Source organism: Garra rufa, chromosome 21 (genome assembly GCF_049309525.1).
Source record: "Garra rufa chromosome 21, GarRuf1.0, whole genome shotgun sequence".
Taxonomy (NCBI): Eukaryota; Metazoa; Chordata; class Actinopteri; order Cypriniformes; family Cyprinidae; genus Garra; species Garra rufa.
In genome coordinates, this window is record NC_133381.1 from 36,203,445 (window position 1) to 36,275,533 (window position 72,089).

Here is a 72,089-nt window from a genome sequence, read left to right on the forward strand (position 1 = left end):
TAGCAGAAATGCTGGGCGGCAGCGGATACAACACAGAGAGACTGGCCACTCCATACATCCCACAGATCACAGGTCTGACCCTTATAGCCTGAGCTTTAAATACACTGAAACAGGATGTCCTGTCCTGTCATATTTACACATACAGTGAGGGCATTTCACAGTTACATGTTATTGTACAGCTGTTTTTTAATGGAATTTCTTCATAATACAGTAGAATAAGATATTATATATAAAATGTTTTTTTTGTAACTAACACAGATGAAGACAGACTGTCCAAGAGGAAGAGTATTGGAGACACCTTCTCTCTGCAATTAGAGATGGAGTCCAGAAACAGTCCAGAGAAAGAACAGGTAATAAGGTGTATGCATGTGTGTGTGACCAATTCTTACAACTCTTTTACTATCAGCTGTATTTTTTAACCCATGTTCTGTGTCTTTACAGAGATCCACAGCAGAGCAAATAACATTTGAAACTCTTAAACAAGCTATGGGTAAGTCTTGCATGATTTGAGAGTTTACTTGCATTAACATTGAATATACACTACCGTTCAAAAGTTTGGGGTCAGTAAGTTTTTTTTAAGAAAAGAATACTTCATAGTCCAAAGAGCAAGGGAAATCAGCACTGAAATAGCCTAATGAGAATCATTCCTAAACCTGCTCCTGAGTCTTCTTGTGGCAAAATATGTCAAGTCAACATTCATAAATGTTAGTATTGCAATTTTACTGTTGTTCTGTAAAAGTAAGACACAAATAATGATAACAATAAATACAACAGCTCAATTAATACATTTATTATAACATTCACATATAGTGTTCAGATTGGAATCTGTAATATTTTCTAGTGTTTTAAAAGAAGTCTCATCTGCTTTATTTGTATATTTAAAAACACATGCCTGATTAAGAAGGGGGTCTAAAAATAGCCAAAGTATGTTATTTTACTAACTTATTAATTTTAAGTTAAATTGTGATTTGATGGTTGGCTATAATGTCTACTAGAATGTTAAAAAATATTCAGTGTTAAGTAAATATTTTTAAATTGTTGTTTTGTAATTTATTTATTTTTCTTTGAAAAGGAAGACAAAACTGTAAAAAGCGCATTTTGGCTATTAAATTTATGCAATGGTGAAAAAAAATGGCAAAATACATTGGGGGGAAAACTACTACTACAAAAAAAACGCCCTCTTTCCAGTGTTTAATTTTGTTCGGTTTCAGCTTCAGCCAAGAATTTTCATTTCGGTGCATCCCTAATTTTGATCAAATAAATGAATGACTCTGTAAGCATAATAGATTTTCAATGTTTAAAACATCAGTGTAAAACATTTTTAAAAATTATACTGACTCGAAACTTACATTAGTGTCATTATTTTATAACCACTTTTATTGTGCTTATAAAATATGATTTTAAATAGTCCTTATTCAGTAATCACAAATGACTGGTATAGCACAAATAAATACAAAAATATTATAGACACTTTCCACTCTTGTTTTTGTCACAGAATCACCAGTATTTATGTGTGTTTGTTTAGTAGACAGCGTGAATGTAGAGGAGCTGGAGAGAGAACACAGAAGGCAGGTGGTGGAAAGGTTTCAGACTGCACCTTTTGAGGAGATAGCAGCCCACTGTGGAGCCAGGGTGAGTCCAATGCCTAGCAAGCGTGTACACTCTAATTTTCTCATCAAAAAGCACGAACACAGCTCCTACATCTGTTTAACCCTCCGCTTATACTGTTCCTTTCCAGGCTTCCCTGTTGCAGAGTAAACTCAACCAAATCTTCGAAATCACAATCAGGTACATAATATAAAACTAGTGATAGGAAACCACATGAATGGAAAAAGGCTGCATTGTTTGTCTCATGTGATTGACACTCTGTCTGTTGGATAGGCCTCCACCGAGTCCATCTGGCTCTGTCGGGAACGGTCACGGCCGGACCCGCTCCATACCAGTCTATGAAATGAAGTTTCCAGACCTCTGTGTATACTGAGAGACCCAGGAGCCCTAGTCACCACATACAGCTGTTTTCATCCAACTATTATCACTCCTAAATGTCCAGGTGTAACTATGTTTCTTCTAAACTGTGTTCTCTAGTGTAATATCGAACTTTAGATAAGGATTATGGCTGTACTTTATCCTGAAGTCTATTTATGGCAACAAAGACAAACAAACCAAGAGAATATACCATATGTTGGTTAAATATGCACTTAAAAACTTAGTCTAGGTTAAAAAGGACAGAACTTATCGACAAATGATCGTATCTTGTCTGACAGCATAGAGGGCAGAATGAGGTTTCACGTTTAGGTTACTGTGTAAGTATGTGCAGTCTGTTGTTCAGAGCAAATGATTGGTTTTCTTGTACAACTAACGAGTAAAGCTGCCTTAAATTTTGTATCTTAAGTTAAGAACATTTGTCTAAGAATGTCCCAGATGTGTTTTTTCGATGTGTGGGTATGGACAGTTTCGCTAAATACAAGCTTTGTTTGCATGTTTAAACCGTCTCTACATGCTGCAATAACAGTTGTATTTAAAGCAATAATTGTTGAACTTAAAAATAAGAACTCATAAAGGATTAGTTCACTTTCATAACAACAATGCACAGATAATGTACTCACCCCCTTGTCATCCAAGATGTTCATGTCTTTCTTTCCACAGTCGTAAAGAAATTGTTTTTTTTTTTTTTTAGGAAAACATTTCAGGATTTCTCTCTTTATAATGGCTATGGATGGCGCCCTGAAGTTTGAACTTCCGAAATGCAGTTTAAATGCAGCTTCAATAGGCTCTAAACAATCCCAGTCGAGGAGGAAGGGTCTTATCTAGCAAAACAATCGGTTATTTTTTAAACAAATTGGCAATTTATATACTTTTTAACCCCAAATGCTCATCTTGTCCAAGCGGCAACCTCCCGCTCTCTCTACTGAAAACCAACACGGAAGTGACTTAAACTGCAATTCATCGACTGGCCGCTAGAGACTGGCTGCAAAAGGGAGTCAGTCCCATTGACTCCCCATGTTAAAATGCCCAACTTTACAGCAGAAAAAAGTATGTTTACAGCCTGGTTCAAAAAATGGTTTTGGTCTATATAGCTAGTTTTGCTCTTCATGTCAACTGTGAGGGGGGTGAATTTTTTTATAACTCATCCGTTTAAGTTATATTAAGCCTTAAAGTTCAGCATAATTAAGGGCGTAGCCACTTGAGTGACAGGGGGATTGCCACTGCTGTCACCACTGTCGCGCTAGGCGGGCGTGGTTTCAGCAACCAGCTCCACCCACGTCCCGCCTTTTTGCCCATTTTTGATTATCCGGGAGTGACGCGCAGTGACGCAATTCCAAGATGGCGACGGCCGACTCCCGCCCACTATGAGCTTCAAAACAGCGCTTTAGAATCCTACGGGTGACGTCACGGATCCTACGTCCATATTTTTTTTACAGTCTATGGTCTTGTCTCATCTCTGGTAAATACAGTTAGGGTACGTCTAAAAACTCCCATCTTGTTTTCTTCCCTATCTTCAAAATCACCTTAGATCTCTGCAAAAGTACCAACATAGTGTTTACAAAGTGAACATACAAAGAAACTCAAACTCCCTTTACAAAAAAGGGGTAAAAACAGCATTATAGGACGATTTTGACATTGAAGACATAAACAAGATGGGAGTTTTTAGACATACCCTAACAGCATAGACCCGGATTCAGCTGACTATACATTAACTGCGCAGAGACGAGACAAGACGAGCATTTGAGGTTAAAAAGTATATAAATTGTCAATTTGTTTAGAAAATAACCAATTGTTTCGCTACATAAGACCCTTCCTCCTCGACTGGGATCGTTTAGAGCATTTTGAAGCTGCATTTAAAGTGCATTTAAACTGCATTTCGGAATTTCAATCTTTGGGGCACCATCCATGTCCATTATAAAGAGAGAAATCTCTTGTTTTCCTCAAAAAAACACCATTTCTTTACGACTGAGGAAAGAAAGACATGGACATCTTGGATGACAAGGGGGTGAGTACATTATCTGTACATTGTTGTTATGAAAGTGAACTAATCCTTTAAGTAGAAGCTGAGGACAAAATACAGTAAATAATAAGTTTCTAGTTCAACTCAATGCAGAGTCAGAACTGATGGCTTAAAGGATTAGTTCACTTCCAGAATAAAAAAATCCTGATAATTTACTTAACCCCATGTCATCCAAGATGTCTTTCTTTCTTCAGTTGTAAAGAAATGAAGGTTTTTGAGGAAAACAATCCAGGATTTTTCTGCATATAGTGGACTTCAATGAGAGCCAACAGGTTGAAGTTCCAAACTGCAGTTTCAATGCAGCTTCAAAGGGCTCTACATGATCCCAGCCGAGGAATAAGGGTCTTATCTAGTGGGGAAAAAAAATTGATACACTCTTAACCACAAATGCTTGTCTTGCACTAGCTCTGCAATGTATGTCCAGGACTTGCGTTGGAAAGGTCATGTATGGTTCGTTCCCCTTTCAGTCGAATCACTTCGACGTTACATTGGGATCTCGCTTGAGAGACCGATCATCTCTGAGCCTTATATAAAAAGGCCAATTGAAAATTGGCGAGTGGACGTGCACCACTCAGTCAGACTTTTGCTTTCAGAGCCGATGTGTCGAGCCTCTACAAGTAAGAAACTTCAAAGAAAAAGAGTTCCAGAGTTCCTGCTCTCTCTCCCGCTGGTGTGCCGCCAAGAATCTAAAAGAACTTTTCTGGCGGCCACCGACGCGGTCCCTGCGGGCAGCCGTTTTCACGGCTTCAAAAAAGCCTGTTGCTTTCCAGCGAGCAGCCCCGAGTGCACACCGCCCCGCGGTTCCTCCCTGGGCAGTCCGGGGTCACAAAAGAGCAATTTCTCACGGCCGAATCAGACGTTCTTTTCAGAATGGCTCTTCGGCCGTGCGTTTCTGGGTGTGGTAGTTTCCTCACTCCTGCGGACGGACATGAACGCTGCCTCACGTGCCTGGGCTTTGAGCACGCTCAGGCAGCGTTCACGGATGGATCATGCCCGCATTGTGAGTGCATGTCCATGGCCACGCTGAAGTCCCGCCGCTCGTTCGCGAGCCGGCTCCCCCCGCCTTCCTCCCGCGGCCGGTCGTTAAGCCATCAATGCTTTTCGGCCACCGCAGGGAGGCCCAGGGGGGACATCCAGGTCACACTAGAGAACGTTCCGCCGGCCCGAAAAGCCCTGCGGTCTTCTCTATCCCAGCGTGGCCCCGTCGAGCTCCCGCAGCAGTATGCTTCCCCGCCCGCCGGGCTGAGCGTCTCCTTCGGGGCTCCTGCGGAGGACGAGATGTCTATCACTGCATCAGAGGGAGAGTCAGATGGTGAGGCCTCCGCCCCTTTGGTGCAGCGCCCCTCCGCGGTCACTGTCCCTTCGGAGGCGGACGCCGAACTGTCGGCTATGCTCCTCCGGGCGGCCAGGGGGATAGGCTTGGAGGTTCCTAGCGAGCCCCCGGCCGATCCCTCTAGGCTGGATGACTGGTTCCTGGGGAGGGCACCGGCGGCACCGCCGCGCTCTCCCCCAGTTCCTTTCTTTCCGGAGGTGCATGAGGAGCTGTCGAAATCGTGGCACGCTCCGTATTCGTTTAGAGCGCGCTCCAGCTCCTCTCCCCTCGCCACTCTCGATGGCGGGGCAGCCAGGGGGTACGTGGCAATCCCTCAGGTTGAGCGTGCCGTGGCAGTACATCTTTGCCCGCGCGGCGCTGCCACCTCGCGGTCGTCCACGTCTCCCTTCCCGAGCCTGTAGGGCCTCCTCCGGCCTTACGGAGCGGGCTTTCCACGCTGCCGGGCAGGCTGCCACCGCCCTGCATGCCATGGCAACACTCCAGGTGTACCAGGCGCAGGCTCTCAAACACCTGCACGAGAGTGGTCCCGACCAAGGGACATTCGAGGAACTCCGCGCCGCCACCGACTTCGCCCTCCGGGCCACGAAGGTCACGGCGCGTTCCCTTGGTCAGGTGATGTCCACCTGCGTGGTCCAGGAACGGCACCTACGGCTGACCCTGGCTCAGATGGCAGAGGCCGACAAAGCACGCTTTCTTGACTCTCCTGTCTCCCAGGGTGGCCTATTCGGCGACACCGTGGAGGACTTCGCCCAGCAGTTCTCCGCGGTCCAGAAGCAGACGGAGGCCATAAAACACATCTTGCCCCGCCGCGAAGCAAGGACTTCCTTTCCGCCGCCTGGGCCCCCGCCTCCGCCTGCCCGTCGCCGAGGGCGTCCCCCCGCGGCTCCTAAATCAGCACCAGCTCCGTCCTCCGCTGAAACCCATGAAGCGAGACTCGCGGCCCGACGTCGAGCTGGCCGTGGGAGAGGGACGCCGCCTGCTTCTCAGGGTCCTGCGAAGAACACCCGCAGGCGAGCTACAAAGCGTCCCTGAGACGGGCACCCCGGAGGTGAAGAAATCTGCTCTTCTGGGGACGAGGACATCTGCGTTCCCACCCCCGGTGGAGGGCCGGGGGTTGATGTGCACCCATATAACATCGCCCCACAAACCCACAAAGTCACAAAAAGAGCTGAATTTCTCACCTCCGGGGCTCCGGCCCCGGGTTTCCTTCCTGAGCAGTGTTTCCACTCCTCGGAACCGAACTCGGAGCTGGATGTCGCCAGCACGGGAACCAGGGAAGAAGGTAAGCGCTGCTCAATGCGGCCAGACTTTTCTCCAGGACGTTCATCCTTCTGGGATCAGTCCCCTTCCCCCCCCAGGCTGCCCCACCGTGGTCACGTCGGTCAACGTTCCCTTGATACCCCTGTCGACTCGGCTGGGGACCTGACTTCAGCTTCCCAGCCCCTCGCAGTGGTTGATTCGGACGGTACGTCTCGGCTATGCGATACAATTCGCCAGGCGTCCCCCCAGGTACAGAGGCGTGCTTCACACTATTGTCCAGTCAGACACACATGCCGCTGTCCTGCGTGCGGAGTTTGCAGTCCTACTGGCGAAGGATGCAATCGAGCCTATCCCTCCAGCCGAGATGAAGTCAGGGTTCTACAGTCCCTACTTCATCGTGCCCAAAAAGAGCGGTGGGTTAAGACCCATCCTGGATCTCAGAGCACTGAATCGGTCCCTTCTCAGGCTGCCGTTCAAGATGCTCACCACGAGGTGCATGCTCACATGCATCCGCCCCCAGGATTGGTTTGCAGCCATCGACCTGAAGGACGCGTACTTTCATGTCTCGATTCTTCCTCGACACAGGCCCTTTCTACGGTTTGCTTTCGAGGGTCGAGCATATCAGTACAAAGTTCTCCCGTTCGGCCTGTCCCTCTCTCCCCGCGTCTTCACGAAGGTCGCGGAGGCAGCCCTGGCCCCCCTTTTGCAGGCAGGCTTTCGCATCCTCAACTATCTCGACGACTGGCTCCTCATAGCTCACTCGCGAGATCTGTTGTGCGAACAGAGGGACCTGGTGCTCCAGCACCTCAGCCGTCTGGGCCTTCAGGTCAACCGGGAGAAGAGCAAACTCTCCCCAGTGCAGAGGATCTCTTTTCTCGGTGTAGAGCTGGACTCGGTCGAAACGACAGCCCGCCTCACCAACGAGCGTGCGTCATCAGTGCTGAAGTGTCTGGAAAGAATCAGGCACAAAACAGTGGTCCCTCTCAAAGCATTTCAGAGGCTCCTGGGGCATATGGCAGCTGCAGCCGCGGTCACGCCGCTGGGCTTGCTTCATATGAGACCGCTTCAGCGCTGGTTACATGATCGAGTCCCGAGATGGGCATGGCACCGTGGCACACTCCGGATTGGCGTTTCCCCGCAGTGTCGCCGCCTATTCAACCCGTGGTCCGACCTTGCTTTCCTACGGGCAGGGGTGCACCTGGGACAAGTGTCCAGGCATACTGTGGTTTACACGGATGCCTCCACCACGGGTTGGGGTGTTGTATGCAACGGGCAAGCAGCATCGGGCTCCTGGACAGGACCTCGTCTGCAGTGGCACATCAACTGCCTCGAGTTGTTGGCAGTGTTTCTGGCCCTTCGCCGCTTCCGACCGGTGTTGCGTCAGAAACACGTGCTTGTTCGTACTGACAGCACTGCGACCGTAGATTACATCAACTGCCAGGGTGGTCTTCGCTCCCGTCGCATGTCTCAACTCGCCCGCCATCTGCTCCTTTGGAGTCAAACGTGGCTGAAATCGCTACGTGCCATTCATATTCTGGGGGAACTCAACCGTGCAGCCGATCAGCTCTCACGGCAGTCCACCCACCCTGGAGAATGGAGACTCCACCCCGAGACAGTCCAGCTGATTTGGAGCCATTTCGGGGAGGCCCAGGTAGACCTGTTTGCCTCCCCCGAATCCTCCCACTGCCGGTTGTTCTACTCCCTCTCCGAGGCCCCCCTCGGCAGGGATGCACTGGCACACAGCTGGCCTGCGGGGCTCAAGTACGCCTTTCCCCCAGTGAGCCTCCTTGCACAGACCCTGTGCAAGATCAGGGAGGACGAGGAGCAGGTCCTGCTGGTTGCGCCACACTGGCCCAGCCGGACCTGGTTCCCAGAACTTATTTCCCTCGCGGCAGCCCCTCCCTGGAAAATCCCCTTGAGGAAAGACCTTCTGTCTCAGGGGATGGGCACAATTTGGCACCCGCGTCCCGATCTTTGGAACCTGCATGTCTGGCTCCTGGACGGGACGCCTCAGACCTCGCTGGTCTCCCACAGGCCGTGATCAACACGATCACTCAGTCCAGGGCCCCCTCTACAAGGCAGGCCTATGCGCTGAGGTGGGGTCTGTTCGTCGACTGGTGTTCCTCTCGAGCAGAGGACCCCCAGAGATGCACGATTGCAGTTGTGCTTTCCTTCCTGCAGGAGAAGTTGGAGCGCAGGCTGTCCCCTTTGACTCTCAAAGTGTACGTCGCAGCTATCGCGGCGCATCACGATGCAGTAGATGGAACATCCCTAGGTAAGCACCCACTGGTCATGAGGTTCCTCAGAGGTGCCAGGAGGCTCAACCCTCCCAGACCGCACCTCATACCCTCTTGGGACCTCTCTGTAGCCCTTCGTGGCCTGCGGGATGCCCCATTTGAGCCCCTCGCCTCAGTCGAGCTGAAATATCTGTCACTTAAGACAGCGCTCCTGACGGCATTGGCCTCCATCAAGAGGGTAGGGGACCTACAAGCCTTCTCTGTCGACGAAGTGTGCCTGGAGTTCGGGCCCGGCGATTCTCACGTTATCCTGAGACCCCGGCCCGGTTATGTGCCCAAGGTTCCCACCACGCCTTTCCGCGATCAGGTGGTGAACCTGCAAGCTCTGCCCCTGGAGGAGGCAGACCCAACCGCTGCGCTGCTGTGCCCAGTTCGTGCTCTACGTATATACGTGGACCGCACTCGGCCCTTTAGACGCAGCCAGCAGCTCTTTGTCTGTTTTGGAGGTCAGCAGAAAGGAAATGCTGTCTCTAAACAGAGGTTGGCCCATTGGGTGGTCGAGGCCATCTCCCTATCGTATTTGTATCAGGGAAAGCCATGCCCCTTAGGACTGCGAGCCCACTCCACAAGGAGTGTTGCCTCATCCTACGCGTTGGCTCATGGCGCCTCTCTAACTGACATCTGTAGAGCTGCGGGTTGGGCGAAACCTAATACCTTCGCCAGGTTCTATAACCTCCGCGTAGAGGCCGTGTCCTCCCGTGTCTTAACATAGACACCAGGCAAACGGGAGACCGGCTGGTGCCGGCTTGCTGCGCCACTCCTTCGGGATCCGTGCGCTATTTCCCAGTTGTTCCCTTAAAAGAAGCGAACCAGGGTCCTCCATGCCCCGCAGTCAGCCTAGTGCGGAGTAGATACTGACTGTGCTCCTGCCGGGTCTCCTTCGCCCCGCAGGTTGTGGCAAAATATCTCAGTATTTTTCCCCGGTCAGCCAGAAGGCCGTGGTTTTCCTCCTGTACCCCTAGTTCTTGGGTACTCCGATTATCTCATTCCTCATGTAAAATATCTCATGTGCTCCGCCCCCCAACCCTGCTTCAGTACATCTGGCATCCCTGTGGGGTCCCCTACTTCGGCCCCCAGGGCGTTGGGAAGGTTACGCTCGTACCCGCCTGCGGACACGTCCGAGAAACCTGTCTGCACGTGGCCTAGGGTGTAACGCGGCGCCAGGTTCGTGGCCTTTTCCATGGGTCCAAGTTCCCAATGTAACGTCGAAGTGATTCGACTGAAAGGGGAACGTCTAGGTTACGTAGGTAACCCTCGTTCCCTGAAGGAGGGAACGGAGACGTTACATTCCCCTGCCACGACCTGCCGTCGCGCTGACGCCGGGCTCTCCCGGCTCTTCAGCAAAAGCCTGACTGAGTGGTGCGCGCCACCATCTTATATACCCGTATGTAGGGGGGCGTGGCCGGCGCGCACGTCCACTCGCCAATTTTCAATTGGTCTTTTTATATAAGGCTCAGAGATGATCGGTCTCTCAAGCGAGATCCCAATGTAACGTCTCCGTTCCCTCCTTCAGGGAACGAGGGTTACCTACGTAACCTAGACGTTTCTTGTGTTCTTAACGAAGAGAGCACAGGACATGTGACGAAGTTAGGGCGAAAAACTCCACCTCATTTTCTCCTCCAACTTCACAATCGCCTGACATCGTTTTACCTTTTTTTGTACAGGGTGTTTGACGTTCTTTGACTTTGTAAACACTGGGTCGGTACTTTCACCTACGTCACTATACGTCTTTTTCAACATGACTTCGTAATGCGTGAAGTCAAGCTAGTGCAAGATGAGAATTTGTGGTTAAAAAGTATATACGTTTTTATTGTTTTTTTTAGAAAATGCACTGCAAAAAATGCTTTTCTTACTTAGATTTTTTTTTGTTTCCAGACAAAATATCTAAAAATTCTTAAATCAAGAAGGATTTTCTAGACGATAAAAATTCTTTTGTTTTCAGAAAAAACAAGTCAAAATTAAGTGCATTTTTGCTTGAAACAAGCATAATAATCTGCCAATGGGGTAAGAAAAATAATCTTGTTTTCTGTTTGAAATACGATTTTTTTGTTTATCCCATTGGCAAACTCACTCATTTTTATTTGTTTTTTCTGAAAACAAGAAAATCATTTTTAGTCGTCTAGAAAGTCCTTCTTGATTTAAGCATTTTTAGATATTTTGGCTGGAAACAAGACATGTAAGAAAAGCATTTTTTGCAGTGTGACCTTTCGTTTCTCTAGATAAGACCCTTATTCCTCGGCTGGGATCGTGTAGAGCCCTTTAAAGCTGCATTGAAACTGCAGTTCGCATCTTAAACCCACTGATGCCCATTGAAGTCCACTACATGGAGAAAAATCCTGGAATGTTTTCCTCAAAAACCTTGATTTCTTTTTAACTGAAGAAAGACATGAACATCTTGTAATGTGGGTGAGTAAATTATCTGAAAATTTTGTTCTGGAAGTGAACTAATCCTTTAATGACGCTGTGCGTAATAAAGTCAGTGTGTTACATTTACATAGTAGACCTGTATCATTATTAATCTTAATGCTCTTATTAATGCAGCTTGCGTAATTTTTGATTGCATAAATAGTTTTTTTCTATTTCAGAGTGAATTGGTATGTTCTCAGCGAATTGAGCCAAATTTCACGGGTAAAAGAAAGTCCATTGTCTATCAACGGTGTTGCGATATATAAAGCACAGTACACAGAAATCACTTTCAAACCAAGCAGCTTTCTGCAAATTTGCATAACCACTGTGAAATCTGCTTGGGGAAATTCCAGGTTGTCTGTATTCCTATTGAAATGACTGTATTTCGCTGTGTTCACTTTTAAACCAAGCAATGCATGCCACCTTACAGGAAATTCTCACTCACATGAATTCCTGTTGAGATAATGTAATTTTGCCCCAAAATGTGACCACACCTTTACAGGTCCATACTTTTAAAGGGATCTGTAAAGGGACCAATTATCTACCTTTTTTTTTTGCCATAATTAGTTTCATTTGTCACTTGTACAGTATAAACTTGTAAATAATTTCAGGTTTACATTATGATTTTGTTGTCCTGGATTTAAACGCAGCACTTTAAAGCTCACTGTGTAAATGTGGTGTATGCTGAAAAATGTGCTTCATTTCATCTTGATGTGTTCTTGTCTCAAATTTTATGGTGTGTTATGTGTCGTCATGTCATATTGCTCCGGTTCCACATAAAAACATGAACAATGTCTTTTTGTTTCTAGGTATTTTTTCATGTTGTTTATTTTATTTTATATTCATCTTTTGTGATATCTTGGATTTATTCGCAAGCATAAAATACAATATATCTATGATGTTCATCTGATGGAATATTGTAGACCGCTTACATGTGAGGTAATTTTGCATGTATGAAATATCAAAGTTTAGTCTTTCCTTGTCAGCTGCTGCATGCACTGGGTGTTTCGTCTGTGCTTTCGCCATTTTTCATTTAACTGAGATCATTACAACACTGTGGACCGTAATTAGTCAACTTAGTTCTTGTGTTTAGATACTCTCACAGCAAAAGGATGAGACTTCAGAACTGTGTTCTGTGAATGTTTGCCTACAAGTGATGTACATATGTGATGTGAATAATAAGAATATCAATTAAAGACTAATTTTATGAATTCAAAGTCTGACCTGTGTTTATAGCTTTATTGGCAACTGCACATACTGCTGAATGACTCTGACGTGTGCTTGTTTCCCAGAAATGAACCATTTTGTTCTTTCCTGCTTGAAACAATCATTTTATCTCACATTTTCAAAATATACAGTATAATACAGTTCAATAAATAATCTAAAAATGCTGTTTCTTTAGCTTCTAAACCAGTAATCACCACAGCATTTCTATGTACAGAATTCAGAATTTATTGTTGAATACAATGTGAATAAACTTCTAAGCGTCAAGAATTAAGTGCTACTGGTAACACCACCCACCCAATTTTTGTTGACTAGCACGATAAGTTTGCTGGGAAGAAATATATTAAAAACAACCCCATTAAAACCTCCTCACTGGTCCTTTTTCTGGTGCTCTTTGTTTATGACGTTTTTGAAGAGTGTGAGAAGGGGTTTCTGACTGCGTTCATCCCAGGACTTCATAAAGCCTCCGTAGCGCTTGCTAGCAGGTGGGCTGCTCCAGCGGAAATGGTTCATTTTGTAGGAGCCGTCCTTCTTCTCCTGCTGGTTTAAAGCGCTCTCCTCTTGAGGATAGTCGACCTCGTTGGTGGCCAGCTCGCGCCTCATCTCGGCTGGGAGAGTCTCGGCGGATTCCTCCTCCATGCCGTTTGTGTACACCTTGATAGGCCGGCGTTTGCGACCCACTGGCTTTCCCCAACGGAAATGCTCCATGGAGTAGGAGCGCTTGTGCTCGTGCCGAAGGCTGGACTCGGACTCCATTTGCTCAGCGGGAGCGAGGGCAGCTGGGGACAGGGGTGCGAGGACCTCGGTTTGCTCCGGCTCGGAGGGAGGCTGCAAATGATTTTCTCCAGGGTAGACGGGGGATTCGTCCGTCAGATCAGACCTACATAGTTGTATGCAGTCCTTGGGAAGACCAAAAAAAAAAAGAAGACATTTACATTTTCTAAAGAAAAGGAGGTGCACTACTTTTCGGTTAACTTATGCCTTCATTAGCAAGCGTAAAATACAAAAAGACCAATCAGAGAATATTTAAAGAGCACCTATTATACTTTTTTAAATTTTTAAATTTCAACCTTTTCTTTAGTGTGTTTTACAGCAGTTTGTTCTTGTTAATAATCTACAAAGTTAGACAGCACACTGCAAAAATACTTTTCTAGCTTAGATTTTTTGTCTTGTTTCCAGCCGAAATATCTAAAAGTTCTTAAATCAAGAAGGATTTTCTAGATTAGGAACAATTATTGTCTTGTTTTCAGAAAAAAAAGTCAAAATTAAGTGCATTTTGCTTGAAACAAACAAAATTATCTGCCAATGGGGTGAGCAAAATAATCTTGTTTTCTGTTTGAAATAAGAATTTTTTTTTTTGCTTACCCCATTAGCAGATTATTTAGCTTGTTCTAAGCAAAAACTCACTTAGTTTTGACTTGTTTTTTCTGAAAACAAGAAAATAATTTTTACTTGTCTAGAAAATCCTTCTTGATTTAAGAATTTGTAGATATTTTGGCTGGAAAAAAGACAAAAATTTAAGAAAAACATTTTTTTTTTTTTAAATCAAGAAGGATTTTCTAGACGAGTAAAAATTATTGTCTTGTTTTCAGAAAAAAAAAACAAGTCAAAATGAAATGTGTTTTTGCTTGAAAAAGCAACATAATCTTGTTTTCTGTTTGAAATACGATTTTTCTTGCTTACCCCATTGGCAGATTATTTGGTTCTAACTTACTTGTTCTAAGCAAAAACTCACTTAATTTTGACTTGTTATTTTTCTGAAAACAAGAAAATAATTTTTACTTGTCTAGAAAAATCCTTCTTGATTTAAGAATTTTTAGATATTTTGGCTGGAAACAAGACAAAAAATCTAAGCTAGAAAAGCATTTTTGCAGTGCACACAGTCCAAACCAAATGGAGTTCAACAGAAACCACTAAATGTTTGGTTTGTAGTCCTGCCATTATTTGTGACTGCCGCACCACCTTAAACATTTAAATAATGCACGCCCATTGGCTATTGTGTTTTTTTCTTTCAAGAGCAAAAAAAGTCCCATTTCAAGGAAAGTTTGAACTGCAAAAAATGCTTTTCTTAGATTTTTCATCTTGTTTTCAGCCAAAATATCTACAAATTCTTAAATCAAGATGGATATTCTAGACAAGTAAAATTTATGTTTTTAGAAAGAATAAGTTGAAATTAAGTGAGTTTTTGCTTAGAAAATGCAAAATCTTATTTTAAACAGAAAACAAGATTTATTTGCTTACCCCATTGGAAGACTATTTTGCTTGTTTTGAACAAAAACTTGCTTAATTTTGACTTGTTTTTTATTTAGAAAATCCTTCTTGATTTAAAGATTTTGACTGGAAACAAGGCAAAAATTCTAAGTAAGAAAAGCATTTATTGCAGCGTTCACTCGACTGCAAAATGCAAAAAAAAAAAAAAAAAATGTTTTTCTTATATTTTTTGTCTTGTGTCCAGCCAAAATATTTAACAATTCTTAAATCAAGAAGGATTTTCTAGACGAGTAAAAATTATTGTCTTGTTTTCAGAAAAAAACAAGTCAAAACTAAATGCGTTTTTGCTTGAAACAAGCAAAATAATCTGCCAATGGGGTAAGAAAAATAATCTTGTTTTCTGTTTGAAAAAAAAAATAAAAAATCTTACCCCACTGTCAGATTATTTTGCTTGTTCTAAGAAAAAACTCACTTAATTTTAATTTTTTTTTTTTTTTTGAAAACAAGAAAAAAAATTCTTTGTTTAGAAAAGTAAGTAAAATAATAATTTTTTTTTTTTGCAGTGCATATTTGCAAAGCCTCAGGCATCCAAGACTAAAGCCCCGTTTCCACCACAGGAACTTTACAAAGCCATTAAGGCAAGCCTGCAACCATTAGCTGAAAAAGCGTAACGGTTAAAGCCAATGCTTCTGGTCTGGAAGTTTGTGGGAAAGGAGACACTTTTAAGAGGAAACCTCTCATTTAATGAATTGACAATATCTGCTAATCTTTAATATTTTACACTAAACGATACTTTTGGAATAAAAATGTTATTTTAAACAAAAAATAAATGCTCTTTTATAAGAAAAGTCACATACTATTTGCAACAGTTTTCATCTTACGGCACTTCCCATTCACTCCTATGTTATCCGTAAATGGTTACTGAATGTCGCACAACTCTGACAGAAATTCAATGATGTCAAGGCTGTAATGTGATTGTGGTTATTAAGACACACGTGATCCAAGTTGACCGTTTTCCAACAGTAAGTAATACAGACCTTCTTATCTCCCTATAGTAAATCTCTGTCACTTTATCAGGTACTAAGGACTTTGGGGTGGTACTCTGTGTGTTTCTAATCACAGGAACCAGGATCTAAATAAAATTCTAGGTAGAAATTTGCCCCTCAGAAAGTCCCTGCTCGCGAGGTCCTACTTTTTCAAAGGTCCGGAACTTTCAGGGGTGGGACTTGGATGCTGAACATGTTGATTGGTTGGACTCATGCAGCAATGTTTTTCAACCACCATTTATTCACATAATTTTCAAAATATTACTGTTATTGTGTCATGTATTTCAGGTAAGAATGTAGCCCTATGAAGTTGTTCCATGCAGAAATGAATGACCTAAATGAGCTCAGATATGGTAAGGGGTGTAACATTTCTGGCACACAGTGCACTTTAAAGAGTTAAATTTTTGAAGCAGAGCGTGAAAAGAACTGCTGCAGAAATGTATAGTATCAGAGTTTTTTTTACTAGTCCCCAAGTAGCAAGCTTGATAATTAGCATAATATGGGCAAAAAAACTCAACTGAGAAAAATTAATTGGAAATTGGTGGAACTATTCATAAAATGGTCAGTATGAAAATAAGTGAAAAATTACCAAAACTATTACAAAATGATTATACATAGCCACAGTTACATGGGCTACATCACACTGCTTCTAATTTATAGACAAAAGTCACAACCAAAAAGTTAAATGATTTTTTTTTTTTACACTGCAAAAAATGCTTTTCTTACTTAGATTTTTTGTCCTGTTTCCTTCCAAAATATCTAAAAAATTCTCAATTCAAGAAGGGTTTCTAGATGTGTAAAAATGATAAGTCAAAATTAAGTGCAGTTTTGCTTGAAACAAGCAAAATAATTTTCCAGTGGGGTAAGAAAAATAATCTTGTTTTCTGTTCGAAATAAGTTTTTCAGATTATTTTGCTTGTTCTATGCAAAAACTCACTTAATTTTGACTTAAATTATTTTTACTTGTCTAGAAATTTTTTCTTAATTTAAGAATGTTTAGATGTTTTGGCTGGAAACAAGACAAAACATCAAAGTAGTGGCCTCTGGGGCATTTCTAGATGGTTGCTTGAGTGTTTTAAGTTATTACATACTGACCCAAGTCAAAAAAGTCCAACCAAAAGTTTTATTTTATTTTATGATGTCTCCCCTCTTAGGTGCAACTCTCTCGAATGTAAAGTCTTTTTTTCCCATCTTCTATTTTCTAATCACTAATGGCAAACGTCTTCTCATCAAGCCGCATGAATTGTTTGTTCAAATCCTTTATTCTAAATGATTAGCAGTGGTAATAGTGATGTTTGCCTCATTATTGTTCAATAAGAGATTTATTTTGATTTGAATTTGAGATTTGCAGATTGAGCTAAAAGAACTATCATTAGCAGCTAAAGAGTCATGTGTGCAAAGAATATTGTAACTCACCAAGATGTTGTCATCAGTGGTGAGATCTCTGCAGCGGGCGTTCTCCCAACACTGAGCTCTGACTTCAGACCCACCCGCACACAGAACAGCCAGAGCCAAGAGCCAAGCTGGACACAACATCCTCACTCCCCTCACCATATCTGACAGGACAGAATAATTCATGCTAAGATTAATAACATTGCAATTTTGACATTCATGCACACTCAATCATATTAAATGCATGCATTTCTGATGAATGAACCATCATGAATTATTAGATACTGACAAAAAAAAAAAAAAAAAAAAAATATAACAAAATATGTTAAGCTGATCCTGAATTTGATGATTGTTTTACCCACCTGCTGTGCAGAAAAATGTCAGCCGACCAAAGTTGTTCTCTCTGAGGATCTCTGATCTGCCTGGTTATGTGTGCGTTTGCTTGTCTCTGATGCCTGAGACCCCCATCTAGTCGTCTTTTATAAGCTACCTGTGCGTCAATACCTCAAGGCCACCAAACTCTGTCAATTTTAATGGGTGGTGCAGGTGGGAAACCCCGCTGCATCATCTATGGTATGTATGAGTAATCCATCAAAGATTGCCAGTCAACAGTGAAAAGTCGGTTGTGAATGAGTGCAGGATTACGATGAGAGCTTCATTCAGGTGTCTGGCTTATCAAATCATGATGGTTTTGCTCATGTTTAAGGGCATACGTGTCGGTTTACATGAGTTAGGGGATTAAAGGTTTAATTTCATGTCAAATCAATTATGTGCACGCTTTTATTTGTGTAAAAGCGCATAGGTGCTAATCTTGTGTTGAAATGAATTGGAAGGTGAGAGATTTGAACATCCAGGTGTATTTACTGTTTGCGTGAACAAAAGCTCATAATACAGAAATGACCATGTTTTGATAGGATTGAATTGCAAAACCTAAAATCATACTACTTGCTGTATATTTGCCAAAAAATTACAATAAATATGAGCTATATTCTCCATTGAGAAATAAAAAGTAGTAGAAAATATTAAATATAAAAATATAGCTGCAAGCAGCGATTACCAGGGTATTTAAGGCATTTAAGCACATTTGAAATAATTGTTATTTAGCAAGCTTGTAACCACCTACTGTAAATCAAAGATTCCAGGTAATTTACCATAGAAATGTTATGTTTTTTTTTATGTTTATGACTGTTATAGTGCCAGCTGTGGTCTGAACTCTTTAAAACTTTGCATTGATGTATAGAATCACCTGTTGCATGTGCTCACCAAGTTTTGTGAAGCTTTTAGATTTCTTTCGGTTTTATAGGATTTGCGGTAAATTTAATCAGACCCCTTTTCTAAACTACCCCATTAGGGCTTCCCAAAAGGTACATTTCAACATTTGTTTTGATAATTATTGACCTAGAGAGTCCAGAGTATTGTACTGCAGTGTTTTTTTCAGATTTAGCGAAAAACCTATAGGACTAGTTCACAAAAGTAGTTTTTTTTTACATCTTCTCAATCATTTAACAAATGATCTGACTAACAGCAGTGCTTCTAGAGGCAAACTTGTCTGGAATAAGGAGTCTATCGTATGATACGAATATCACATGTATGTGCGAAAAACCGTGCAATGCACAATCGTTTACACCCTTGAAAAATGTGATATCCAAATGGCCGATTTCTTTTCAATTTCTCACAGATATTGGGTGCCGTGAGTCAAACAGGCCTCCTGAGTTTCGTTCCGATCGCCCTCCGTTAACTTTGTCTAATAGGTACTCAGACTTCATCGCCAATGATGGCCATGCAAATGTCCTTATAGACACTTGTGGTACTTTGGACTAAGACCGTGCACAGCAATTTTCATGTTGATAGGACAAAATGTTGCATAGTTATAACCATTTTTATGTTATAAAAATAGCACCACCAAGTGGCCAAGCTCCTCGATTTTTTCCCCTGTGACCTCAATTTAAGCTCTTACACAAGTGCTCTGATTTTGGCGAGGATATCTCATTACGTTCAGGAGTTATAGGCATTTTATTAAAAGAGGCCCCGTCCCTTTCAAATATTTTGGCCTCCCTTTGCAACGGTGAGTCGAAAGTTCAACTTTTTTTTGATAATTATTGATGTTCGCTCTCCAGAGAATCTTCCTGCACTGGTTTGGTTCCAACCAGGTGAAAAACCTAGGATTAGTTCACAAAAGTAGTTTAAAAAAAAAAAAAATCTAAATGACATGAGACACTCCTAGGAGTTGAGGGATTTCATATACTTTTGACCACTGTAGGGCCCCCGTCAGGCCGATTGGGGTGAGATTTGGTGACTTTGTTGGCCTAGTGAGTACTACCATCCCTCCAAGTTTCAAGTCTCTATGACTTACGGTTTGTCTGCATGATCAGTTTTACATGGAGATTGCTGATCCTCGGCCATTCGAACAATTACAGTAGGGGTTTTAGTTCTTCATGTTTGTATCCCTAATTACAAACCAAATGATGAGTGCTGTAATGATGTATTCTAACTTCTGTTTGGGTGCTCTGGTGTTCTGGTCTCCATTGAAATCCATGCAAAAATGGGGCAAAAAGATCAACTGAACGAATTAAACTGAAACATTTTTAATATATAAAATGTGCGCAGGGTTAGGCTGTGCTGTTGTAGGCTGCCACAGTAAACGCAAACTTAAGGAATTCCTGTAAAGTACGAGTTCTGCATACCAGCAAATCTGTCCATGTCGGGTGCTATATGCCTTGCATAAACAATGACAAATGAAAACGAGCATCATTTCATCTTTACACTCATTAAACTTTGTGTAATATACTGTAAAAAGGTCATTGCAAAGTGAAAATGGTGGAACTATGGAGCCATGTGGGTTTAAAGTTATATTATCAGCTTGGAAAATACCTTAATTTGACCAGAAACATCAAAACTGGACATGCTTGCATCATTCCAATCAGGCCAGACTTCTACGTTCCGCATTTTATAAATTTTAATCTGATCTCACGTGCCTTAAACAGCAATGTGAATATATTTATTCCTGCTTTAAGGCATAAACCATTTGTCAAAATAAATTTTTAATTTGAGATCTTGAATGACGGTTGTCAAAGAACATGTCCTACATTTCAATTACACAGGCTTACTCTCTCAGCTGAGTGATTCTGATTATTTAGAATAGGGTTTCTACATTGTAACTACTTCCTGGAGCAAAATGCTTCTGAGGCACATTTTCCATTAAGGCCATATCATTGTATTGGAGTCGTGACCTTGCTGGCTTTTATGTTTATGTTATTGGTTGCTTTGGCACAAAGAGCTCTCAGACAAAGAAAGTCATAGATGAGTATACTGGGGTTAAATGTGAAAAAGAGGTTCTGGATTAAAATGTGTGTGACCAAGCTTTGCCCCAGTATTTATAAATAAAATAAAACAAGTGTTCAACGAAATGTTATTCATTTTCATATTTAAAAAAGATAAACATAAATTAAGTGGTCATGCCAATTATGAAATCACACATTTGTACAAAATATGATATTTAATTTAAGGAAAAATAGACATCCAATCAGTAAAAATGTCATCCATATAATTCGTGACCCAGGACCAGATACAACTATTTGAAAATCTGAAATATGAGGGTGCAAAGAAATCAAAATATTTAGAAAATCGCCTTTAAATTTGTCCAAATGAAGTTCTTAGCAATGCATATTACTAATCAACATTTATTTTTTATATTTATTATGATAGGAAATGCACAAAATATCTTCATGAAACATGATCTTTACTTAATATCCTAATGATTTTTGGCATACAAGAAAAAATTATAATTTTGACTCATACAATGTATTTTTTTCTATTACTACAAATATACTTGTGCTACTTAAAACTAATTTTGTGGTCGGAGGTCACATTTATTGTATATTTTCCTGTCTCTTTACAGGCTATTTATCCACAATGGACAGTGAATGTAATCCTATTAAGAAGATTTAGAGGATAAGATGTCTGTTAACCCATAGTAACACAGCATTTCCTACCAACAGTGAGTGAACGAAAGGAAGACTGCCCTTCTTGCCCTGCCTTGTAAAAGGTAACTTTCCTTGTCTCATTTGCCGTTTTATTCATTTAATCATTTTCAATGGCTGGCTTTGCAGAGGCTTTTATTTGAGCCTTTGGAATTTTAGGATGTATTCTGTTCATCTGTTTTTCTTGAATGTCCTCTAAACTTGTAAGGCAAAAATGATTGATGCATATGCTTGTTATCCTTAACCTTAACAAAGACAGTAACTTGACAAAATATGCCATTTTAGACTTTTCCAAGGTAGCTATATTAAACCTGTTTAAATGTGAATTCACGAACGCTATGATTCATTTAAATAAATATATGCGAAGCAGGTTTGATATATGCGCTTTATTTGCATGTGTGTAGGTTACATGAGCAACTCTGTTCACAGTAAATTCTGCTCCACACAAACTGTTATCATTTACTTGTGTGGAGCGTCTCAAACTCCATCTCTGCATATTGTTGTGAGTTTGGGTTTATTATTACTTTCACATAAGAATGAAACGTGAGCCATTTCATTAGATTTGTAAATAATATAATAATATATATTATAATTATCCCGATTACTTGATTAATCGTCAGAGTAATCGACTAATCATTAAAGGAGTAGTCCACTTTCAGAACAACAATTTACAGATAATTTACTCACCCCCCTGTCATCCAAGATATTTATGTCTTTTTTTCTTCAGTCGTCAAGAAATTATGTTTTTTGAGATAAACATTTCTGGAAATTTCTTCATATAATGGACTTAAATGGTGCCCCGATTTTTGAATCTTCAAAATGCCATTTAAATGCAGTTTAAGTGCAGCTTCAAATGGCTGTAAGCAATCCCAGCCGACGAAGAATGGTCTTGTCTACCAAAACGTTCGGTCATTTTCTTAGAAAAATATATTTTTACATACCTTTTAAGCACTGAAACTCGTCCAGCACTAGGGCTTGTAGTGCACGTTCCCGACTTTAGTACTCACGTCGAAAGGACACGCGTGACAGCCCTAATTCAAAGTCAATATAACCTCAGTGGGAAAGTTAATACATTTTGAGTGAGCCTTATCTTCTTACAAACCTGCATCCTACAAATCAAATAAAAACAGAAAGTTAATGTTAACCAGTTAAACCAGTTCTTAAAGGCTGCTGGGCTACACAACTGCATATGAAAATAGGCCATAACATACAGGCCCAGTACCATTATCAGAAGTGTTATGAATGCAGAATTACTGACCGTTCATTATTAAAAGCTCTTTTTACAATTGACTATATTATTAACTACTTCAAGTAAAGTCAGGTTATTACATCTGGCATTTTATTTGTACATCTACAATCTCACTTAATTTAAAAAATGTTTGTGAAGCATATTTTTAATTGACAAACACCACATGCCGTTTTACAATCTGAACTAACCTTGCCATAAAAAGGCTAAATTATTTGATATTTTAAGAGACACTGTATTTAATGACATTGTCTGCAGAGGTTCTCTCTTTCATTTCCTACTTTATTTTTTTCATTCTTCTGCATGTTGGATACACATGACAAAGATTAATATGCATATTAAAAAGTATGCCAAAACACAGTATGTGTTTCCAAATAAATTTTAATGTAGAAATGGTACTGTTTATTAAAGACTAATGTGTATGAGGCATGTGTGGTATGTACACTACCAGTCAAAAGATTTAAAGAAGTCATTTCTGCTTACCAAGTCTGCATTTATTTGATCTAAAGTACAACAAAAACTGTAGTAAAATTTTGAAATATTTTTTCTATTTAAAATATCTGTTTCCTATTTGAATTTATTTTAAAATGCAATTTATTCCTGTGATTTTAAAGCTGATTTTTTAGCATTATTACTCCAGTCACATGATCCTTCAGAAATCATACTAATATTCTTATTGCTGCTGAAAAACATTTATTGTTATTATTATTATTATGTTGAAAATGGCTGAGTAGATTTTTTTCAGGTTTCTTCGATGAATAGAAATTTCAGAAGAACAGCATTTATCTGAAACTAAATATTTTGTAACATTATATCTTAATCACATTTGATCAATTTAAAGCTATTTCCTTGCTAAATAAAAGTATTAATTTCTATAATTCCCCCATTTCAGAAAAATGCAGATCTTCAGATCTTTCTATTTATTCAACTGTTTTAAATATTGATAATAATAATAACTATAAATGTTTCTTGAACATCAAATCAGCATATTAGAATGATTTCTAAAGGATCATGCGAAACTAAAGACTGGAGTAATGATGCTGGAAATTAAGCTTTAAATTACATTTTTAAATATTTTCAAATAGAAAACAGTTATTTTAAATAGTAAAAATATTTCAAAATTGTACTGTTTTTGCTATACTTTGGATCAAGTTAATGCAGGCTTGGTGAGCAGAAAAGACCTCTAGCGTATGAACTACATTTTTAATGTATAGAATAAACTAATGAGCAATGTCATTGACCCGTCAATTCAATTATTTCTTTACGCAGAATGCTGGGTGGCAATTTGTTGAAGATTTCTGGCAAATGTCCAGCCAGTCAGCTTTCTCATTTACTTCACATCTGCCTTGGACAGATCTAGTGACAGCATTAAACCATGAGAAAATAAGCTTTACCAGTCAGAGGACCCAAACAGGTTTCAGGGCCTGATGAGGATTTCACACTTCTTCTGGAGAACTTCAGTCTATTGGAGAATGTTATTTCTGCTGTATGCTTTGTTACTCTGGGTATCATGGGCCCAGTTACCTGTTATCAACACCAAAGATGCTGTTGAAGAATCTAAAACCACAGACTCTTTTAAAACAGACGCTTCTCAGTCTAACACACATCGAGTTAGCAGCGGCTTAATGCAGTGTGGTGAATACAGCAATGAAGTGATGCCAAACGGACAGTGTCGTTTAATAGCCACATTACCTCAGCTGGAGGAGCAGAGGTGTCCAGACATGTTCCGCTGTACAGATGAGGTCTCCTACTGGCTGCGTGAGAACGAAGAGCGCAAGCTGCAAATGCAAGACCTGAAAGAGACCATCTCAGAGCTTCAAGAGGAGCTGAGGAATCACAGGCATCGCATCAAAGTTCTGGAGCTGCAGGTAAGAGGGCAAGGTCCATCATATATTTCTCATGACATCCTATTTTTTTAAAGGCAAATGAGTCATGAGACATTTAAACAGGTTTTTACAATTTATAAAAGATGAATCAGAGTCTGAACATCTGAGATCACAAGTATAGAGATAATGGTTAGAGTCAAGATTTTACTGTGATATTACAGCACACCATGATATTAAGACCATTTGTTGTTAGCATTTGGCATCTGTTTGGACCTGGAAACGGTGACACTTTTACATTGTTTTTCTATTAAAAATGCTAGACGGACATGTTTGACTGTTGCAATATCGTCTTTGCAGCATTCATGCATGACACGACATTATAAAAAGTTGCCGCTCAAGTTAAAGGGGTGGCACAACTAAGAAAATGACCCTATGATTTACTCACCTTTAAGGCATCCTAGGTGTATATAACTTTTTCTTTCAAACAAATACAATCATATGTTGAGTTATGTTAAAAAAATGTCCTGGCTCTTCCAAACTTTATAATGACAGTGAATTGTGGTCAAGATTGTGAAGCAAAATAAAGTGCATTCTTACATCATAAAAAGTACTTCACATGACTAAAAGGCCTTCTGAAGTGAAACAATGTGCTTGTAAAAGAACAATATCTACATTTTAAACTTTGTAAACCTTAACTGTTTTGCACGCTTTCATGAGAGAGAGGGAGTAAAGAAATATGTTCTTTACAAAGAGACTATAAAGGAGACTTATATCAAAAGGTCGTTCTTTGCTGTAAACAAAACTTGGTTCTAGTGAGACTAACATATTCTCACCAGAGTTTACGTTACGCATATGTCCTACATCATTCGCTGGAACACCACTCTAGCGGAAGCTAGAGATTACAGTTTAAAGTTTTAAATATTTTCTTATATAAACACATTGTTTTACTTCAGAAGGCCTTTAGAAAGGACTCTTTATGATGGATGGATGCACTTTATTTTTCTTCAAAATCTCAACAGCCATTCACTGCCATTATAAAAATTGGAAGAGCCAGGATATTTTTAAAGGGGTTGTATTATGCTCTTTTACAAAGTCTTTATTTTGCTTTAGGGGTGCACTAGAAAATGCTTGGTGGTTCGAAAAATGCATTATTTTTCACATCATTTATATTATTATAATAGCTTTATCCCCAGCCTGGCACAATTGGCTGGATTAACCAGCCAGTTTGATGAAGGCCCACCTTCCGAAAAACGAAACATGGTATGATTGGTTAGCAGTCCCACTGCGTTGCGATTGGCAAACAGCTTAGACTGTGATTCAGTCCTGCCACACCCCTTCCCAAAGCAGCAAGTTCCATGTACAACTTTTAGCGCAAGCTAGATTAAAGTGATTTTTACATTTTATATATGGATATTTTTCTTACAAAAACACATAACTTCACTATAGGAGGCTTTTATTGACCGGAGCCAAGCGAGGCACTTTTTATTATGGATTGAAGCACTTTAACTGACTTGATTTGAACTGATGGAGAGAAACACCAGTCTATGCCATTCTTAAGCTTGGGAGTGCCAGGATAATTTTTAATATAACATATAACGATTGCATTTAAAGTTATATACACCTAGGATGCATGGAGTAATGGCAGTCTTGGCCAGGGGCAGTCATGGCCTAATGGTTAGAGAGTCAGGCTTGTAACCCAAATGTTGCCAGTTCGATTCCCACACTGGCAGGAATTGAAGGCGGGGATTGTGAATGAACAGCGCTCTGTCCACCTTCAATAATATGACTGAGGTGTTCACTTCTTACTGCTGTGTGTGTGCACTTGGATGGGTTAAATGCAGAGCACCAATTTCAAGTATGGGTCACCATCACTCAATGGCACGATGATCAGAGCAGTATGCGGCCACTTCAATCAATGCTCGCGTTTACATCGTGAAACATCCCAGAAATGGCTGTCCATGCTACATCGCTAAAAGTTAGGCGAATCCCCCACCTTGTCCCTCCCCAAGCGTCAACGTTTCGAATTTCCATAGGTGGGATTTATTTGAATGATATTCTAATGGACGCGTTGGGGAGCAACTGGGGGTTCAGTGCCTTACTCAAGGGCACTTCAGTCATGGTATTGAAGGTGGAAAGAGCAATCGCCACCTTCAATTCCTGCCGTCGTGGGAATCGAACCAGCAACCTTTGGGTTACAAGCCAAACTCTCTCACCATTAGGCCATGGCTGTTTAAGTTCAATTCAAAACTCTCTAAAAATTCTCTAGGACATGTCTCATAGCATGTGAAAATATTTTTATTCAAACATTTTCACATGCTATGCTGATTTTTCATTGTTTTTCTATGTGGCTTTAGAACTATTCTAAAAATGCAACACACAAGATAAACGAAGTCCACTACATGCGTCTTACTTTTTTAAACTCCGAAATGTATTCTGCACTCCGCTGCTTTTTTTAAGCAATATAAATGTCAGTTCACCCCAAATGCTCAAACTACCAGTTCCAATTTTAGCCAATTTCTCAGTCATAAAACTACTTTTTGAGTCAGGCCAAATTTCAGCTTTGTTGTGCAGTGTGCAGTGGGTTACGAGAGCTGCTTAACCTCTCCTAACTTGCAGGTAAGTTAGATGATTGGACACATTTCTGACATGCTTTACAAATTGTTTCATTGCTTATTTAGTAGGCAAAGTCTCTATCTTTATAGCACACACATTACATATTAACAGGTGCGCTGCCACTTTGCCTTAGAGGAACCCGGAGACAAATGTTTCAGTAGTGCACTGTTTCTGTACTAATGCCTCCTTAACCCTGATCAATTACTGGATTAGAGCTGGAACCTTTCCCACAGACACATAGCAGCAAATCCATTGCCAACAGTGATTTACATCCATGTACAACAAAAAGACACATGAGCTATTATTTACTGTATGAATGAATATGTCTTATTTATTATTTTGAAGAAGAGGAAGAAGAAATTTATCCAAATCACATTAAGTCACAAGAAATGTGAAATTGGTCTTTCTTTTGCTTGGATGAGTTAATTAAGAGTAAAACCATTCAGTTTAAACAGAGCTTGAGTAAAGGACACAAATACACACACTTTTTTTTTTTTTTAAATAAAAAGACATGTTGACAAGAAATATGTGAGGTCTACATGTACTTTGAGAGTCTAAATTAATTTGTAAGGAGTAAAACGTATGCCTTGTGTTCGCATGAGTTATTAAGTAAGAGTACAAGCATTCAGTTTAAGCAGTTCTTGAGTTAAGGACCCAAGTTACCCAATAAAATAGTAGAATAGCTACTTCATAAATGTTATTTCTACACTGCTGACACAAGAATGATGGGGAAAAAAAACTTGGAAATGAACAACCCTCTGTTATTGAATCTTTTTTATATAGATAGGTTATAGATTAATGATATTGGAAATAAAACAAATACATTCCAAAAATCCAGACAACGGCTATTTTTGGCTGCACACCTTTTGATTTTGATGCCGTTTTTATTAACTTTTTACACCCCTGTGAATAATATTGTTTTGTTGGGTCACTTTCAAATCCCTAAACAAACTGTGTTACCAGATTAAGCTAATCTGTGTTAGTTTTCCATTTGTTTTCCTGTTTGCAAACACTAGATGAGCTGTGTCCTCTAAGTGCACTGAATGTTGTTTTCCTGTGCTGGCAGCGTGAGGAGAAGTATGGAATAAATTCATCTTTGGAGCATCGCTTCCTCATGCTGCAAGAGATCTACGAAGAGGCCAATGCACTGCTGCACATCCATGGATCACTCATCTACGACATGCAAACACAGATTCGCAACCTCACTATGATAGTAGAGCGTGTGAGGCGCAATCCGGGCTGTATGATCAACATCATCCGTACAAGTCCATTCCTTGGTGCTCAAGATATGCTTCATCCAGGTCAGCATGACTAGGTACTGAAGATTTTGAAAGTGGTTATTTGATCATTAAAAGGATAGTTCACCCCAAATTAAACATTTTGTCATCATTTACTCACCCTGATGTCATTCCAAACCCATATGACCTTCTGAACACGGAAAAAGATATTTTGAAATGTTTTTGTCAATCAAATCAAAGTCAGAACAACACATGACCCCACTGACTTTCATTAAGAGATTTCTATCATTACCAAGATTTTAGCATGGTAATGAATATGATAATATAAACAAAATTTGGTCTTGGCAAAATAGCTCTGCAAAGCTGCTGCTACTGCTGTTGGTTATTACTGTTGATGCTGCTGCAAAGTAAATACAGGAACTTGATACTGCCAGTTCATATGCGAGTGTGAGCATATATGTGAGTATTTAAGACATACTGCTACTGCATAAATAGCATATATAAATATATATGCAAGCAGCGATTACTGTGGTTCAAGCACTTTAAGGCATTTAGGCACATATGAAAAAAATAAACATTTAACAAGCCTGTAACCACCTAAATCAATGATAATTTTACCTTAGAATTTTTTTTTTTTTTTTAAACAGTTTTCTATCGCCAGCTGTGGTCTGATCTCCTTAAACCTTTGCATGCTTGTTTAGAATCATCTGTGGCATGTGCTCACCAGTTGATGCTCTGTGATGTTTTGAGTATTCCTTTAGGCTTTATAGGGTAAATTTGGACAGGTCCCTTTTCTAAACTATCCCGTTATAGCTTCCCGAAGGGTTAAATAACTTTTTTTTTTTTTTTGTAATAGTTATTGACCTAGAGAGTCAAGGAAATTGTACTTCAGTGTTTTTTTTTTCCAGAAAAACCTAGGACTAGTTTGCAAAATCTCAATCATTTTACAAACAATTTGATTGACAGCAGTGGTTCTAGAAGCAAATTATTCCAGAATGAAGAGTTCTATCATATGATATGAATATCACATGTACACTCTCAATGGCTTCACGATGCCATAGAAGAAACTTTTTGTCTAAATTGTTCCATAAAGAACCTTGAACATCTGAAGAACCTTTCTGTTTACCAAAAGGTTCTTTGTGGCAAATAAGGTTCTTTGGATTATAAAAAGGTAAGCAAGAAATGGTTCTGTAAAGAACCTTTGACTGAACGGTTCTTTGTGGAGCCTTTTGAAACACCTTTATTTTTAAGAGTGTATGTGCGGAAAAAGTACAATCGTTTATGCCTTTGAAAAATGCAATTGGAATCCGTGCAACAGACTTGGGCCGGTTTCGTTCCACACGACAGGCCAATACTGGCACAGATCCATTTTTCCTCATCTGAACCAGAACTGGGCCAGCTCCGGGCCAGATGCAGATTTCTTTTTTGATGATTTGGCCCAGATATGGGCAGGACCTGGCCAGTACCAAGCCAAAAAAAAAAAAAAAAAACACGGCACGCTCATTTTCACGGACTCAGCCCGGATCCGCTTTATGACAGTTGTTCCCGCCCACTGAAATCTAGCCGGGGGCTGAGTCTGTGTTTGAGGACTGAAACGAATGTGACTGTAATGCGGATTTGCTGGTTTGAAAACGGATCCAGCACAAAGTCAGCTGCTGTCTGGGTTGTCTAATAGGTCATCAAAATTCATTGGCCAATGGCAGCCTAGTTTTTTAGATACACAAACGTCCTTATAGACACTTGAGGCACTTTGGACTACAACCGTACACAGCGAATTTCATGTTGATTGGACAAACGGTTGCATAATTATAGCCATTTTTATGTTTTTTTTTTCCCTCTTATAGAACCAATTATTGATATTTGCTCTCCAGAGAATCTGCAATGGTTTGTTTCTGATTGGGCATAAAACCTAGGACTAGTTTGTAAAAGTAGGTTTTTCCAAAAAATCCAAAATGTTTGAAAATTTAGCCAGGCTCACGATTGAATCTGAGGCATGCATTTTGTCCATTGTGAGCCAAGGAGTCCAACGACATGCTATATCTTGACCCCCTAATAACTGGTAGTAAATCTATACAGGTGGAGCTGGGGATGTGGAGAGTTTTAGAGGAACTTTGAAAGCGCTAGTAAATGCTTACCAGTCATTAAAATTTAAAGCAGCAAGCTCATTGGCTGCATAGGCTACATGAACCAATCAGCTTGTGCCAAGTATTTTAACATTGTGAATATCATCAGCTTGCGCCATCTAGAGTTTCATAACAGAACTTGGTATTTTGTACAATCTTTACTGGGTGAGTGAATGATGAGAGATGTTGGGTAAACTATTGCTAATTGAAAAGTATAACTTAAATAAGGAAAAATAATAATATACAAGGTCATTTGCCTCTTAGAACGTACATATTTGTACTATTTTAAGAATAGCTTGATTTAAATATTTGTTTTCTCAGAGGTTCAGCATGTAAGAAACTGTCCAATTGACTGTGCATCTCTGTACTACAATGGAGTCCACCGATCTGGGATTTTTACTGTTGTCCCTTCAATGGGATCGACTCCTGTAGAAGTTTATTGTGATATGGAGACCCAAGGTTTGCATTTTTGTGTTTGTAGTCAGGAGGTTTTGCTTAAATTAGGAGCATTATTAGTGGATGTTACTTGGGATTAAAGAACCATTCTTTGGACCAGGAGGTGGATGGACCATGTTTCAGCGTCGGCAGGATGGAAAGGTCAATTTCAACCGCAAATGGACAGAATACAGAGATGGCTTCGGAGATCTGCATGCTGAATTCTGGCTGGGAAACGACCGTATTCATGATATCTCCAGCCAGGGAGAGTATTCGCTTCGCATTGACCTCGAGGACTGGAATGGCAAGCACAAACATGCACTGTACCAGAACTTCTGGTAAACATTTGGATAGATTAAGTTCTTAGAATATTCCTAACATTTAGGTATTCTTGGTTTTTAGTGTACTGTAATATAATAATTGAATAATAAAATGTTATTTTTCTATAATATTAAATATTATTTAGGGCTGTCACAATATCAGATTTTTCACAACATGATTATCATGTCCTCAAAAATTCACGATAATGATATATATTGTGATATCTAAAGAAATTATTTTTTTTCCTTTTTTGACCAATGAATCACGCATACAAAAAGAACAATTACACTAAACAGAGACAAAAATGCTTACCATTTTTAGTTTAGCTCAGTCAATAAGAGAATAAGTACATATTTTACTCCAAACTTGCGTTATAGTGTCAATCGAGTGTTTGAAATATCTTCCTTCTATGAACTGATTCTTTTATAGTACTATTTTATAGTATTCTGTACAGTGATAAATGCTATATCATTATTATTCAATTTAAATTCATAAATGTTTTAATAAATAAAATATTTAAATGTAATAAAATGTTTAAATAATTTTAAAATAATAATCTTAAAATCGAATATACTGTATTCATATTAAAACATGGCATTAATATAAAATATTACATATTTACTACAGTAGTATATAATTCTATTAAATATTATGTGTTATATGAAATACTAAATATACATAGAAATTAGTGCTGGGCAACAATTAATCATGATTATGTACATTTATATATTTGTATTCATATAATTTATATTATATATATATAAATATATTTCATATATAAACATAACATTTTTCTTAAATATATACATGCATGTGTGTGTATTTATATATACATATAATAAATATACAATACATACACACACACACACACACACACACACATACATTATGTACACAAAAACATTTATTTTGGATGCCATTAATGGTTGCCCAGCACTAATATAAATATGAATTATTTAAATATAAAATATTCATATTACATTTTTGCATTTTCTTTTTTTCTGAACCTGGTCTAAAACGTTGCATCATATTGTTTTTATCTCTTATATGGAATAGTTCACTCAAAAATGAAAATTTGCTGTACATTTACTCATCCCAATGTTTTTATTTTCTTCATCTAAACAGATTTGAAGAAATTTGGCATTAAATCAGTTGCTCACCTATGCATCCTCTGCAGTGAATGGGTGCCATCAAAATAAACAGTTTAAAGTTAAAACTTCTTGATGGATTTTTTTTTTTCTTATTACAAACACACAGCTTTTCACAAGATGTTAATTGATGGTCTGGAGTCGTGTGGATTACTTGTTATTTATTGTAATGTTTTTATCCGCTGTTTGGACTTTCATTCTGATGGCACCCATTCACTGCAGAAGATCCATTGATGTATTTTTTTAGTTTTCTAAACCACTCAAGCAAAAATTCTTGCTTTGGCAGGATTGAAAACGAGGACAACCTCTACCGTCTCCACGTATCAGGATTCAGTGGAACAGTTGAAGATTCGTTTGGCTGGTACCATGACAAGCAAAGCTTCAGCACTCCAGACACAGGTGACATCTGTGCTGAAATATCTCACGGAGGCTGGTGGTACCATCAGTGCTTCTTCGCCAACCTCAATGGAGTGTATTATAAGGTATTATACAGATGAAGCAAAAATGAAACCATTCCGAGATATAAAATTTGAGCCCAACCATCTTAACTGTGTCCTGTGTTTATCTTGACCACCAGGGGGGGCGTTACTCTGCCAAAGGGAAGAATCTTCTGGGGCCTGATGGGATTGTGTGGTACTCATGGAAGGACTCAGATTACTACTCCTTGAAGAAGGTGAGCATGATGATCCGCCCACGGACCTACAGACCCCGCCTCTCACCGTAACACCGCTTTAGGACCTGTGTAAAACTATCCTACAGTGACATCATAAAGGGGCCATTGTTGATTCTCTGTGGCTAAGCAATGACGTAAACTGTGGTTAAAGGGAAAGTCTCATCTGGACATTCAAGATGCAATATTCAAATTAGTCATTTAGGTCAATCGTGTCTCATACTATTGGTTTTTGACATACTGAAGAATTCAATGTAATGTAAGCAAATTATATGTGAACCTGGACCACAAAACCAGTCTTATATATAGGGTATATTTGTAGCAATAGCCAAAAATACATTGTATAGGTCAAAATTATCGATTTTTTTTTTTATGCCAAAAATCATTAGGATATTAAGTAAAGATCATGTTCCATGAAGATATTTGGTAAATTTCCTGCCATAAATATATCAAAACCTAATTTTTGATTAGTAATATGAGGTGATTTTTTAAATATTTAGATTTTTTTTGCACCCTCAGATTTTCAAATAGTTGTATCTCTGCTGAATATTGTCATATCCTAACAAACAATACATTAAAGGAAAGCCTAATTCAGCTTTCAGATGATGTATAAACCTCAATTAAAAAAAAAAAGACCTTTATGACTGGTTTTGTGGTCCAGGGTCACATATTATTAGACTATCATGGATCATTTTTTACTTGTACAAAAAACTATTTTGTTTGAATAGGATAATCATTATTAATTATTTAGAAATATTTCAGAAAATAATATAATTTTGATACATACTCTGTGTTAATTGGTCTTACTGTTACAATTTGTTGGCTAGAAATGTTGTTTTCTTAAGATTAAGGTTTTACAGAAGTCCTGTGAAAAGTTGCAACAAAACCCTCAAAGGGATTATTCACAGAAAAATGAAAATTCTGCCATCATTTACTTATCTTCTACCTTTTCCTAACCTGAGTTTCTTTCTTCTGTTAAACGCAAAAAAGAAAAAAAAGATACTTTGAAGAAGTATTTTTTATTTATTTTTTTCTATACTATGAAAGTCAATAGCTACCGTCAACTATTTGGTTACTAACATTCTTCAAAATATCTTCTTTTGAACAGTAGAAAGAAACTCATACAGCTTTGGAACAAGTGGAAGCTGAGTAAAAAATGGCAGAATTTTCATTTTTGGGTGAATTCTCTCTTTAAGAAAATTAATTATGATTATTTTTTATTTAAAAATTAAATAAATTTTTAATCATACAAAAATCTAAATAATGATTAAAAAATATAATTGATTATTTAAAGACAAAAATTAAGGGTATTCTCAATAAGAACTTTATCATCTTAAAGGGAATGAAAAATGAAAATTCTGTCATTAATTACACATTTGTGCTCATCTTCGGAGCACAAATTATGATATTTTTGATGAAATCTGAGAGCTTGTTGACCCTAGACCGCAATGGCACTAAACTCGTTTTTTGTTGTTGTCTTTGCGCACAAAAAGTATTCTCGTAGCTTCATAAAACTAAGGTTGAATTACTGGTGTCACATGGAAAGTTTAAACAATATCTTTACTACCTTTCTGGGCCTTGAACGTGGTACTATCATTGCTGTCAAAGCAGAGTCAGAAAACTCTTGGATTTCATCAAAAATGTATTAATTTGTGTTCCAAAGACGAACAAAGGTCTTGCAGGTTTGGAACGTCATGAGGGGGGAGTAATTAAGGACAGAACTTTCATTTTTGGGTGAACTATCGCTTTAAGAATTTGCTGCAGCCAGCCTCTGTATTTTGTGAGAACATTTGATAAAGCTCTATTAATAGATATCCTACCACACATGGCATGCAAATATGTTTGCTGGTTGTGCTTCAGTAATTCTGACTCATTTAGAGGTAACGTGCTGAAAATAATCAAAAAATATACAGCCTTTTAATGCCTAAATGTTTCACAACATTGTTTACATTTTGTAACTACTTTGAGGGTGTATAAAAATGTTTTAGTTTTTGACAAATGTCCTGCTATGTTAGTATGTTTGACTTTTCATGTTCTACCTCTGCTTTAAGCTTCTGACTACTTTACCATGAGATAAACATATCTGCACCATCCATAAAGACTCTTTCTGCCTATCACACATTAACAGGAAGGGTGGAACGAACCAGCAAATGGAATAAAAGAGGTTTTGAGGGGCGGCACATGATTTGATGAATATCCCAGAAGTAAGACAAAATAAGGGACTCCTTATGGTCAAAATTTTTAAAAAGAGAGAAATAAGGGAAGGAAACAGAATCGGGGGAGAAAGTGTTTCCTTGCTTGAGGTCACGCTCTCACACGAACACTGAGGTCATCATGCTCATTTCCTCGTTTTCCTTTCTAAGCCCAAAAATTTGTTTCCTCTTTCAAAGAGAGAAAACTGACCCTGAGCTAGCATAAATACTGGATAGTTCTACCATTTTCTCAAAAAGGTTATTTCTGTGCTTTTGCTAGAACTGCAAAATCCATTTTGACTCTAGGCCAAAAAATGCAGAGCATTCAAGACTCGGAAAGGTATAAAGAAAGATTTATTACACACTGGAGGGCTAGTTAAAAACACATTTTATACACTATTTTAGTTTTATGTTGCATAGAACATTTTACCACAGGTAAAAGACAATGTCCTTATTGCTTTCATCCAATACACACCACTAAATATCTGACATATTTAATTTCACATACTACAAGAATATAAAACATGTCAGACAGTTTAAGACGTTAATAAACTCATTTGGTTTAGAAGGCCGAGTCTAAGCAAACGCGTCCCTGAGAGACCTCAATTTATACAGAGAAAATGAAATGTCTTAAAGGAATAGTTCATTAATGAATGATAATGTGCTGGAAATGTCCTCACCATCAGGCCATCCAAGATGTAAATGAGTTTGTTTCTTTATTGGAACAGATTTGGAGAAATCTAGCATTATACTGTACAAAGTCAAAAGGTTTCACACACCTTGCAGAATCTACAAAATGTTAATTATTTTACCAAAATAAGAAGAATCGTAGAAAACACAAACTTTGTACTGACCTGAATAAGATATATTCAGATAAAAGATGTTTACATATAGTCCACAAGAGAAAATAATAGTTGAATTTAAAAATTTCAAAAGTTTACATACACTTGATTCTTAATACTGTGTTGTTACCTGAATGATCCACAGCTGTGTTTTTTGTTTAGTGATAGTTGTTCATGAGTCCCTTTGTCCTGAACAGTTAAACTGCCTGCTCTTCTTTAGAAAAATCCTTCAGATCCCACAAATTCTTTGGTTTTACAGCATTTTTGTGAGTTTTTGAAACTTTTGTAAAAACTGCAGTCCCTCAGTTGTCCTCAGTGTGAAAAGATGGATCTCAAAATCATACAGTCATTGTTGGAAATTGTTCAAATACACAAAAATGCTAAAAAAAAATGAATTTATGGGACCTGAATGATTTTTCTGAAGAACAGCAGGCAGTTTAACTGTTCAGAACAAACAAGGGACTCTTGAACAACTATGACTGAAAAAAAAAAAAAAAACACAGCTGTGGATCATTCAGGTAACAACAGTATTAAGAATCAAGTGTATGTAAACTTTTGAACAGGGTCATTTTTATAAATTCAACAAAAACTACTTCTAAGTTAAATATCTTATTCAGGTCAGTGCTATATAAAAAAAAATAACATGCATTTTGTGTGATCGCTCTTATTCTGGTAATAACATTTTGCAGATTCTGCAAGGTGCATGTAAACTTTTGATTTCAACTGTATCTCATTAAACAATGGATCCTCTGTAGTGAATGGGTGCCGTCAGAATGAAAACATCACAGTAATCCACACGACTCCAGTCACATCGATTAAAGAAACTCATCTACATCTTCGAGGGTGAGCAAATTTATTTTTGCATGAACTGTTCTTTAAATGTCGGGGAGTGTAACATTAGCTTAAGTAACAGTTAAGATTTGTTTTTCACCTGTTTCTGTCAATGATATATTTGGTGAATGAATGAATAACATTATGTGAACATTTGTTCCCTTATAACCTATATTTTATATATGACACAACGCAGTGAATAATTTTCTGGAAACACGATGGTTAATTGTGAATTAGCATTAAAAAATATCAAAAGCAGCATCCTTTTATGATGTTCCACGGAACTGACACAGTTTGATGAGTATTGCTGTTGTCTTCACATTGTGGTATACTGCCCAAGCGCTTTCTTCAGCTTTTCAGCAATCTATCCAATAAGAACACACAAGAACATTACACATGTAGTATGTTGCATTACATATGCCATGTTGACGTGTCCATACAAACTAGAATCCCACCACTCACCGTTTCATAGAATTTCACCTGTTCCTCCAGGTAGAACTGCATGAGTCTGTTGTAGTCATAGATACGGTTGCTATGGAAGTGATTCATCTCCGCTAGAGAAACAGATGGCAAGTCTTAGATTACATGTGTGTGCCAAACACTACAATTAAGCACACAGGTGCAAGTATAAAAGACCACTGTGACAATAGACGACACTTCACTAACGTACCTTGTAATGTGTAAGACATGGTGCTAAGGTTCTTTTCCATAACTTGTTTATCTTGTTGGCTAATTTTATTCATCGCCACCAAATGATCAGCCTCTTTTACTTTATCAATGGCAGCCTGAGGAAACAAAAGATACGTTTAAAAACTAATATATGTAACCCTGGACCACAAGGGTCATAAGGGTCAGTTTTTTGAAATTGAGATTTATACATCATCTGAAAGATGAATAAATAAGCTTTTTATTGATATATTTTGTTAGGATGGGACAATATTTTTTACAACTATTCAAAAAATCTAAATATTGAGAAAATCGCCTTAAAAAGTTGTTGAAATGAAGTTCTTAGCAATGCAAAAAAAAATTAAGGTTTGATATATTTACGGTAGGAAATTTACAAAGTATTTTTGGCTATTGCTACAAATGTACTGATACACACAAACACACACACACACACACACACACACACACACACACACACACACACACACACACACACACACACACACACACACACACACACACACACACACACACACACACATATATTATGTTTTTTTTAAAGAAGTCTTTAAAGTTCTGCTCATCGAGGCTGTCTCTATTTGATTAAAAATACAGGAAAATGGTAAAATATTGTAAATTATTGTTGCAATTTAAAATAGTGTTTACTATTCTAGTATACTTTAAAACAGAATTTATTCAAGTGATGCAAAACTCTATTTTCAGCAGTCATTAACCCAGTCTTCAGTTTTACATGATCCTTCCGAAATCATTCCAATATGCTGATTTATTACCAACGCTGGAAACAGTTGTGCTGCTTAATATTTTTTTGTAACATGTGACATTTTTTTTCAGGATTCTTTGATGAGTAAAATGTTAAAGAGAACAGAATTTATTCAAAATACCATTCAAATTCTTTTGGGGGTCAGTGAATTTTTTCTTTCTTTCTTTGAAAGAAATTAATACTTTTATTCAGCAAGTATATGTGAAACTGAAAAAAAAAGTGATCATAAAGACTTAGATTTTAAATAAATGCTGTTCTTTTTAACTTTTTATTTTTCTCTATTACTTCTTTTCAAAGAATCCTGAAAAAAAAAGTAACACAGGTTCCAAAAAATTAAACAGCACAACTGTTTCCAACATTGATAATAAAAAAAGTGGAAATTCTGCTTTGCATCACAGAAATAATTTATTTTTTAAAGTATATATTAAAAAAACTGTTATTTTTAATTGCAATAATATTTCAAAACATCACTTATTTTCTGTATTTTTGATCAAATAAATGGAACTTTGAAGAGCATAAGAGACTTCTTAAAAAAATAAAATAAACTAAAACTAAAACCAAATCTAAACAACAACAAAAAAAAACTAAATTTAGAAAGGCAAAAGGTGAAAGGTTTATACCTTGTGAACTGCTATTGTGTCAGGGAAGCAGCCCAGTAGTCCCTTGTACTCTGTGTTTATTTCCATCAGGAAGTGTAGATCTTTTTTTGGCTGATAAACAAATGTTATCTCATTGAAACAAATGCTTAAACTCATGGATAATGCTAAAAACAGCAATCATGGGTGTTGCTATCACTTGGGTAGCCTCAGGGTTACAATTCTATCAACTTGTGGAAATAGCAGCACAGGATGTGAGGAAACTTGCTAAGGATGAGTGAATGGCATTGGAAGAAGTTCAAGGACTGAAGGGTTTGTTGAAGTATTCATATGAGGAAATATTGTACTTCTGATACCTGTCCTGCAACGAGTTCTGCTATTTCCTCATACGTTTTTCCTGTCGCGGTCAATGCTTCCGTCAGAGTTGATTCCCCTTAAAATAAGGTACAAAAAACATCAATAAAAAATCATTAGGTAATCAAAAAGATTTTATATGTAATATTTGAGCTGTGAACATGTCTATGACAGCATTTAATAAACAAAGCTCCAGTTTCCTACTTGGGTATGCACTAGTGTTGAAAACTGATGATAGGTTCTGAAATGCTTTTCCAATCTGCCGATATTCCTTTTGTAATGCTGTTGGTTTAAAAGCAGAAGACTTTTACTATGGACACATCCCAAGATAATACCAAAAATTAAATAATGCAGGTATACTGTGATAATGAAGAAATATAAGTATGTGAACTTACGGCCTGTACATCTCTTCCAGTGGAGATGCCCAACAGCCAGTAGTTCTTTAACACTGTTGTCCATAGATCTAGTAAACTGGCTGTACATTTCATACTTCTGCTCTCTAAAATCAAATAAAGATAAGACCAGTGTTAAAAAAATAAATAAAACTACATTATATAAAAAGTATTAATTGCATCGTTGTCAATGCAGTTTCAGAAAGCTAATTTTTCACCAAAAATATCTTAATTTGTGTTTTGAAGATGAATGAAGGTCTTACAGGTTTGGAACGACATGAAGGTAATTTATGGCTAAATTTGCTTTTACAGTATGTCACAAAAGTGAGTACACCCCTGAAAATTACTCAACATACAGCCATTATTGTCAAAATAGCTGGCAACAAAAGTGAGTACACCCTAAGTGAACTTGTCCAAAGGGTCAATATATTGTTTTAGCACCATTGTTATCTGGCACTGCCTTAATCATCCTCAATCAGACCACAGGACATGGTTCCAGTAATTTATGCTCTTGGACAGGTTGTCTTCAGCAAACTGTTTGCAGGCTTTCTTGTGAGCCAGCTTCAGATGAGGCTTCCTTCTGGGACGACGCCTATGCAAACCGACTTGTTGCAGTGTGCGGCCTATGGTCTGAGCACTGACAAGCTGACCTTCTTCCTCTGCAACCTTAAAAGTAATGCTGGCAGCACTCATGCATCTGTTTTTTGAAGTCAGGTTCTGCACCTGCCACAGAACGAGGCCTGCTCCGAATGGAACCCATCTTGGAAAACCTCTGTATGACCCTGACCACTGTAGTGTAACTCGGTTTCAAGGTGTTACTGAACCTCTAATAGCCTTGGCCATCTTTGTGGAGAGCAACAATTCTAATTCTCAAATTCTTAGCGAGTTCTTTGCGATGAGATGCCATGTTGAATACCCAGTGGTCAGTGTGAGAGAATTGTACTTAAAGCACCTAATTTTAACTGCTCTAATACAAGATACACAACTTTGTATGGTCCTGTCAAGCAGACAAAAACATAAACATGATGAATAGGACATGAGGCTTTGCATGGTTAAACAACATACTGCAGTTATCCCTTAGGGTGTACTCACTTTTGTTGCCAGCTATTTTGACAATAATGGCTGTATGTTGAGTTAAATCTATACTGCTATACAAGCTGCACATTGACTACTCTAAAATATATCCAAGTTTCATTTCTATAGTATTGTCCCTTGAGAAGATATATTAAAATGGTTGCTAAAATGTGAGGGGTGTACTCACTTATTTTTTAGGATTAAATAATTAGAGTTCAATATTGTCTCACACTTGAGAAGGATCTACTTCTGGGAGCTCTGGGTCTATGGTGGAGAAGATTTTCACGCCCACTGTTTCATCTTTCTCTGCTTTCCGCTTCCCTAGTTTCCACTCCTAACAGAAACAACAAATAAAACATGACTTACAACACTCCCAAACTGCCAAGCTCAACTTAACTATTCACTAGCCAAAGTTAATATATAACACTGTAAAACACTTCTCAGTATCAGCAAACAGATGATAATACTCAACAGAAGAGCCATTTAACTGTTTATATATATTGTTTGACTATGTATTTACATCAGTCTATAAAACAACTACAAGCATATTACTATTATACATATTTTAACAAACGCACCTTCTCATCTCTGTAGTTAAGGAACAGCTGGAAAACCTCACTGTTTGAGATCACCGGATGCCGGCACATGCGGGACATCCAGCCCTGCAGGCGTTCCATGCGCATTTTGATAAATTCCTCTTCAAATCGGCCTAACGAGAAATAGAAGACAGATGCTAGGAAGTCTACCAGCCAAAACCACTTTCTTTGCTGACTATTAAAAGACCAAAATGAGAAGATGGTAAAAGAAGGGATTTTTTTTTTTGGTTTGGTTCACCTGTAACTTGTTTGTCAGGTAGACATGGGACAGGCAGAGCACAGGCGAACTTCTCCACGAGCCTCTCATATAACCAGTCAAAATGTTTGTATCTGTGATTGACTGGTCTGTTTGTTGTCTGAAAAAAATGAAAATGAACCAAGACCCATTAACAAAAGAATTACAAGTCAGCATGATTCAAGCAGTCCTGAGAGGTGCTTCAAAATCAAAGAAACTTACATTAGGTGTGATCTGGTATTCGATGTAGCTCTTCAGGCCGTACATTTTTGACCCCTTTTTGGGATCAGCCACTACACAATCTAACTGAGTTTGTGGATACAACCATACTGGACCCACCTCGCCCGCCTGCAAAATAAACATTCAGCCTTCAGAAACATGTTAAACATGTTATTCATTCACCATACCACTTTAAACAAAGCAAATATTGTTTGATTATTCTGTAATCCAGAATAAATATCTAGCTAACTGTCTAATCAATCTCCAGGCATGGGATCAAATCACATGATAAAGTCAAATAACTTACATAAATTGGCAGTGTGTCACTTCCTTTACTTATGTGCTTGGTAAGCAGAAACACCTCTGTATTTGGGGTCTTGGAGAACCCTGGAAACCTGCGGGAAACGATGGGATGAGCATTTGTAATGTTTATTTTATTAATGAAATATTATTATTATTGGTAGTTATTAAAATCAAAATGTTACTTGTTGAGGGCTATTTTCATAGTAGAGTGACCCCCGCCTCGCTGCATCGTTCCTCCCTCTTCCACCTGTGAACCTCCATATCCGCCTGTCGACTTTCCATCATCTGAGTCATCGTCCCATTCATCGTCAAATGAATAGACAGAACCTACGGGTTGTGTGACACAAAAATTACATCATAGTCATAGAGAATAATAGAATAACTAAACTAAACTTTGCTGTATATCAAAATTCTGACACATTTACAAAGTATTAAAGAGAAACATGTTCACCAAAAACTGAAAATTCTTTAATTAATGAGAGGGTCAAAAAGTTCTCAGATTTAATCAGGAATATCTTAATTTGTGTTCTGAAGATGAACAAAGGCCTTACAGGTTTGGAACGACATGAGGGTGAGTAATTACTGACAGAATTTTCATTTTTGGGTGAACTATTCCTTTAACATACCTAACATTAATTTTCCTACTTACTTTGGTATTTTCTGCTTATACTACGATGCCAGACTAGAGAATCTTATGTTCCAAGATAATGATTTAGAAGATTCAGCAGTGCATTTTAATCATATTCCAACTGCACAATAGAAGCAATTATTACATAAATTTACATAATAAGTTATGTATTATTTCCATGCTGAGAGTATTCATACTGGAATTTATATGGAGGGGCCAGAAAAGGTTCTGCTTTCTTGTGCAAATGTGAATATACTGCTCTCGCTGTGGAAAGCATGTTTCAGAATCAGAACAACTCAGCTGTGTAACAGGCAAAGACAACAAAGACTGTAGTGATGACTATACCATACCACTGGAATTATTCACTTACCTCAATATACACTACTTAGCTACCTAAAGTACATAATATATGTCTTTAACCATGGTCTGCTGACAGAGAAAGTTCAAAGTCCTCATAACAAAGCAGATAACGTGAACATTCCACATGTTGTAGACAGTAAAGCAGCAACACCGCTAATGAGCTGCTTCTGATATAGAATGTACATTAGTGCCATAATAACAAATATGTCACTATATACTTTCACACAGGTGGCAAATTGGTTATATGACTACTAGGGATATTTGTGAAATTATTTGTGTCCCCGGACCACAAAACCAGTCAAAAATGTCAATTTTTCGAAACTGAGATCTATACATCACCTGAAAGTATGGTTTGTTAGGATAGGACAATATTTGGTCGAGATCTAACTATTTGAAACTATAGAATCAAAATATTATTTATATAAATATATTTACAGTACGGTAGGAAATTTACAATATATCTTCATGGAACATGAGCTTTACTTAATATCCTAATGATTTTTGGCATAAAAGAAAATTGATAATTTCGACCCATACAATATATTTTTGGCTATTGCTACAAATATAGCCATGCTACTTACGACTGGTTTTGTGGTCCAGGGTCCCATTTTTCATTTTGAATTGGTTCTCAGTTTTACAAAACAATATTGATTCTAAAATCCCAAGAATAGATTAGTCTAGCCTGTTTTCAGTTAATTAACGGAACATTGAAGTGCGTATCCCATCCAATAAATCGCAAAAAGCTTTGTGCTTTGAAACAAAGATTTCAAATTCTGTCCATTTTATTGCAGTATTTAAAAAAAAAAAATTAAATGCTGTTTTGGAACCGTTTAATGTGGAGTAATGTGGAGTGACAGATCGCTGTGCCTCAGCTCAGTGTTGCCAAGTCTGCAATTTTCCTACGGAATTGCCGCAGGTTGTTTTTCATGTCCGTGTCAAGTGACCCCAATAATGTGATATTTAGCCACTGGAATGCAATTTTTACCAGGGGGCCCCCACCAAAACAAAATTGTATTTTACCTCCCGAAACACGATTTAACTAGTCTTGGGCTCTTTTTGAGTAGCTATTGGGCAGGTTTTGTTGGGAAAACCCAGCAACTCTGCTTTAGTTCAACAAAAGCAGCAGCGCAATGGAACATGTGAACTGATCGTCTCCGCTTTACTACTAATTTCAACACAAAATAAACAAGAATAAAGATCCGAAGGTATGTTAAAAGAAAGAGTACAACTTGCCGAAATACGTATCCTGTCTTGTGTAATCGCTTGATTAGTGTTTCAACCATGCAAAGACATCAATATAACAGATTGTAGACAATGCCACATAACATCTCATTTACCTCAGAAAAAAAACATATTCGATAAACATAAACTTGTTAGTCAGCTTGGGTCCTTGAGAAAATTTGGCACGCACTGTACCTGATATATGTCCACAATAATCAATATCAATTCGGAAACCATATCGAAATGCAAACTTGTATATCAGAATCAAATTGAATTGTGCAATTTGTGTCAAAACCCAGCCCTCATGGCTACCATTCAAAAGTTTAGAATCGGTAAGATTTAGGTTTTAAGTTACTGGTCACAAATACAGTAAAAACAGTAATATTGTAAAAATAAATATTATCTACTTTCTGTATATATGTATAATATTAACTGTTTTCTATTATAATTAGGGTTGCAAAAATGTGGAAAATTTCCAGTAAATTCACTGCAAAAAAAAATTCTTACTACTTTTTTGTCTTGCTTTCAGCCAAAATATCTAAAAATTCTTACATCAAGAAGGATTTTCCTGACAAGTAAAAATTATTTTCTTGTTTTCAGAAAAAACAAGTCAAAATTAAATGAGTTTTTGCTTAGAACAAGCAAAATAATCTGCCAATGGGGTAAGCAAAAAAATCTTATTTCAAACAGAAAACAAGGTTATTTTTCTTACCCTATTGGCAGATTATTATGTTCCTGGGATTTATGGAAAGTTTCTGGAAAATTTCCACCCTAATTATAATATATTTAAAAAATCTCAAGCTGAATTTTCAACAAGAAGTAATGGTAACCTAACAACAGCGGTAAACAGCTCAATCAAACAATCTGATGACACAAACATACTATGGTTCAGATCCAAAAAACACTGTGTGAACATAACCCACCCGGGGCAGGGGAGGAAAGATAAATTAAACCCAGATTCGGGACAGGCAGTTGAACCAAGTGTGAAAGCACCCTTAAACTATTAATTTCTTTCGATATAAAAACGTCCTGCCTCCAAACTTTTGAATGGAAGTGTAGACAGTTATAGACTGATAACCATACATGTTTAATGGAGGTTGTATTGTAGAGGTTCTCCACTTACCATTATTGCCTGCTGGTTCCTGTTCAGTGTAGTTCCAGTTGTCCGCAGAGTTGTTGTTGGACGATGTTGTGGCAGTCCAAGCCTCATTCCCATTAACCCCCTACAGGCACATAAAATACAACATTAAATCATTGTTTTAAACAAATCTGCACCCATTATGACCCTTAAGACTAAACTTATACAGGTTGTTACTATGAGTTTAAAGTGGATTCTATCAGCTCTTTTTCACAATTGCCTACTGATGCTGGAACTGTTCCTCGATTGACCCATTTTAATATCAAGTGTCTGCTCAAATGATGAACCAAATTCAATACAAGTTAAGGAACATCAGGTTCTTCCTTTCACCCACTTCCTTTTTTAGACTCATCAATATCCCTCATATGTCACAAGTAGATTACAGTAATTCTCTCTTGCTGGGTTGGCCAAATAACCAAAATGAAGCTGCCTTGTTTATATTCAAATTCTCACATAATATTTGCTTGTGTGTCTCCATTCACCCCATGACAGCATGTCTGACCTATAACATAGAAAACAGACTGGCCAATGTCACCTAAAATCTATTCAGCACTGAAGACATTCCTCTAAATTTAAGACATTTTCAAGATTTTATTTTAGTTCTTGCTGGCATATATGCACACACTCAGTATAAGCACATTATGGAACAAATTGAAGAAATTATTTGAATTAAAAGAATGATAATGAGAATCAACCTGCTATATTAGAGGTTACTTTGCAAACCATGAATCACATAACTAGTGAGGTACAAATAACCTTTCTTAATTGAGATTCTAAAAACATAGAAAACATTTACAGAAACCATTAATATGTTTACTCATAATGAAAAAGCCAGTGACCACAATTTTCACAAAGTTTCTATTCTTGTATAAATGGCTGATGGTCACAAATGAACTGAATATACGGTATAAAAATATAGTTCTCTCTCAAATCTGCCACAAAAGACCTGGATGTGCTTTAAGGACTAAAAGGCCAAAGGCTCTTGAGTCTGTCTCTGTCCATTAGTCTAAGACTTAATGGCCAATTCCATCAATAGACCTGACCTTGATGCTGCTAAAAACTAACTCCCAGCCACGCAAAACCATTTGTCTCGCTTCCTGGCCTCACCAATTAAGACCGTCTATACCAATTTTCCCCGAGCACAACATTACTCATGTGTTTATCGTTATTAGTACTTTGGTGTTGTGGATCACTCAAAATGTCACTGAGTCATCGAAGGCTGATGGAAACGTTAAGTCGTTAGATACGTCTTTTCACCACTTGTACCACTTGCTCAGTTTTCTTGCAAGGGTGACTGTACTCTTGACCAGCTTCATCTCATAGAGTTAAATTCAGTATATGGCCATCTAATGTGTAAAATCTACAGCCAGACTTCTTGCAGAGTATATTCATAGTAAATTAAATTCTTGCTAAAGTTACAAAAGTCATTTAGTTAAAGGCAGTGAGAGATTTTCTCTCTTTTGTTGATTTACATGAATGACAGACAGCAGGAATATTAGACTGCTGTCACTTTAAGAACTGCCCTGATTGAATATACTGTTACACATGTGTTTTCTTTCTCAGCTGTTTGCTTTCACTTAAGACCTAAATTACTGTGTTTACAAGGATACTTGCAAAGACGGGCATTTTAATACATACAAGTGTGTGTATTTAACAATTCAAGGCATATAAAGCAGCAAAAATAACTCAATACTCAATACGTTAAATACTCTTAGTGCGCGCATATAGCAAAATGAGTTCTCTTTCGTTGCGGATTGCATTTTAGTGACTTTAAATCACTTGTTTTTAAAATGCAGTGCTTAAAAACATAAGTTAAAAATTATCAAATAAATAGCTTAATTAAAGAAAAAAAATTAATATATAAATAATTGAAATTTAGGTTTTATAAAGAAATTCATACGCTCATGTTTATATTTGTTTAAGAGTAATATCAAGCATTTAAGGATTCAAAACAAAAGGCTATTAAGATCATGGGGAACTTGTGTCCAAATTTTGACTGATAGCATAAATGGTAAAAGAGAATTTATAAAATGAATTAATAGGCATTGTCCTGATTTTAGTTTCAGATGGTAAGCCTGATCCAAGATAGATTACACATGTATTTCACTTCTCATCTACAAACTGCTACACATTTAAGTGCTATTGCACACACGATGATGCTGTGCACCACGCATAGTTTAGAGATCTGACAACCTACTAGAGAAAGAGCAGTACAAGAGAGAAAAAAGAGAGGGAGAGACGGGTCCTCGTGCCTAATGCCCCGAGCTATAATGAGGCCCATTTGCTCTCATTCTCCTGCTTTCACAGGAAATGGATTTCAACTGCAGATGACACATAGGGCCTTTGTGCATTTTATGCTTACCAGACTTCTCATTTAAATGAGTGTGGATTTCTAGTAAAAGCTGGCTGTGAAAATGAGGAAGCAATACTGATATTTAAATAGTGGGGTTTTTGTTGGTTATAGCTACTTTTTTTTTTACTCACTTCTTCATTTGAGGAACTGTGGAACATGCAGATACTCACTTTAAACATGCACATACTCATTTAGGTACATGCTCACCACAACTTCTCCAAATGTGAGATTATGTTATGTTATTATTAACAGAGTAATACAAATAATTCAGTTGATGTGGTACCTGAGTGTTTGCTGAACTACTGCTGTGACCTTGATTATGGGCATCAGTGTACTGTGTCGCTGATGCTTGTGTGGAACCAGGGTTGATCTGCAAACATAATAATATACACATACAGTGAGAGAAAAATTATTTGATCTCCTGCTTGTCTACAATTTTAATTGTAGGTTTATTTGAACAGGGGGAGACAGAATAACAACAAAAAATCCAGAAAAACGCATTTCAAAAAAGTTAGAAACTGATTTGCATTTTAATGAGAGAAATCAGTATTTGATCCCTTTGCAAAACATGACTTAGTACTTGGTGGCAAAACCCTTGTTGGCAATCACAGTGGTCAGACGTTTCTTGTAGTTGGCCACCAGGTTTGCACACATCTCAGGGGGGATTTTGTCCCACTCCTCTTTGCAGATCGTCTTCAAGACATTAAGGTTTCGAGGCTGACGTTTGGCAACTCGAACCTTCAGCTCCCTCCACAGATTTTCTATGGGATTAGGGTCTGGAGACTGGCTAGGCCACTCCAGGACCTTAATGTGCTTCTTCTTGAGCCACTCTTTTGTTGCCTTGGCCGTATGTTTTGGTTCATTGTCATGCTGGAATACCCATCCACGACCCATTTTCAATGCCCTGGCTAAGGGAAGGAGGTTCTCACCCAAGATTTGACAGTACATGGCTCCATCCATCAACCTTTGATGCGGTGCAGTTGTCCTGTCCAGCAAAAAAACATCCCCAAAGGATAATGTTTTCACCTCCATGTTTGACAGTGGGAATGGTGTTCTTGGGGTCACAGGCAGCATCCTCCCTTTTCCAAACATGGGGAGTTGAGTTGATGCCAAAGAGCTTGGTTTTGGTCTCATCTGACCACACTTTCACCCAGTTCTCCTCTGAATCATTCAGATGTTCATTGGCAAACTTCAGGCACTGCAGGATTTCAGTCCTTCACGGTGTAGTGTGTTACCAATTGTTTTCTTGGTGACTATGGTCCCAGCTGCCTTGAGATCATTGACATGATTCTCCCGTGTAATTCTGAGCTGATTCCTCATTGTTCTCATGATCAATGAAACTCCACAAGGTGAGATCTTGCGTGAAGCCCAAGACCGAGGGAGATTGTCAGTTATTTTGCGTTTCTTCCATTTGCGAATAATCGCACCAACTGTTGTCACCTTCTCAGCAAGCTGCTTGGCAATGGTCCTGTAGCCCATAGCCTTGTGCAGCTTGGACAGCTCTTTGGTCTTGGCCATGGTGGAGAGTTTGGAATCTGATTAATTGATTGCATCTGTGGACAGGTGTCTTTTATACAGGTAACAAACTGAGATTAGGAGCACTTCCTTTAAGAGAGTGCTCGTAATCTCAGCTTGTTACCTTTATAAAAGACATCTGGGAGCCAGAAATCTTGCTGATTGATAGGGGATTAAATACTTATTTCACTCATTAAAATGCAAATAAATGTATAACTTTTAAAAAAAAAATGCATTTTTCGGGATTTTTTTGTTATTCTGTCTCTCACTGTTCAAATAAACCTACCATTAAAATTATAGACTGAACATTTCTTTGTCAGTGGGTAAATGTACAAAATCAGCAGGGGATCAAATATTCATGAATATATTCATATTTTTCTCATATCCTGTCCATGCCTTTTGCAATCCATGCATACTGTACATAACTCAAAGTTTTCCTCCATTTGAATCAATGACAAAAAAATCATTATGTCTGAGGAACGCTGACTGTGTATCTACAGGAAAGCCAGACTGGGAATTTGTCTTGGTAATTATGGTACAAAGATAGACCTACTGCACAGAACATGTGGGAATATTCTCCATCTGTAATAAAAGTATGCCAGATACCTAATTAAACCTTTAATCAGTCACATTTTATATCTTCTAATTAGGCTACAGCTCAGGAAGCACATACACATTCAATGATTTCCCTTGATTTTAATAATGTAATGCTACTGGAAAAACACAAGAAAATCAGAAAAAAACAGGACAAGTTTTAGTATATCAGTTCAGCAAAGAGAATAACACTCTGCTCACTAACGTAGGCAAGATAGATAGCAGAAAAAAAGTCTGCTTTCATTTTGTCCTTCCCTTTCTAAAATACTAAAAATAATCCTACACAGTTTTCTAATTTCATCTAATGCTTTGTATAAAGAAGTGAAATCGAAAACAAAGCAGATGGTTAGGTTTTTTTTTACCTCAATGTAGTCCTCGGGCACCAGGCCTACATTTCCTCTGGAATTCCGAGCCTCTACCCAGCCACCGCCTACATTCTGCATAATATAAAGCAGAAAATAAGGGAAAAAATGTATATATAATTTAACTTTATTTTATTTAAAATATTACTATTATGCTCACCAAGCCTGTATTTATAATTTATTAAACGCAGTACAAACAGTGACATCATACTTCTACAATTTAAAATATGTGACCCTGGACCACAAAACCAGTCTTAAGTCGCTGGGGTATATTTGTAGCAATAGCCAAAAAATACATTGTATGGGTCAAAATTATTGTTTTTTTTTATGCCAAAAATCATTAGGAAATTAAGTAAAGATCATGTTCCATGAAGATTTTTTGTAAAAATCCTACTATAAATATATCAAAATGTAATTTTTGATTAGTAATATGCATTGTTAAGAACTTAATTTGGACAACTTTAAAGGTGATTTTCTCAGAATTTTGATTTTATTGCACCCTCAGATTCCAGATTTTCAAATAGTTGTATCTCGGCCAAATATTGTCCTATCCTAACAAGCCATAGATCAAAAGAAAGCTTATTTATTGGGCTTTCATATGATGTATAGATCTCAGTTTTGTCAAATTTAACCTTAAGACTGGTTTTGTGGTCCAGGGTCACATATTACTTTTCTGTTTAAACATAGGCTATTGAAAAATGTAATTTATTCCTGTGATGCAAATCTGAATTTTCAGCAGCCATTACTCCAGTCTTATGTGTCACATGATCCTTCAGAAATTATTCTAATATGCTGATTTGCTGCTCAAGAAACATTTATTATCAATGCTAAAACAGTTGTGCTGCTTATTGTTTTGTTGAAACCATGATACAGCATTTTTTGTAAGTCTTTACTTCACTTTTAAACACATTTAATGCATCACAGCTCAATAAATGTATTAATATCTTTCAAAAAAGAAAAAACTTTTGAACAATAGTGTATATATGTGACCCTGGACCACAAAACCAGTCTTAAGTAGCATGGGTATATTTGTAGCAATAGCCAAAAATACACTGCATTGGTTAAAATGATCGATTTTTTCTTTTATGCCAAAAATCATTAGAATATTAAGTAAAGATCATGTTCCATGAAGATATTTTGTAAATTTCCTACCGTAAACTGAATTTTTGATTAGTAATATGCATTGTTAAGAACTTCATTTGGACATTAAAAACTTATTAAAAATTGAAGGTGATTTTCTCAATATTTAGATTTTTTTGCACCCTCTGATTCCAGATATTCAAACAGTTGTATCCTGACAAACCATACATCAATGGAAAACTTATTTATTCAGCTTTGATAATGTATAAATCTTAATTTCAAAAAGCGTAGTTTTGTGGTCCAGGGTCACATATAACATTTCCTGTATGTTATCCATAGCCAAGTGCCTGTCTTGAAATATTAGTGGTGATGCTGAAGTTCAGTATATCCTCACCTGGTTAGTGACCGTGAGTATTTCACCTTCTTGAACAGTCAGCTCATTGTTGCCAGACTCAGCGGTGAAGTCATATAATACCTGCGCCTGAACACGGCAAACATATGGGTAACACAGAACAGTAACTGCATGAATATTTCAGTGCGGCATGGCTAAAACTTTCACCTCTGTGTTTTGAGACTAAAAACACTTTAATCTAATTCTGTATGCAGATATTTATTATTATATAACATAAACATAAATTTAAGCTTGTAGGGGATTCCTCATCAACTCCAAAAATATAAGCACATTTCCATTTTTAATGCATTCACACAGGTTTCAAATGAAAATATTATGAATGTCACCTTTATGTCTAAAAATATCTATATGCTGGACAATTTTATAGCTTCGTTTTCGCATATGAGGGCTTATTCGCATGACCAACCATCACAACACAGCCAACATGTAAACTAAAACACTAAAACTGGTTTTCAGTGTCAAACCACCTCTAACCAAGCTCAGCTACCATATTTAGTGTGCTGAGTGTTTATCCACATCAAAAGGACGTGCTTACTTGAATAATAATGCTGACAAATCATTGTACACTGAAAAATGACATGTTCCCTTGAGTTCTGTTCCTGACAGGATGCACCATGTTCCTGTTCACAGCAACAAGGTGGACACAGGCAACACAAATGGCTTGCCTCATTGTAACCTAGTGAGGTGCCTACATAGACAGCGTTTTGGGGTCGGTTCGAGTCAGCTGACTGTTTGTGTACATTTGCACCCAGATGACTCAGAACCTGCATGCAATGCCTGCAAATGCTACTAATGCAGCTCATTAGGTTTTTGATATTTTATGTAAATGTTTTTTTCATGCGTAAATGTCTTTTCAGCGTAGTATGAAGTTTATGAATGAATACTTGTTACAAGAATGCCAATTCATCTCATAACATAACCACTGAGTGTTTACAAAATACTTTCAAAATGTTTGTGTTTGGACTAGCAATGTCAACACAGAGCAGGAATGATTGCAAGTGAGAGGTACCAGTTTCATAAACGCCAAGGAGGTGGGCATGGGCCTCATTAAAAATCTGGACGTCAAATAAAGTCTAGCCATCTTTTTACAGTATACTGTGTGATAAATAAATTACTTGAACTAACCTCAATCTGAAAAGGACAACTACAGTAGCCTATTAATTCAGACCTTTTACAAAAACAGCTATGCAGCACAGTAGTAAACAATAATTGGAATAGCTCAATGAATTAGTGCAAGTACTTACCCTACTCGTTTCAAAATGCTTACAGTATCATTTACATTCCCTGTCAAACATGCTCTTATTACATGTCACAATAATCTTGTGTTTTTACGGTGTGGAAACAAATACACCACAAAAAGCAGAATAGCAGGTTTTGAAACAATGACTACCTGTGTGTTGATTTTGGAATCCTGTATTAAAAGATTCGAAAACTTAAGTCTAACAAGTCCCTGACACTTTGGTGTTGCATACATGCTGTAAATAAATAAATAAAGTTTCAAAAAGTAAACCTAGGGCTACTCTATACTTACTAGATTTATAATTTTAGTTTTGGGTCCCTTTGTGTCATGTAGAACCTAAATATAATTTGGATTTACATTAAATAATAGACTATTATTTATAAATAATAAAACATTTTGCACGTTTAATAAAACGTTATTTTTGTGTTCACAAACCTGTCACACAATTATGTTGTATTTTAAATATAAAAGTACGTGTTTCTGTGTCACCCCATTACTTCAAATCAACTTTGTGTAGGACATGTTTTCTAGACTCGAAAACCCTGTCGCTGAATGAACTGTCCAAACCGGATCAAATGATTCATTGATAAGAGCCGACTCCATAGAATTCGTTTAGGAATTGAGCATCGGTAGACTGTTTTTGCAAACAGTGTAGGGTACAATTTAAATAAGTCACAAGATAATCCAAATTATCTAATTTACCATAGGTCTCTCTTGCTAAACTAACAGCCTTAACATTTTGTAAGAATACGTTTTCTGGAATATTTTATATGCCTATTTTTCAGGAGGTAATTTCAGTTTAAATACAGTTATTTAATACAGTACACTTTGTCTACAACGTGCAACGATGCAGAATTATCGTTTCGCTGTAACTTATGAGACAAATGCGCCACAGTCATTTCATTAGTAGTGTTTATCCCAAGCAAAAACTTACCTTCACTGCCATCGTGGTATCAATAATTTAATCACCATTAACATGCGATATGAGGTCTTAAAATAAACAAAACGTAATAAAAACAAACCTTTCTGTCCCTAAATGAAGCGAAAATTACGCGTTTGTTTTTGTGTTATGCAGCAGTGACCGCTCTCGATTAGCAAAACATAGCTCGATAAAATCCAGTTATCTGACCCATATAACGAGCTATGGGCGTTGAAAATGTAGATGTTTCGTCCTCTTTCCCTAACTAAGACCCGGAAAACTTCAGCACATTGGCCTCAAAATGTATGACTTATCGAGCTGTCAGAGCAGCTCTTCCTCCAACTCACACACCGCCCAGTAAAGCTCAAGTAAACAACAGAGACATTATGCAATGAAACATTTGATTCCAGCATTTATTTCAATGTTGTTAAACGTTGAAATTATTATGATTATTGTTTTCATTAGATATTAAGCTCATTTAATTTAACACAGGCATTTTATTTGAAACCCTCATGTTTTTGTAGCATTGAAACATTGTTTGTGATAGTGCTGAGGCGTGTCAGAGCAGGTTTGTTGAAGGAACGGCTTCTTCAGGGAAGGACTTCACTGCCACCGCCACTCTATACAGGTAGAGTAAGAATAGTGGTGAGAAAAAAATATTGACAATATAGGTAGCTGCACCAAATATGTAGGCTACACCCATAGTGAGGTAAGATTGCCATCTACTGGTCTTTAAAGGTAAAGTCACATTTCCAAGCTCGTGTTTTTCATCCAGTGCTTTCTCAAACGCTATGCCACAGAATTCCTTTTAGACTTTTGAACTGTTGGGCTGCTTTAGATATTTGTGCTGTATGTATAGAGTATATACATAATGTATGCTTTTACATTTTTATAACAAATTTGAGTACAGTGTTAGAAATCACTATGACATTTGTGTTTTGAGTTGAGACAAAATAAATAAAAGTTATCACCTTACTTACCCAGTTGGTTAATTACACTGATAATTGCAAACATTATTTGTATTACAAGTTTTCTAAAATGTTAGGTTTAAATATGCAAATGAGGCATTATATAATGAAATATGCGCTAATTTGCATACATTTCTAGTACAAAAATCTAAACACTGGATGAAGTTTAAAAATTATTTAATTTTTTTTACTTATAGTGTCAGTTTTTACAGAGGGAATTTTGTGTATCTCATTTTGTCACGCCATAATTCAGAAAAAAACAGACAGGAAACACTTTTTTTTTTACCATTTTTTTGGGAAATAAAATATATAAAACCAAGCAAATTATATATGAACAAAACCCTCTGTAAAAACCTTCAGAATATAGACAGGAATAAAAATGTAAAATTTGGTGTGTTTAAGTGTTACTAAAGTGGAGAATTATGGCACAGTGTAGAAGAACAAACTCATTTTGAGAAAACGGCCTTTAAAAATATGCATTGTAATTAAAATCTATGGACACAAATAGATAAAGTGCGATGAAAGTATCACTCAACAGTGTGTTTTGGATGTTTTCTTTCCACTAGTCTGAAAAAACACTTTATGAAAAACCCAAAAGCCCGAAATCTCAAACTTGATAGGTGCATGAAAACAGCGTTTTTGCCTGTTTGTTAATAAATGTTGCTTATAACTCTTTTAGAATAAAAAGATATCACTGAAAATAATAGGACAATAGACACAATGACAACATTTGTAATGGTTTTACTGGTTATAATGGGACTTGTATTGCTTTTAATGGAAACTGTGGGTTTCTACTGGTAGTTGGTCGCCTTCTATTGGTGTCTTGGTTAAATCACTAAATCCTAATGGAAAATGTTTAAAAAAAAAAACACTACAGAAAACAATAATGGTTTTATTGGTTAAAAGTTGATGGTTTGTAATGGTATTTGTAGTGGAAAACATTGGAATTTCTGTGAGGGTTTCCATTGTTTTTTTTTTCACCAGGGATATATATATATATATATATATATATATATTTTTTTTTTGTTAAAATATATTACCTTCAAACTTTAGAAATGTATTCAGTACTACAAACAAACTAACATACAAACAAATAAATAAATGTTGTCCTGCTGTGTTATAAAACAATCATATACAATCAAACCATTCAAAGGGTTGGGATCAGTAAGATTTTTAATGTTTTTAAAGAATAGCATTTATTCAAAATAGAAATCTTTTGTAACAATATACATTACTGTTCAACAAAATCAATACTTTAATTCAGCAAGGATGTTTTAAATTGATAAAAACTTATAGTAAAGACTTAAATTACTAGAAAAGATTTCTATTTTGAATAAATACATTTTTTCCCTTTTTTAATTATCAAAGAATCCTAGAAAATATCACAGGTTCCAAAAAAATATTCAACAAAACTGTTTCCAAAACTGATAATAAATCAGCATTAGAATGACTTCCGAAGGATAATGTGACACTAAATAAATAAATACAGAAATAAATACAGCTTTAAAGTATATTAAAATAGAAAAGCTTTATTTGAAATTGTAATAATATTTCAATATAAGGCTACTGTTTGTTTTCTTTATTTTTGATCAAATACATGCTGATTAAACATACAATGTTTTTAAGAACAGCATTTAAGAACAGTGCAATGTTTTTAAAGAACAGCATTTATTCAAAATAGAAATCTTTTGTAACAATATACATTACTGTTCAAAGAAATCAATACTTTAATTCAGCAATGATGTTTTAAATGAATAAAAACATATAGTAAAGACTTAAATTGCTAGAAAAGATTTGAATATTTGAACTATTTTGAATAAATGCTGATCTTTTTTATTTTTTTACTTTTTAATTATCAAAGAATCCTGAAAAAAGTATCACAGGTCCCAAAATACTATTTAGCATAACTGTTTCCAATAAATCAGCATATTAGAATGATTTCTGAAGGATCATGTTGCAAATAAATATATAAATAAATACAGTTTTAAAGTATATTAAAATAGAATAGCTTTATTTGAAATTGTAATAATATTTGAATATTAGGCTACTGTTTGTTTTCATTTTTGATCAAATACATGCAGATTATACATACAAATTTTTTAAGAACAGCATTTAAGAACAGTACAATGTTTTTAAAGAACAGCAATTATTCAAAATAGAAATCTTTTGTAACAATATACATTACTGTTCAAAGAAATCAATACTTTAATTCAGCAAGGATGTTTTAAATGAATAAAAACATATAGTAAAGACTTAAATTGCTAGAAAAGATTTGAATATTTGAACTATTTTGAATAAATGCTGATCTTTTTTATTTATTTTTTTTTTTTTTACTTTTTAATTATCAAAGAATCCTGAAAAAAGTATCACAGGTCCCAAAAATACTATTTAGCACAACTGTTTGCAATAAATCAGCATATTAGCATGATTTCTGAAGGATCGTGTTGCAAATAAATATATAAATAAATACAGTTTTAAAGTATATTAAAATAGAATAGCTTTATTTGAAATTGTAATAATATTTAAATATAAGGCTACTGTTTGTTTTCTTTATTTTTGATCAAATACATGCAGATTATACATACAAATTTTTAAGAACAGCATTTAAGAACAGTACAATGTTTTTAAACAACAGCATTTATTCAGAATAGAAATCTTTTGTAACAATATACATTACTGTTCAAAGAAATCAATACTTTAATTCAGCAAGAATGTTTTAAATGAATAAAAACATATAGTAAAGACTTAAATTGCTAGAAAAGATTTGAATATTTAAACTATTTTGAATAAATGCTGATCTTTTTAATTTTTTTACTTTTTAATTATCAAAGAATCCTGAAAAAAGTATCACAGGTCCCAAAAATACTATTTAGCACAACTGTTTCCAATAAATCAGCATATTAGAATGATTTCTGAAGGATCATGTTGCAAATAAATATATATATAAAAAAAATAAATACAGTTTTAAAGTATATTAAAATAGAAAAGCTTTATTTGAAATTGTAATAATATTTGAATATTAGGCTACTGTTTGTTTTCTTTATTTTTGATCAAATACATGCAGATTATACATACAAATTTTTAAGAACAGCATTTAAGAACAGTACAATGTTTTTAAACAACAGCATTTATTCAGAATAGAAATCTTTTGTAACAATACACATTACTGTTCAAAGAAATCAATACTTTAATTCAGCAAGGATGTTTTAAATGAATAAAAACATATAGTAAAGACTTAAATTGCTAGAAAAGATTTGAATATTTGAACTATTTTGAATAAATGCTGAAATTTTTTTTTTTTTTTTTTTTTTTTACTTTTTAATTATCAAAGAATCCTGAAAAAAGTATCACAGGTCCCAAAATACTATTTAGCACAACTGTTTCCAATAAATCAGCATATTAGAATGATTTCTGAAGGATCATGTGACAAATAAATATATAAATAAAATAAATAAATACAGTTTTAAAGTATATTAAAATAGAAAAGCTTTATTTGAAATTGTAATAATATTTGAATATTAGGCTACTGTTTGTTTTCTTTATTTTTTTTAAATGAATAAAAACATATAGTAAAGACTTAAATTGCTAGAAAAGATTTGAATATTTGAACTATTTTGAATAAATGCAGATTTTTGTTGTTGTACTTTTTAATTATCAAAGAATCCTGAAAAAATTATCACAGGTTTCAAAAACACTATTCAACACAAATTTTTCCAACATTGATAATGAATCAGCATATTAAATTGATTTCTGAAGGATCATGTGACAAATAAATATATAAATACCAAAATAAATACAGTTTTAAAGTATATTAAAATAGAAAACTATTATTTTAGACTAATGATATTTTAATATTAGGCTACTGTTTGTTTTCTGTATTTTTGATCAAATACAAGCAGCCTATCTATCTGTCTGTCTGCCTGTCTATCTATCTATTCGTGTAAAGTTGAGCGCAGAGACTGCGAGCACATTTGAAAGACTTGAAGTAGGTGAATGTGTGTGCATGTAAGCTCATGACACCGATGATTTACTGGAATACAGTCCCACCGGAGCAGAACTCCCTCAGTTGCCTAGGGAGATTCCCAGTTTGGTGAAGGTTATGTGGTCATTTTCAAGGCTTTGTGTGTGTGTCTGAGCGAGGGAGTGGGTAGACAGAGGGGTTGGGTGGGTTGGGGGTCAGGATGCCAGCAGCTGCTCAGTACTGATTGTGTTCCACTTTTGTTCACTGTCCTCCACATCAGCCTGAGGAGAGACAGAAGGGAGAACACCCAAACAGAGATGCTCTCTTGTGTGGGAATACTGATGAGTGAGGGGAGATGAGAGTCAGTGAGAGATAGATGCAGGTGCTGGAAGATCTTCCAGGACGTCTGGGCTGCTGCTAATTTAATACACCCTTTGCTTTCTGTGATCTTTGTTTGTTGCTCTCGGGGTTAATGTGTATTCTCACTGTGTAACTTTGCCCAACAGAAAAAGATGATGAAATATCACTCACATTGGCAACTATATTTAACTGAATCACTTGATTATATACGACTTCTACACAAAGAATGTACTTGTTTCTGACAAATATAGGGCTTAAATTGAGTTAAACAGCATGTTTCGTTTTTATTTTTTTTCTATCAATTATGGCTTTACCATCAGTTGCAATTTTAATAATAATATGGATTATATCCAGTTTCATAGTTCAAATTTAAGAGATAACCCACCTATGATGATCATAATCGACTGCTTCAACAATAGACTTGCCAAAAAGATATTATCATATATTTATAATATAATAATATCTGATGTTATATATATATATATATATATATATATATATATATATATATATATATATATATATATATATATATATATATATATATATGTGTGTGTGTGTGTGTGTGTGTGTGTGTGTGTTTGTAATATTATTTTTAATTTCTTTATTGTTTTTTCCCCCATGTCAGAATAGGAAAATCCAACATAAAGATAAAGATTAGCAGTCTAAATGATAACAAAGCATAAAATACATTCAAATGATTTGTATATTTGTATTGTATATAACAATGATTTATAATGTTTATTTTAAAAAAATCGCTGAGTAGCATAATTTTCACCACACCAGACAAAAAATTCTATTGCACATCTTTTGCAATTTGCATATTTTTTTTTATTCCTGCTATGTCATAAAATCTATCTTTAAAATAATAAAGTATTCCGAATGATAATGACAACAAAGTGTAAAATACAAAGCATTTTAATATTTATTTCACTACCAGTCAAAAGTTTTTGAACAGTAATATTTTACTGTTTTTTAAAGAAGTCTCTTCTGCTCACAAAGCCTGCATTTATTTAATCCAAAGTACAGCAACATTTTGAAATATTTTTACTATTTAAAATAACTGTTTTCTATTTGAATATATTTTAAAATGCAATTTATTTCTAGCTAAATTTTCTGTATCATTACTCCAGTCTTCAGTTTCACATGATCCTTTAGAAATCATTTTAATATGCTGATTTGCTGTTCAAGAAACATTTTTTTTTATTATCATTATCAATATTTAAAACAGTTGAGCACACATTCAGGATTCTTTGATGAATAGAAAGATCCAAAGATCAGCGTTTATCAGAAATAAAAAGCTTTTGTAACATTATACACTTTAACATTCAAAAGTTTTGAGTCAGTATAATTTATAATTATGTTTATTTATTGATTTATTTTTTGGGGAAAAAATATGGAAATTAATACTTTTATTTAGCAAGGATACTTTAAATAGATCAAAAGTGATAAAGACATTTACAATGTTACAAAATATTTGAAAATTCTACTTAGCTGTTTTCAAAATAATAATAATTAAAAAAAATGTTTTTTGAGCAGCAATTCAGAATGTTAGAATGATTTCTGAAAGATTGTGTGACTGGAGTAATATTGCTAAAAAAATTAGCTTTTAAATCACAGGAATAAATTACATTTTAAAATATATTCAAATAGAAAACAATTATTTTAAATGGTAAAAATATTTCACAATTTTACTGTTTTTGCTGTACTTGGATCAAATAAATGCAGGCTTGATGTGCAGAAGAGACTTCTTTAAAAAACATTAAAACATTTTTTTTGACTGGTAGTGTATGTGACAATGACTATGTGTATTTTTTAATAAAGGAGACAATAGTGTCAGGAAGAACCGGAGATGAAATATTGCCATGTGAATATAAATATGATAGAAATGTTGTGTGATGAAAATAGACAATTAAGCTGCAAATGTGTCAAATTATACAAAAAGTGTGAAAATACATAAAATGCTAGCTTTTGAAAATGGACTAGGAGTAGTTCACTTTCAGAACAAAAATGTTCAGTTTATTTATTCACCTTCTTGTCATCCAAAATGTTCATGTCTTTCTTTCTTAAATTAATAAGAAATTGTTCCTTGAGGAAAACATTTCAGGATTTCTCTCCATATAATGGAGTTAAATGGTGCCCCCGAGTTTGAACTTCCAAAATGCAGCTTCAAACAGTGTTTACAAAGTGAACATGCAAAGAAGATCAAATGGCCTTTACAAAAAAGAAAAAAAAAAGGGTAAAACAGCGATGTTGGACTATTTTGAAGTTGAAGAAGAAAACGAGATGGGAGTTTTCCGACATAGGCTACCCTAACTGTATTGACCCGGATTACACACTACGCATGCGCAGCGCAAAGACGAGACAAAACAAGCATTTGCAGTTAAAACGTATAGAAATAGTCAATTAGTTTAAAAATGACCGATCGTTTCGCTATACAAGACCCTTCTTCCTCGACTGGGATCGTTTAGAGCCCTTTGAAGCTGCATTTAAACTGCATTTTGGAAGTTCAAACTCGGGGGCACCATTGAAGTCCACTATATGGAGATAATTCCTGAAATGTTTTCCTCAAGAAACATAATTTCTTTACGACTGAAGAACGAAAGAGCTGAACATCTTGCAAAGCGGTGAGTAAATTACCTGTACATTTTTGTTCTGAAAGTGAACCAATCCTTTAAAAGCAAAATAGTTTTATTTCAAAATTGTTCAAAAATGTAATTTCCATCCGTCAAACACAATGCATCATTTCAGATGTGGCGGAAACAACGCTATGTCGGGAATTTTCACGATGTAAAAGAGTCATTGCTGATTATAGATTATTATTTGTTGTTGTTGTAAAATTTCACTCCACAAGTGAAACTGAACTTCAAGAACTTGAGGTGAAATAAAATTGCGTTTACGTGCATAGAACAGTAGAGGTCTCTCTAACACAGTGTTTTTCAGCCTCTGGTCTCTGTTTGTGCGCATGAGTTGCATGTACTATGTATTATTTATGAGGTGTTAATAGCTTACAAAAACAGATGAAGTATGCACTTTAATTTGATTTAATGAACTGCTTCTAGTTTTTAATGTGTCGGTAACTATCTGCATATTGTTGATTAATAAAACATTGAGTGTGTCGCTTAACCTCTGTTATCACAATAAATTATCCCAAATAAAGGGTGGACAGTCAGTTTATTAAAGTGTTCTTCAGCTAAAATGGCTTGGTATATATTTAGATATAACCTGAATTCATTGACTCAGAAATGTTGCTCTTTGATTATTTGCCCCTGCTCTTTCAGGGGTATTGTATCCTGAAAGGGCTAAGAATAAATCAAGATCCGCACCTGCAAATTACCCCAGGCATATTAATTATCAATGCTCTCGTGTTGCCAAGGAAAATTCGCCGTTCAGAGGTCATGAATTACTGTTGGTGGATTGAGTGTGCCAGAAAGTTCTTTGTGTTCAGTTTCAGAGCACTTGTATCTTCGAGAGCATCACAGGTGTATTCTCTTCCTTGCGTTAAAAAGGCTAATGCACATCAAATAAATCAACACTCATTTAGATTAGAAAAGATTTTCATTAAATGGTTAATGGATGCAGTTTGCTGGTGCAAAATCACTAATTAGTGGCTGTGCTTTTGCTCTTTTTTAAAATCAAAATCGCATGTCCAGATAAACACTATTTTATACTATTTATTATTATTTTTTATAGAAAATAGTTATTTTCTAAATTACTTGTAACACAAAATTGTACACAAAATATGTTATAGAGCTGCTTTTTTAGCTTATTTGCAAAATTATGAAAAACTATGCAATATTTTGTCTCATTCACTATTACCCTTTAACTTACAGGTACATTCAGAATTTCAGTAAATACATCAAACCTGCATGTTTAAGTGGTTCCCATTATGTGGAAATGCCATTAACACAAGTCTCACAATTAAAAAAAAAAAAAAAAACTTTTCAACCCACGTCATGCTTAAAAGCAAAGTTTTTATATTGATCTCAATAAACAAACCCCTCCCTTCTTCCATTGGATTTCCTCGCCGCTTTTGAATACTGCAATAATGATGTAGACTAATTATGGTTTCATTTACTTGAGTTTTTGTTTCGTGAGAGATGTTTATTGTGCAGGAACCTACAGTAGTTCAGAACATTGATCAGAAATCCTGGTGACCGATCAATACATTCAGAATAAAGCTGGCATGAATGTAAACTTATACACTGTAATATATTCACAGCCAGTCATGCAGAAACCCTTGCAGCTGACAAGAGAGACAATAAGGCAAAATATGTGTATGATGTTTATACATTTAGAGTTTTGTTTTGAGTACACACACACACAATTCCTTGGGAAATGGTTATTATTTGGGGTAATGAATTTGTGCAAATGCGCTGTCGTGCATGTATTTGTATGTATATGTTTTTTTTTTTTTTCGCTTGTTTTTTTATGGCAGCTGTCACTTTGAAAAGGCCCTTGTATTGCAAATCTCCATTTGCATTTAACTCTGATGATATGGAGAATAATTCAGGGCACTGCCCTTATGAAACAAAAATCGGAAAATATAATGCAATATTTAATACATTTTTGTATATGGAAAACAATATACTGCAATATATGCATGGACCACGGCTATATGTAAATATATTTAGCAATGAAAAAGAAACATTATTACATGTAATAGCTTTAATGAAACGGTTAAGATATCTCTTTATGTAACATTTATTAAAACTTCAAGATTGTTTGACAGTAGGATGTAATGGCAGCATGGTATATTTGTGTATATATATTGAAATGTATTACTGTATATATTTTTCTCATAATTGTGTGTATATATTGCACATGCATTTTCCCAAATGAATGCAAACATACAATATTTGTGACCCTGGACTACAAAACCAGTCTTAAGTAGCAAGGGTATATTTGTAGCAATAGCCAAAAATACATTTTATGGGTCAAAATTATCTTATAAATTATAGGATATTGAGTAAAGATCATGTTCTATGATGATATTTTGTAGATTTCCTACTGTAAATATATCGAAACTTAATTTTTGATTAGTACAAACCATACATCAATGGAAAGCTTTCAGCTTTTAGATGTTGTATAAATCTTAATTTTAAAAAATGGACCCTTATTGACTGGATATGTGGTCCAGGGTCACATATAGTATTTATATGTTTAAATATATTTATACAGACACAAAATACCATATTTAATCACATGTGCATCTATATATTATATTGCAGTTATTATGAAAATTCCTCACATATTATTGAATTTATTGTAAAATATTAACACAATATGAAATTATATATTAATATCATTAATATATAAGGTAAATTATTTCCTTTGCGTAAGGGCGTTACAATATCATATACACAAATATACAGTTTTTAAAATTATTTTATGATTTTATTTTATTTTATTTTACTGTGTACATATTGCATTTTATTTTGTAAGTATTCCTGGACAAGTATGAAATATGTGACCCTGGACCACAAAACCAGTCTTAAGTAGCATGGGTATATTTGTAGCAATCGCAATAGGCAAAAATACATTGTATGGGTGAAAATGATCGATTTTTCTTTTATTCCAAGTAAAGATCATGTTCCATGAAGATATTTGGTAAATTTTCCTACTGTAAATATATCAACACTTAATTTTTGATTAGTAATATGCATTGCTAAGAACTTCATTTGGACAACTTTAAAGGCAATTTTCTCAATACCCCTCAGATTTCAGTTTCCCATATATTGTCATATCCTAACAAACCTTCTATCAGTGAAAGCATATTTATTTAGATTTAAAAAAATTACCCTTATGACTAGTTTTGTGGTCCAGGGTCACATATATTTAAATTATTTCTTTTATCTCAGTGCAAGAATAATCATTGTGTTTTGTACTGTTTTGATATTTGAAATCACACATGTGAATGTTTTAACATCCCAAACTATAGTTTTAATTACAAAACCGCACCTCTCAGTTCAATGTGATTCATAAAGGTGCTTTCAAATATACATAATTCATCAATGTCTTCAGTAAATATTATACAATTAGATGTTTAACATTAGGCTAAGTGTTAATTTTCTAATCAGAAATGCAAGCTAATTATAAATTTGCAGTGTATCTTTTAACAAATACCAGGTGTATTTTAATGAAACAAATCTCACTGTCACATGCATTACTTATACACATGCACCTTCATATTACTCCAATTCAACACTGCACGTCTAGGCTTATTGACTCCGTTATACAACAGACCAGAGGAGTCCATTAATATATAAAAGCCCTCCCTCGAGGTTGACCTCCTCTTTAATTGGCTAACACATGTAGGTTGTGTTTCATTAATTTGCCTGTGACCTCAGTATTTGGGTATCTGATGCAGAACGGATCATTAGTTGACAGGCATCAGAGTAAACACACTGTATTATATGAGCAAAGCACACAGCTCGACATTACTTCATATTTGTCATGATTTGTGATTCCTGATGTGTGCACATCAGTCCAGTTAAAAATGTAATGTCGATTTAAGCCCTTTTTTAAGCAGAATTATTTTAAAACTGACAATCTCTTTTTAAATAGCGATAGCAGTAATCTTACATCTTATTTATCTGTATAGATTTAATGCTAGAATTATTTTTACATGCAGGTTTGCTTCAAAACAGACACAGTTTTGTGTGACTTACTTGCATCTAAATATTCTTATTAGTACTTTTGCAGGTTATGTGGCCACTAATAGAACATGTGTATTTTTATTCTGGGAATAATACCACATAAACACATTGTAGCATTGTAAAGTCAGTAATTTGGCTTATCTGAAGAATGAATCTGTAAAGAGAAGTTGTCACATTCCAATCCTTTTTTACATGCTTATTAGATTTAAAATTAGCACTATTTTACATCAAATAGTTTGTATTGTATTATCAAACTGTATTTTAAATAAAAGTAATTTTTTTTTTTTTTCCCCTTAATTAAAGAGTTTGGTTTGGTCAAAAAGAGGTTGGAGTAATGGCTACTGAAAATTCAGCTTTGCCATAACAGAAATAAATGACATTTTACAATATAATAAAATAGAAAACTGTTTTTAAAATGTTAAATTGTAATAATATTTCACAATATTAGTGTTTGTACTTTTGATCCAAATAAATGGAGATTTGGTGAGCATAGGAGGCTTCTTGAACAATAATGTATGTCATAGTTATTATAGTTAACTAAAACTTAAAATGAAAACTACAAAAACAAACGAATGAATGAATGAACGAACGAACGAATGAATGAGTAAATAAATGCACATTTTAATTCTTTTAGCTTTATTAAAAAATATAAACTACTAACTATTAAACAAACTACATAGATATGTAATGAAAAACTATACATAATAACAAAAACAAATTTTTTAATTATTTAATGTATTATTTAATTAAATTTGAAAATACACCAGTGATATATTAGTATTTTTGAGATACTATTAAGATAATATTATTTTTAAAAAATATTTTGAAGCAGGTTTTATTTTTATATTTTCAATTTTCATTGTAATTTTTTTGTTAGCAAGTTTTAGCAATATTCACATTTTTTTGAAAACATATTAACATTAATTTTAATGAACTAAATATAATCTTATTAGTTAAGTGGCACGAATAAAATAATTTATGATATGTAATTTTATGGAATGACTATATTTTGTGCCAGCATTTCTTATCATTTTTGTTTTTTTATTTTTAAGGTTGTGTATAAAAACTTTTTTTTAAGTATGTTTTTTAAAATCAAAAATATGAATAAGCATAACTAATTCAGCCTAAATACATTAATGTATACAGATTAACAGTAAATAAATTTCCACACCTTTTCTATAATACTCATACACTGAAAAAAATGCTTTTCTAGCTTAGATTTTTTGTCTTGTTTCCAGACAAAATATCTAAAAAAGAAGGATTTTCTAGATGAGTAAAAATCATTTTCTTGTTTTCAGAAAAAACAAGTCAAAATTAAATGAGTTTTTGCTTAGAACAAGCAAAATAATCTGCCAATCGGGTAAGCAAAAAAAAAATCTTATTTCAGACAGGCAAAACAAGATTATTTTGCTTACCCCGTTGGCAGATTATTTTGCTTGTTTTAAGTAAAAATGCACTTAATTTTGACTTTTTTTTCTGAATACAAGACAATAATTTTTACTCATCTAGAAAATCCTTCTTGATTTAAGAATGTTTAGATATTTTGGCTGGAAACAAGACAAAAAATCTAAACTTGAAAAGCATTTTTTGCAGTGTATAGATTGAGGGTGAGTAAATTATTTTTGGGTGAGCTATCCCTTTAATGTAACAATTGTCAAATGATCTCAAAGTTTAGATCAGAATCTTTCTTCTAATTGGGTCAGAAGGAAATATCTTCTGAATCCGGTGTTATTCATACTCATTAAAAAGAAAATAATAAATAGCTGAAAATGATGAATATGCTTTAAAAATCTTAAAACACACAAACAAGGCAATGTCCGTCCAACAAGCTCATTACACGAACCTCAAGTTGTCTAACACTGATCCAAGCTCCCAGTTGTAGGTGAGAAATGACAGAATTGATTATGTATTTGCAGCCACCTGTAGTTAGAGATGAGGCACCTGGCATCAGACTGCTCCCTGCTGTCCTATTGGCTGATGGTGAGTCTCCTGTCCAATAGAAGTGGCCTCCCCCTGTCTCGCCCCCAGCTCTGGAGCCGTGCTGCGCGGCAGGGGCAGCAGGAGCTGCTTTTTACCCCAGGAGGGGCTCACTCCTGCTGGTCCGCTGGCTCGCTCGGCTCCTGTCCTGCTGACCGGGTGAAAAGGAGCCACTCGCCGGGGACCTGCCCGCATCAGATTCCTGCACACATTGAATGCCTCTCACACCTGGAGATGTGAATTTGTACTCTGTCTGAACTCTATTATTTGTGCGATATGAGAAGCAATTGGCATTTTTGATGTAGAGAAAATCTGAGGTTTTCATAAACACTGTTGTGTGCTGTTTAATAATGCAGGCAGCACTCGAATCAAGCTGATGAGGCTTTGTTATTACAGTAAGTACAGTTTGTGGAGTTTTATGCATTGTTATGTAGTATATACAATAAAGTAAAAAATTGTATAATGTTTTAAACAAGTATAAAGGCAGTGTTTATAATGTTACAAAAAATCTAAATACGTTTCTTTCTATTTATCAAAAAATCCTGAAAAAAGTCTCATGGTTTCCACAAAAATATTAAGCTGCACAACATTCATGATGATGATGATAATAATAATATTAATAATAATAATAATAATAATAATAATAAAATCAGCATATTAAAATGATTTCTGAAGGATCAAGTGACACTAGACTAGAGTAATGCTGCTGAAAATTCAGCTTTACCATCATATAAATAAATTACATTTTACCATATAATAAAATTGAAAAATGTTGTTTTAAATTGTGATAATATTTCACAATATTAGTAATTGTACAGAATTTTTTTTTATCAAAATAAAGCATAAGAGAGTTCTTGAACAATGTTGTATGCCATGGTTATTTTAATTAACTAAAACTAAAAAATAAAATTAAAACCTAAAAAAAGGTACTTAAAATAAAATAAAATAAAATAAAATAAAATAATTTTCAGCTGATTGGCAAGGCAATATATACTGGCATATTTAACTGGCATTATTCAAAAAATAATAAAAACTATATAGAGATATAAAATCAAGAAACTAGAAAAACACAAAACAAATTTAAAATGCAAAATATACAAACCAAAAAATGATCCCAGTGTTACTGTAGAATTCCTGAGATAGTATTTATAATATTTTATTAATATTTTAAATCAGTTTTAATATTCATGTCTTTCATTTTCATTTGTTTTTAGCTAAATTTAAAGTTGAGCTATTTTGTTGTTGTTTTTGTCATCATTTTTTTATTATTATTTTTTTAATTATGTATATATATTTATAAATAAATATATATATTAATCTATATTTATATTATTTCAGTTAGTTGCCATGGCAACGTTTCTAAACTGGACTTAGTAAAAAATACTACATAGAAATATATAATCAAAAACAATACAAACTAACAAAAACACAAATCTATAAATATATAAACCAAAAAAAAAAAAAAAAAATTCCAGTGTTATTGTAGTATTCCTAAGATAGTATTTATAATATTTTATTCATATTTTGAATCAGTTTTCATGTCTTCCATTTTCATTTTATTTTTTTTGCTAAATTTAAAGTTTAGCTGTTTTGTTTTTGTCATTTTTAGTAGTTTGTTTTTGTTTTTTTATTATTATATATATTTATATATATGAGTCTATATTTTTATTTTTTCAGTTAGTCTCCAATGCAACATTTATAAACTGGACTAATAAAAAACTACATAGAAATATATAATCAAAAACAATACATAAACACACAAAAAAATTAAAATGAAAAATATTAAAACAAAAAACAGTTAGTGTTACTTTAGTATTAATGAGATACTTTCACTAATATTTTTTATTAATTTTTTAGTTTTTTTCTTTTTATTATTATTATTATTATTATTATTATTATTATTATTATTATTATTTGCTAAATGTAAAGTTTTGTTATTTTGCTTTGTTTTTGTCATTTTTAGTCATTTTTGGTTTTGATATATTCACCTATATTTATATTAATCTATATTTATATTATTTAAGCTAGTTGCCAAGACAACATGTCTAAACTGAAATTAGTAAAAAATTAATAACAACTATACAGAAACATATAATCAAAAACTGATCAAAAGAACAAAAACGCAAAACAAATATAAAATGGAAAATATAAAAAACAACTGATTCCAGTGCTACTGTAGTATTCTTGAGATACTATTTTTTATTTTTAAAAATATTTTGAATCTTTTTTATTTTTTTTTCATTTTCATTTTTTTCTTTTTTACTAAATGTAACGCTCAGCTATTTTTGTTGTTGTCATTTTTTGGGTCATTTTTTATATATTCATACACATTTATAAATATTAATCTATATTTATATTATTTCAGCTAGTTGCCAAGACAACATTTCTAAACAGACACTATACAGAATAACAAAATCACAAAACAAATTTAATAAAATGGAAAATATAAAAAACAAAAACTGAGTGTTATTGTAGTATTCTTGAGATACTATTTATCATATTTTTAAAAATTCTTTGAATCATTTTTTTCATTTATTTTTTTTTTTGCAAATTGTAACGTTCTGCTATTTTAGTAGTTGTTGCCATTTTTAGTATTTTGTTTTTTGTTGTTTTTATATATATATATATATCTGTAAATATATAAATCTATATTTATATTATTTCAACTAGTTGCCAAGACAGCATTTCTAAACGGAAACTATACAGAATAACAAAAACACAAAACAAATTTAAAATGGAAAATATGAAAACAAAAAGCTGAATCCAGTGTTATTGTAGTATTGTGTTATTGTAGTATTAAGATACTATTTATGATATTTTTATTAATAAATCAGTTTTTGAATCAATTTTTAATTTTCTGTTTTCCAATTTAATTTTTTATTTATTTATTTTGTTGCTAAACTTAAAGTTTAGCCTTTTTTGTAATTTTTAGTGGTTTTAGTGTTTTTCATATAATATATATATATATATATATATATATATATATATATATATAATTGTATTTATTTATTTAATTACAACATACAAAATAAATTAACCACAATAGAAGTATTTCAGTAATTCAAGTATTTTTTTTCATTGATTTTAGTTACCCTGACTGATTCAAAACATAAATAAAATTGTATTTCAATGATACAAAAACAACACTAGCATATGTTACACATTAAGAATTTTTTTGCAGAAAAGTTTTAAAACCATGTTTGGTTTCTTCACGGATTATAAATATAATTTTTTAAATATATTATTACTAAAATTATTACAATGAAAATTCATTACTCTTGTGAGAAAAACTCAAAAATGGTTAAAAAGCGTCTGCATCGGTCGGGTTGCTTTTATGTGTCTTCCTCAAACAAAAAGAATGGTAGCACATCCTCTTTGATGGGTGGCCAGACTGACCACTGAGCACAGGTTTGGAGATGGCCACTCTGTATTTTCTGCTCGACGAACCATCAAGGTGGAGGTGGCTAACACATATGAGCACACACACTCCATGAATAAGTGCTTCCATGTGACGCCAGGCATTATCAAACAAGTAATCATTTCAGAGGGGTGGAAGGTGTGTGTGGGAAGAGAGCGACTGAGAGAGAGAGAGAGAGAGAGAGAGAGAGAGAGAGAGAGAGAAATGTGTTATAATTACAACCAGTGAAGCATAGTCTTCATATAAAATGCATTAGTTTGACTTGACACATTAATTATCTGTTTTTGCAGATGTTTTGCAGCATTGTTGTGCAAACAATTTTAGGGGGAGGAATTATAGGAAAGTGAGCTGAAAATAAAATAAGTGGGAGGTTTCTTGCAGATTTACCTTCATTCATGCAGAGAGAGCGAAGCGATGCAGCTGGAGAAAATGGAAGCGAAGCGAAAGGATCATCCCAACAAGGTTATCATTACACCCTGCTCCTCGCCCTAACCCCTTCAATTTCTCTACCCACGTGGATTTCAATGCACTCTCCGGTTTTTGGCGGTTTGTTGTAGTGGCGAGAAAGGGGGAGGTTGCAAGGCTCCCCATTCAAGCAGCACAAAGTACCATAATCAGGAAGATAAAGAAATTACACATTATAGATTTCAAAAGGAGATAATGGACTATTTGTTTGTTTTTATGCTTATTTGTGCAAATCGTAGGTGCTTGATGATGCCTCGCGCTTGAAGGATTGTTGTTTTCCACGGCTGCTTTTCTTTTAAAAGATCTTAATTGCAATGCGGGCAAACAGCGTTTAGTTTTTTCCCATGGCGAAGCCGATGGCCAACACAGCTTTGTTTTAACACCCATCTTAACAAAAGGAAACAGATTGTGCCTTTTAGCCTTCCAGACGTCCTCACGGAGGATGGGAGCGAGCATTTTGTCTCAATGTGAAAGTTGTTGTTAAAACAACAGTGTGAAAGAGGATCGAAAAAAAAATTCAGATTCACCATTATAAGAAAGAGCACAGGTGCCTTTCTTGCAGAAACAGCTGCGTTAGATAACTAAACAATACTATATAATTCA

The 72,089-nt window shown here is 35.6% G+C and overlaps 4 protein-coding genes across 4 annotated transcripts in view; 2 read left to right on the forward strand and 2 right to left on the reverse strand.

Moving 5' to 3' along the window:
* The window catches only part of efr3ba (EFR3 homolog Ba (S. cerevisiae)), a 29,905-nt gene extending 27,924 nt beyond the window's left edge, over window positions 1-1,981 (forward strand). The window contains exons 16-21 of the mRNA XM_073826609.1: window positions 1-72; window positions 259-350; window positions 442-490; window positions 1,526-1,632; window positions 1,739-1,788; window positions 1,882-1,981. The exon at window positions 1-72 is cut by the window's left edge and continues 56 nt beyond it. Coding sequence (XP_073682710.1) covers window positions 1-72; window positions 259-350; window positions 442-490; window positions 1,526-1,632; window positions 1,739-1,788; window positions 1,882-1,981 — 470 coding nt within the window. The remainder of the gene's footprint in view (window positions 73-258; window positions 351-441; window positions 491-1,525; window positions 1,633-1,738; window positions 1,789-1,881) is intronic.
* Window positions 1,982-12,700: 10,719 nt separating this feature from the next.
* pomca (proopiomelanocortin a) lies at window positions 12,701-17,337 on the reverse strand. Its single transcript, XM_073826944.1, has 2 exons — window positions 17,200-17,337; window positions 12,701-13,426 (listed from the first exon to the last, which is right to left on the reverse strand). The coding sequence occupies exons 1-2, from the start codon at window positions 17,335-17,337 to the stop codon at window positions 12,896-12,898; spliced, it is 669 nt and encodes a 222-aa protein (XP_073683045.1). The 3' UTR covers window positions 12,701-12,895.
* A 3,833-nt stretch (window positions 17,338-21,170) lies between these two features.
* LOC141295522 (fibroleukin) lies at window positions 21,171-35,175 on the forward strand. The gene is made up of 7 exons (XM_073826747.1): window positions 21,171-21,220; window positions 23,671-24,269; window positions 27,907-28,141; window positions 30,523-30,660; window positions 30,758-30,974; window positions 32,392-32,587; window positions 32,683-35,175. The coding sequence occupies exons 2-7, from the start codon at window positions 23,829-23,831 to the stop codon at window positions 32,827-32,829; spliced, it is 1,374 nt and encodes a 457-aa protein (XP_073682848.1). The 5' UTR covers window positions 21,171-21,220; window positions 23,671-23,828; the 3' UTR covers window positions 32,830-35,175.
* Window positions 35,176-35,302: 127 nt separating this feature from the next.
* Window positions 35,303-53,996, reverse strand: snx9a (sorting nexin 9a). The gene is made up of 18 exons (XM_073826746.1): window positions 53,694-53,996; window positions 51,502-51,588; window positions 50,028-50,102; window positions 47,840-47,926; window positions 45,189-45,288; window positions 42,039-42,183; window positions 41,861-41,948; window positions 41,557-41,682; window positions 41,338-41,455; window positions 41,082-41,212; window positions 40,734-40,837; window positions 39,433-39,536; window positions 39,242-39,319; window positions 39,040-39,116; window positions 38,708-38,797; window positions 37,311-37,425; window positions 37,103-37,194; window positions 35,303-37,004 (listed from the first exon to the last, which is right to left on the reverse strand). Exons 1-18 carry the CDS (start codon window positions 53,703-53,705, stop codon window positions 36,957-36,959), a joined length of 1,677 nt encoding a protein of 558 aa, XP_073682847.1. The 5' UTR covers window positions 53,706-53,996; the 3' UTR covers window positions 35,303-36,956.
* Window positions 53,997-72,089: the final 18,093 nt, after the last annotated feature.

Coding starts and splice junctions, on each gene's coding strand:
- pomca (XM_073826944.1), bottom strand. CDS start 17,337: ATGGTGAGGGGAGTGAGGATGTTGTGTCCAGCTTGGCTCTTGGCTCTG. Junction 13,427..17,199: donor CCACTGATGACAACATCTTG/GTGAGTTACAAT, acceptor GGTCTTCCCAAG/GACTGCATACAACTATGTAG.
- LOC141295522 (XM_073826747.1), top strand. CDS start 23,829: ATGAGGATTTCACACTTCTTCTGGAGAACTTCAGTCTATTGGAGAATG. Junction 30,975..32,391: donor GCACTGTACCAGAACTTCTG/GTAAACATTTGG, acceptor TTGCTTTGGCAG/GATTGAAAACGAGGACAACC. Junction 32,588..32,682: donor TCAATGGAGTGTATTATAAG/GTATTATACAGA, acceptor CTTGACCACCAG/GGGGGGCGTTACTCTGCCAA.
- snx9a (XM_073826746.1), bottom strand. Junction 41,213..41,337: donor ACCTGACAAACAAGTTACAG/GTGAACCAAACC, acceptor ATTTCTCGTTAG/GCCGATTTGAAGAGGAATTT. Junction 37,426..38,707: donor ACACAATAGCAGTTCACAAG/GTATAAACCTTT, acceptor TTGTTTCCTCAG/GCTGCCATTGATAAAGTAAA.